This window comes from Helianthus annuus, chromosome 2 (assembly GCF_002127325.2).
Source record: "Helianthus annuus cultivar XRQ/B chromosome 2, HanXRQr2.0-SUNRISE, whole genome shotgun sequence".
Taxonomy (NCBI): domain Eukaryota; kingdom Viridiplantae; phylum Streptophyta; class Magnoliopsida; order Asterales; family Asteraceae; genus Helianthus; species Helianthus annuus.
The window spans coordinates 47504724-47576812 of record NC_035434.2 but is presented as its reverse complement, the minus strand read 5'-3'; the positions used below and the strand labels follow the sequence as shown (position 1 = coordinate 47576812).

The 72089-nt window shown below is 37.6% G+C and overlaps 1 protein-coding gene, 1 long non-coding RNA gene and 1 pseudogene across 2 annotated transcripts; all 3 read right to left on the bottom strand.

Annotated features, from left to right (window-relative positions):
• Positions 1 to 44888: 44888 nt before the first annotated feature.
• LOC110913783 (dehydration-responsive element-binding protein 1D) lies at positions 44889 to 45565 on the bottom strand. The gene has a single exon (XM_022158604.2). It carries the CDS (start codon positions 45509 to 45511, stop codon positions 44903 to 44905), a length of 609 nt encoding a protein of 202 aa, XP_022014296.1. The 5' UTR covers positions 45512 to 45565; the 3' UTR covers positions 44889 to 44902.
• A 1700-nt stretch (positions 45566 to 47265) lies between these two features.
• LOC110903140 lies at positions 47266 to 48287 on the bottom strand. Its single transcript, XR_002571694.2, has 3 exons — positions 48134 to 48287; positions 47890 to 47969; positions 47266 to 47656 (listed from the first exon to the last, which is right to left on the bottom strand). It is a non-coding gene; the product is annotated as an uncharacterized LOC110903140 (long non-coding RNA).
• Positions 48288 to 53949: 5662 nt separating this feature from the next.
• LOC110903147 lies at positions 53950 to 54740 on the bottom strand (annotated as a pseudogene).
• Positions 54741 to 72089: the final 17349 nt, after the last annotated feature.

Sequence of the window (72089 nt, the reverse complement as noted above, 5' to 3'; positions counted from 1 at the left end):
CCACCTAAAATCCTAACTTCTACGTCGATTTTAGATCTGAAAACTTCAAGGATTTATTAGTTCATGATTCCGAGTGCACTGTGTGATTTTGAGCTTGTTTTACCGTGAAAATTTTTGAAAAAGTGAAGAAAGTGTAGAAAATCAGAAGAAATGCAGCTAAAATGGCAAGAACTCCTCCTCCTCCTCCTGAGCTCTGATACTAATTGTTGGATCGTTCTCGGCCCTGTTTGAGTCGATCAGAGAAGTTTATATCCAAATCAAGAGGCGGAAACTAATGATTTGGTGCTATTCTAGCTATATTCACTTTAAACTTGCTGTATTATTGATATTGAATGCGATCACAAGGTTTGACAGCACTTCAGCAGCATGCCGGAACAAAATACACCGTAACTATGTGTTTGGTTCGCTCCACTATATATAGACAAGCCTGGTTCGCTTATACGTACACGTACGTATAAGCGGACCTACATCGTGACACATTAGCGGACCTAGCAGCATGACCCTATGAGCGAACCTTGATCTAGACTTACACAAAAGCGGACCTAGGAGTGTACATATAAGCGGACCTATTACAAATGTCTATTTCTAGGTTTCCGTGCCATGTCTGATCTCTTTATCTCTAAGACTCGATGTAAGACGTAGTCGACAGACGTAAGTGCACCAACAAAAGAGCACAGTTTTCACATTCAATCTCTATATCACCAAATTGACCCACTCTTGTGATCACGTAGGGCCCCCATCCATTTACTTTTCAATTTTCCGCAAAAAAACTTCAACCTTGAGTTGTACAACCACACTTTTTGACCCACTTCAAAAGTTCGTTTTCATAACTTTGCATCGTAAACCTTTTTATGTTTGTCTTTATATGCGGATGCACATTCATATGCCTCATCTCTAATCTCTTCAATCTCACTCAATTGAAGCTTCCGTATCGTCCTCGTTTCACTATAATCCCATTTACCATCTTAATCGCCCATAATGCTCAGTGAGCTAACTCCATCTGTAGGTGACACCCCTTCCCATATAGCAACCGATAAGGGGTTGTACAAATTGGAGTTTTATAGACCGTTCTGTATGCCCATACGGCGTCGTCCAACTTGCTCGACCAATCTTTTCGATCCACTCGCACCGTTTTCATCATAACCTCTATAATTTGTCGGTTGGACACTTCAACTTGTCCACTAGTTTGCGGGTGATATGGAGTAGCGATTTGGTGCTTCACATTGTAGCGTTTCAACAGCTTCCCAAAGTTAAAGTTTCTAAAATGTGAACCACTATCACTAATTATGACCCTCGGAATCCCTAAACGAGCAAAGATGTTTGAATGCACAAGCTTACATAGCACCGAATGATCATTAGTTCTTATAGCTATGGATTCAATCCACTTTGAGACATAATCCACTTCAACCAATATGTACAAAAACCCATTCGAGCTTGGAAAAGGACCCATAAAGTCTATGCCCCATACATCAAAAACCTCAACTTCCAAAATGGGTTGTAAGGGCATTTCATCTGTTTTTGAAATACTACCCACTTTTTGGCAATTTAGGCAATTTCGGGCATACTCACACGCATCTTTAAAAATTGTAGGCCAATAAAACTCACATGTAAGCACTCGATATCCCGTCTTGTGGCTACTAAAATGACCCCCACAAGCGGATGCGTGAGCATGAGTCAATATCTCCAACATTTCCATCTCAAGAATGCACCTCTGAATCACTTGATCTGGTCCAATCTTAAAAAGGTCCGGTTCATCCCATATGTATTGCTTTACTTGGACAATAAATTATTGCTTTCTCCTCTTGGTCCAATGACTCGGAATTGCATCCGTGGCTAAATAATTAACGTAGTGAGCATACCACGGTGCGGTCGACACGGCTAATAATTGTTCACCGGGAAAGCGTTCGTTGATCTCACTTGCATCATCAATGCCTTCCAATGGAATTCGGGATAAGTGATCCGCCACTACATTTTCACATCCCTTTTTGTCCTGAATTTCCAAATCAAATTCTTGCAACAATAGCACCCAACGAATCAAACGGGGCTTTGCATCCTACTTTTCCATCAAGTATCGAACCACACTATGGTCCGAATACACAATCACCTTGCTCCCCCAAATATAAGACCAGAACTTATCCAAGGCAAACACCACCACAAGGAATATTGTTGGTGCATATGTCTGTTGACTTCGTCTTGTATCGAGTCGTGTGCCTAGATAGGATAGATTGGAGCCCAGTAGCCTAGAAAATAGGTTTTTAGGGTTGTTGGACCAGTTCACACGAACTGGCAGATCCAGTTCATGTGAAGTGGCGAAATGCCAGTTCGTATGAAGTGGTAGTGTCTAGTTCATGTGAAGTAGCCACTTCACATGAAGTGGCAATGTCCAGTTCATATAGACTGGTCTGCCTATATATAGTGAGCTCATGTCTTTCATTTGTAACTTTGTGATTCCGGAGCTAAGGTGCTGCCGAAGTGTCGAGTGATCTGTAAAAGCTTTCAAATCAATATACAAGACAGTTAAAGTGATTTCTAGTGTGAATCAAGCTGAACAAAGATCAAATCTTTGTATTCCGCATCTGATTTGATCCGAGAACTCTTCTGATCGACTCTTTAGGTCGAATCTCAATCCTACAAGTGGTATCAGAGCTCAGGAGGGAGAGTTATTTCCATTTTGGCTTGTTTTCATCGGAAAATTCTGTTTTCTACTCATTCTTATACACGATTTTCAAAATTGAAAGAGATTTAATAGTTAAAATGTGTTGATTTTTACATATTATCTGCGTCATAGTGTTTTAATCAATCCTTGAGAAAATTAGATCTTAATTCAACCTAAAACGTGTTCAATTTGTCAAAAATCCAATCAGATCGTTCGACATGTCGCCACTCCACATGAACTGACCATTGTTCACTCCACACGAACTGAACATCGTTCACTCCACACGAACTAAACATCGTTCACTCCACATGAACTGATCATTGTTCACTCCACACGAACTGACCATCGTTCACTCCACATGAACTGATCATTGTTCACTTCACATGAACTGACCATTGTTCACTCCACATGAACTGACCATTGTTCACTTCACATGAACTGACCATTGTTCACTTCACATGAACTGGCTCTATGCCACTTCACACGTGTTGACCTTTCAGTTCGCATAAGACATCCAGTTCACACGAGAAGTTTCCAGTTCGCACGAGGTGGTTCATATCAGTTCGCATCAAGTCAGTTTGTTTGAGTTTGATTACTTCGCACGAAGTGACATTATTTCATCTGTTCACACGGTGTGGATTTAGACCCAGTTCGTTTGAATCTTGTGATTTTATGAACTTTCAACACTGAGACATGGAAGAAGAATTTTACAATGTGTTTGCTACTCCGGTTACTCCAGCTATAGTTGCTGAAACTGTTTATAGCGAGAATGAGATAGGAACTTATCAAAAACCGCCAAAGCTTATGTACATTGAAGATCTTAAAGGATGGCAAAATCGTTTTGAAAATTGGGTGCAAGCCTATAAGTTTGATGCATGGTGCTCATTAGATGTAGATTACGTTAAACCAAAAGATGAACGTGGGAATGAAAAAGCTTTTAGTGACTATACAAATGGTGAAAAGTTAAAATACACCAGTGAGAAAATGATGATTAGCATTCTTCAACAAGCGGTAAAAGAAGATATCTTTGTTTGGCTTCAACATGAAGACACTGCTAGATCAATTTGGTTGGCAATGATTCAAAAGTTTAAGGGAAGTGCTGATATGATAAAAAATAAACGTGCTTTACTAAAGAAATCATTTGATATGTTTGTAGCTTTTGAAGATGAGACGACTAAGAAGACTATCGATAGATATTGTCATCTTGTTCAGGAAATGAGAAGATTGGAGATCAAGAAAGAAGACGATGAATGGGTTGATAAACTAGCTTATGCGCTACCACAGAATAAATGGGGAACATACTTGTTGATCTTAAAACATAGGAGAAAATCTGAAAGTATGAATTTGGCTAAGTTCATTCAGAGGATTGAAGAACATGAATTGGATATTCAGAAAACTGCTGTCATGAATAATCCAAATGCTCAACAAGATGTTAGTCTATACTACAGAGGAAGCAAATTTGAGACTACTCTGAGTCCGAAGATTAAGACTGCTTTCAGTGCTGATGGTTCTTCTGGAACAAATGTTAGCACTACAACTCAGAGTGGTGGATATTCATCATCGTATTCGAGTTTTGATCCAAATTTCACAACATAAAGTCCTCAAAGACAGAATTCAACAAATTTGCAATGCAATGTTACATTGAATATTCAAAATGGTCAAAATCTCTCTCCAGAAATTGCAAAGCAACACATGGCATCACTTGTTACTATGCTAGAGTCTTATGAAAATTTAGTTGCTGGAAGAATCGGCAATCCGATGCTTACTAAAGAAGATTATGACCAGATTGATGCTGAAGAACTTGAGTTGATGGATATCAAGCGGTGTTTAGCCAGTGCTGTAAGAAGAGCAAAAAAAATTACACAAATCACCGGTAGAGATGATCTTCGTGATGTTGCTACATCTCCGTTAGAGTTTGATAAATCAAAGGTTACTTGTTTTCGTTGCCGAGAAAAGGGGCATTTTAAACGAGAGTGTAAAAACAAAGAAGCTACCGGAAGACAAGATCCATTTGGAAACAATGATTATCATCGAAAATCAATTTATCATCAGATTGCTCAACAACCTTCATCATCTCGTGCCATTGAAGATGGACAGAAGAAAGCTTGTTTGGTAGATCAAGATGATAAAAGTTTACCAGAGGGATTTAGCTGGGATAAATACATTCCAAATAAAGAGTACTTAAAGAATAAAGTCTTTGTTGCTCAAATCTTGGAAGAAGAAGTAGTCAAATCTAAACCAAAAAGAACGAAGATTTTCAGATCATCTGAAAGTGATGAAGACACTGATGATGAGGAAGAATACATTAATAATGCTAGAAAAAATTTAGACTTAGGCAGTTTTAATTTGTTTTTTGCAGATAAGATCGAGATGTTGAATGAGAAGAAGGTTGCTAGAATGAAGAAAGAGTTGGAAGCAAGAAGAATTGCTGCAGAAAAGGCAAAAATGGAAGATGAAAAAGCAAAAGTTGAAGAAAATTCGACAGAAAAGGTCGAAGATGAAGAGTGTGAGGTAAAAGTAGAATTTGATGAAGAACCAATGATTGGGAAGTTGGTGGAGAAAATTGTTGAAGTGGAGAAAATAGTTGAAAAAATTGTTGAAGTTGAAAAGATTGTCGAAGTTGAAAAGATTGTTGAGGTCACAAAACCTTGTCTGAAATGTTTGGAACCTTGCAAACAGTGTGAAGAAAAAGACAAGAAGAATAGTGAGCTAGAAGAGTTGAAAGAAAAATTGTTGTTTGATGTGAAGTATGTGAAAGAATCATATGATGTGTTGAACAGAACGGTTGACAATTTGAACAAGACAAATGTAGAAATGGGAGCTGCTCAAACAATGATGAGTTCAACATTAATGACTAAGCAGAGGGTCATCAATGAGTATATTGAAGACTGTGCAAAGCTGAAGCAGGATTTGGAACTCGAAAAGATTGAAACTGAAAGAATCAAACGATTGTTGTTGAGTTATACAACTTGTGATTATTTTACAGAGTTTATCCTACTATTGTAGGTCTTGAAGCTTTTCAAGATAAGAAGACGGAAGAAGATACTGTTAAGAAACAAAGTGTCAAGTATAACAAGTGTCCGCCTCCGATCTGGGAAAGTTATTCTCCCAGAAAACCAAATGAGGAATGATTAAAAAAGGCAGTCAACTTAAAGTTAAAGTCTGAAACCATTGATGAGTTACCAGACAACATTGATGTCACATTCACAGCGTTTGACACTAATCATGATTCTGAGTTATTAAAGAAAGTGGTCGATCAGGTGTTGGATATTGATGAAGAGTCAAAGTCGGAGTCTAAATCTGAAAGTTCGAATTCATCAGACAAGAGTCCGAGTTCTCCAGTCAAACGGGTTTGCAATAAAGAATTTCTTCTATCAAAAAATAATTCGAATGATGAAATGTTCAAAGTAGCATATACTTTGAATGATTACGACAAATTATTTTATGATGAGGAATTTCCAATAAGAGATGTTAAAACTGAAATGATTAACAAGGTTTTCAAACTAACAGAAATTAATATTTCTGAAATAAAAGGTGTAAATCTTGCTGAGAAACCTAAACCTTACACCTCAAGAGTTCAACAAAGGTTAAACAAGAAAAAGGGTTACAGTTCTAGTTTAGGTTATCAAAACAAACCAAACCATAACGGTAATTTCAAAAAGATGGGATTGGGTTTCATTTCCCCAGAAAATCATAAAAATGAGAAAACTTATAAACCAAAAACTAAATTTGTTTCAAGTACAAGTTCAGTAGAAGAAGAGAAGAAACCATTCTGGAGACAGACAAACAAAGAGTTTCTTGCTGAAAGAAAAAAGAACATGGTGAAGGAATCTGAGAAAAGAGTTGAACGAAGAACCTGTTTCAAATGCCAAAAAGTTGGACAAATTGCTTGGAATTGTTCGAAATCTACTTATACAAAATAGGGAGTTACTTCTAACTCAGATTTAAAAAAGAAATATGTTGATAAAACAAAACCACAAATTGAAAATTGTAAAGTGTTCAAAAATTCGACTTTCGAAGTTGGTGAAAGTTCGAAACGTTTTTACCAAAGAAGAGTCGATTTAAACAAACAAAAATGGGTTGTTAAATCTGAAACTAGTTCTGACAATGAATCTGACTCGTCAAAGTCAGGGGAGTCTTTTGTTGTGAAAAATGATGAGAATTCTGTTCCAGAAATGAACGATGAAAACTTTCCACCATTGTCAAAAGAAAACTTGAAGTTGAAAGTTGGAAAGATTGAGATCTCAGATCAATTCTTCCCTGGTAAAGAAGAATTTGATGCTGAAAAGGCTTTTAATGGAAATGTGAAATATATTTTTGGAAAGATGGTCGACGGAAAGGTAAAAGGAGCAAAAGAATTTTATGAATCAAATAGGTGGAGTTACCCACCGAGTGAAAAGAATTCAGAATCACCCAAGACTGGTCAGGCTTGGGTGACAGCACCACCGATCCAAAACCCCACTCACCGACGTATGCCAGCACCACCGATCCGCCACCGATCCACCACTGCCACCATTTTCTTTCTCTCTCTCACGTTCTCTCTCCCTTCATCTTCACCACAATCCCCACAAACCTAATCCAAAACCCCCCAAATCCCCAAACCAAACCCTAAGTCAAAACATGTTGCATCATCTCTGTCCCTAGCTGAAATAAAAAATGTGTTTGTAGGTTGTGGAGACAACCGACCGGAAAAGATTGTGGGTCCTCGGAGACAACCGACTGCATCTTCTGGACCCTCACACCAAGCATCTCGATGGAGCTTCAATACAAATCGTTTAAAGTATTGCATTTTATACAAACCTAATCCAGCCACCACCACCAAATCCGACCATCACCACCACTACTGTGATACCCACCCTAACCTCTAACATCCGACAACCACCATCTTTATACTTCGAGAACACACTCAACCCAAACAGAAATGTTGTAAGAAGCTTTGCGAAGAGATCCACAGATTGCAGCAATTTTGATGATTGGTTTAGTTTCCATGGTGGATTCGGTTAGTGCTGCAAGCTCGTTGGTGGTCTAGTGGCTTGGGATCTAGGATTTAACGGGTGGTGGCAGCTTGTAAACAGGTTAAGGTGATGATGCTGATGATGATTTATGGTGTGGATGGGTGATGTCGATGATGGATGTAGAAGATGGATAAAGAGATTGCACAGGAAAGAGAGTGAGTTCAGTGAGGAGTTCTAGAAGAGAGGGATGTAAAGAGAGGCAGGGTATACATGATAGAGGTAAACAGAGAGAATGTTTTTATGAATTTTTATATAAGTTTTTTTAATGATGAAATTCTTTTTGCTTTATTTATTAAATGACCGTTTTGCCCTCAGGTCAGTTGAAAATTTTAACTACGTTATGGCTAAAGGACGTAGGGCGTAATGAGTTTTTCAAATAAAGGATTGTGGCTGTAATTATTGAAGTTAAAGGCTATCAATTGCAATCCGGTAGAAACATAAAGGACGAAAAGTGTAATTTACCCTAAAAATCATATCACACTCTACGCTCACCAAGTTTTTGGCGTCGTTGCCGTGGACATAAGGATTTTAAGAAAGCTTAAAATCGACGACCTAATCTTTTTTTAAAACCTTTTAAAAACTATGCGCATATTTTTTTACTTTCTAGTAATTTTTAGTGTAATAGTAGTCTGAACACGCGGTCATGCTCACTGAACACGCCCCCATGCTGCACATAACCAGTAAACATTTTTCAAACGCCCAGATACAGGATCTGACCATGGGGCCATGGTGAGCCTCTATTTCAGTTTTTTATTTTTGTTTTCTGGTCCTGAGACTCTGTAATCTGCTGAGTGATTCTCATGGATCCATACTCAGGAGGTTACACTTACTACTATGAAGAGGATGATTACGAACAAGAATATTGTACCATTTGCGGTAATCCTCACTCGGTGCAATAGTCTGACCTTTTCAAACCATCCACCTCATACGCTTACTATGAGGAACCAAGGTATGAACCATCCACCTCATATGCATATTATGAGGCACCAAGGTTTGAACTTCCAAACTCAAGCTTTTGGGACACTTATCCCACTAACTTTCATGAACCACCAACTATCCTCCCCGAAACCGAGAGAAGTGTACAATGTCTCAAAGATCTTGAACACTTAATAAAAGAATATAATGAGTGGGAAGAGGCAATTTGTACTAAAGAAGCAATAATTGAAGAAATAAAAATGGAAGAACAACTAAGTGAAAAACCAACACATGTCCGAAAACGATAATTTTCAAAAAGAGTCAAGTTTTCAAGAAGTTAACATTTTACCACCTTCTTTCGAAATTCATTGTTTGGTACCTACTCATGCTAAGTTTTTAAAAGAGTTAAACACTAACACTAAAGTTGACGAAAAGGTTAGCATTAAATTGACAAACGATCAAACTACGCTAATAAAAGATGATCAGTTTGAAATTGACATTACACCGGTTCCATGTTTCTTTCAAAACACCTTTATTAGTAATATTACAATTGATAAAGATCTGTGTGTTAATATAATGCTAAACTATATTTTCGAAAAATCAGTATTAGTGATTTTTCTCTACTTCAAATCCCCATTTTTGTTTCTAATCGGAAGGTAATAAAGTCAACGGGAATAGTTGACGATGTGTTAGTGCAAACAAATCAAACGGTTGTCCTAACTGACTTCGTCATTCTTGATGATTCTCCATTTGTGTTGGGACAACCTTTTGTAAAAACCCATCAAGCATTGATCAATCGGAAGCAAAATAAAGTACCCATTCAATTAGGGGCCGACAAAAGGTACGTTGATCTTGACCAATCAATGAAATATCCAATCGGCAACGACGACCCCCTAATTTAAGATGAAGTTGAAGCACCCGATACGGAAGACGAAATCGACCAACTTGTCGAAGAAGAGGTCGCCATTGAACAAACCTTTTTGGTTCTCGACCAAAATAATGAGCAACAAATAAGGAGTCTTCTAAAGACCCACCACTTGAGCTCAAAGAACTCCTCAAAGGTTTGAAATATGCTTTTCTAGACAAGGATGGTAAGATACATGTAATTATATCTTCAAAATTAACTAGTTTAGAAAAAGAAAAATTAATCACGCTTTTGAAAAAACATAAAAACGCGATCACATGGAAGCTTGTAGATATAAAAGGAATAAATCTTTCCATGTGCATGCACAAAATATTAATGACCGATGACTATAAATCGGTAATACAACCACAATGTAGAGTAAATCCAAATGTTCAAGAAGTGGTTAAAAACGAAGTCATCAAACTACTTGACGCCGGACTCATCTGCCCAATTTCCAATAGCCCTTGGGTGAGTCTCGTTCAAGTAGTTCCTAAAAAAGGAGGTATGACGGTGGTCACTAATGAAAAAAATGAATTAATACCAACAAGAACCGTCACAGGATGGAGAGTTTGCATAGACTATCGTAGATTAAATGAGGCAACGAGCAAAGTCCACTTCCCCTTACCTTTTATTGATCAAATTTTAGAAAGATTATCCGGTCACAAATTTTATTGTCTTTTTTATGGTTTTTCAGGTTACTTTCAAGTACCGATAGCTCCCGAAAACCAAGAAAAAACAACCGTTATATGCCCCTACGGAACTTTTGCTTATCGACGCATGCCTTTTGGTCTATGTAATGCCCCCGCAACCTTCTAACATTGCATGGTGGCCATCTTCCATGATATGATAGAGAAAACCATGGAAGTTTTCATGGATGACTTTTCTATCTTTGGAAATTCATACGACCAATGCCTCGATAACCTTGATTGAATGTTATCCTGATGTGAGGAAACTAACCTCGCCCTTAATTGAGAAAAATGCCATTTCATGGTAACGGCAGGAATGGCACTCGGTCACAAAATCTCAAGCGAAGGAATGGAGGTTGATCGGGCTAAAATAGACACCATCTCCCAATTACCACCTCCATCCTCCGTTAGGGCCATTAGAAGTTTCCTAGGGCATGCCGGATTTTATAGACGATTTATCAAAGACATTTCGAATATTTCAAGACCTTTAACAAAATTACTTGAAAAAGATGCACCATTCATCTTTAACAAGGATTGCAACCAAGCATTTTTAACACTAAAAGAAATGCTAGTCAAAGCACCAATCATGATAGCGCCTGATTTGAAATTACCTTTCGAAATCATGTGCGATGCAAGCGACTTTGCGGTTGGAGCTGTCTTGGGACAACGAAAAGATAAGCATTTTCATCCAATATACTATGCTATAAAACACTCAATGATGCACAAGAAAATTACACAACAACTGAAAAAGAGTTACTAGTTGTAGTATTTGCTTTTGATAAATTTCGTTCTTATCTTGTTCTTTCTAAAACGATAGTTTATACAGACCATGCAGCCATTCGTTATCTCTTAAAAAACCAGGATGCCAAGCCACGTTTAATCAGGTGGATTCTACTCCGCCAAGAATTTGACATTGAAATAAAAGATAAAAGAGGAGCTGAAAACACCGCTGTCGATCATCTATCCCGCTTGGAAGATCCAGCTTTGGAGGCAACTAGGGACGAGCTCATCAATGAAAAATTCCCAACGGAATCCTTAGAAATGGTGGATTACCGGGAAGAACCATGGTACGCCGATATAAAGCATTATTTTTTGGAAGATCCTTATCTTTTCAAAACATATGTCGACCAACTTATCCGGTTATGCGTACATGGTAGCGAAGCAAGGAAGAATCTCCTCCATTGTCATGAAGGTCCGTACGGTGGACATCATGGAGCCACTAGTACGGCACGAAAGGTATTTGATTCAGGATTCTATTGGTCGACCATTTATAAAGACTCCCAAAGTCTTATCAAGACATGTGATGCATGCCAACGATCAGGTAATATTTCTTCCAAAAACGAAATGCCACAAAATGGCATTCTTGTTTGTGAAATTTTTGATGTATGGGGATTCGACTTTATGGGACCTTTCCCACCATCAAAAGGAAACAAATATATACTTGTGGCCGTGGATTATTGTCAAAACGGGCCGAAGCCGAAACTCTTCCAACAAATGATGGAAGAGTTGTGGTAAGATTCTTAAAACGACTTTTTTCTTGTTTCGGTACTCCAAAAGCATTAATAAGTGACAGAGCTACCCATTTTTGTAACAATCAACTTGAATAAATTTTGACAACATATGGGGTCTATCATCGGATCTCAACCGTATATCACCCTTAAACAAATGGACAAGCCAAAGTGACTAATCGAGGTTTAAAAAGAATACTTGAGAAAACCATAGGGTTAAATAAAAAAGAATAGGTCGATAAATTAGATGATTCTTTATGGGCTTTTCGAACTACATATAAAACAACAATAGGAACCACCCCATATAAGCTTGTCTAAAGAAAAAGTTGTCATTTGCCAGTAGAAATAGCGCATAGGGCTTACTGGGCAGTAAAAAACGTAAACTTAGACCATGAAACCACCGGAAAGAATCTATTTTATCAATTAAACAAACTAGATGAGTTAAGGAATCGAGCATACTCTAACTCCGAAATTTATAAGGAACGCATGTAAAACTTACATGACAAACATATTAAGCCTAATGAATTTCGAGAAGGAGATCAAGTGTTGTTGTTTAATTCACGACTTCGATTATTTCCCGGAAAATTAAAGTCTAGGTGGTCGGGACCTTTTTCCATCACCCACATCTTTCCACACGGTGCAATCGAGATTAAATCTAACAATGGTATTCCATTCAAAGTCAACGGGCAATGGCTTAAGCTCTACCAAGGATTCATTGAGGATGATGAGGAAGAGATCTCGCTACAAGCGGTCGAGGTATGATTAAGACGAAGGTTTGTGTATATATGTAACATCATGTCTTGTAGGTAATGGACTTCGGAAAACCTTCAAAAATCGGTAAGGTAACTAAACTAGTTTCGGGAAAACAGGTCATTCACACGTGCACTAAAAAAAATATAAAAAATAATATAGCCGCCCACGGGGCCTTGGCCACTGGCCACGGGGGCATGGTCGGCCTGCAGACGGGAATAAAACCCTTGTTTTCTTCATTTGTTCTCTTCACCACGACCCATTTCCCCGAAAACTCTCTGGTTCCTCCATGATTTTCTGCAATTTTCTACGTTTTCCTTCCGTTCAACATCAACAAGGTATGATTCTGACATCTTTTGTAGTTAGTTCAACGATTTGCATGTAGATTAACATAAAAAATTTGGGAAAAATCTAGGGTTCTTGAACTTGAACCAAACCAAACCCCAATTTTTTTGCTTAGATCTACTAGTAGTAGTAGTAGTAGTAGTTTAGATGCATGTTATAGGAAGTAAATCAACTGTTATTGTTCGTAGATTTACCCGATTTCAAGTATAAACCAAGAACCCTTGTTCTTGAACCGAAAAGTTAAAATTAATAGGGTAAACGGTTTGTTTTTGAAAAAATGGCACTTGGGGTTTCATTTTTGGGGAAAACAGCCCCTACTCAACCAAAAATTTTCAAGTTTTCAAAACCGGGTCAAAATATGAAAAGTTGTAGTAATAGATGCCTGACCACGGAGCGTGGTTAGCGAGCATGGGGGCGTGGCTAGTGATATATGCTGAACACGGTGCGTGGCCAATGGCCACGGGGCCGTGTCCAGCTCCCTGTTTTCAGTTTTTCTGAAATTTTATCATAACACGCTTATTGTTTTGTGGTTCTCTTTTGTAGAAATGGCCAGCAAGTTTCTCAAGTTCAAACAATTAGAAGGGGAGTACCAAGCTCGGTATGATATACTCCAAACTAGGCCAGAAGAAGAACCGAAACAAGCATGTTATGAGACTCTGGAAGCTGTGGGGCAACAAGACTGATACGAGACGCTAGTCACGGGACCACTCCGGGTGGGTCTTGGCACAAAGCTCCATTTAGTTTATGAATATAACACGGAGTTTTACAGCACTTTAAAGTTCAAAGCCAAGGCATAACTGCTTGACGAAGTAGGGGTTCAATTCAGATGCACTGGGGGGGGGGGGTATTTTCAATCTCCATAGCCCAGTTTGGGGTGAATGTGGGTTTATTCACCGAAGACGAGTCTGTTGAAGAGGAGTTCACGGGTGGTCTCCGTGAAATCCCAAACAACATGCACCAAACGATATGGGCCCAAATTGGAGAAGGGTCGTATGATCCGAGCATCAAAAAGAGCTCTCAGTTGCGGGACCCCCTCTACCGCTACATCCACCAGGTCCTTAGCAACTCCCTATGTCAACGGCGTGATAGTTCAGGTGTGGTAAACCTCCGTGATCATACTGTCCTTTATTGAATCCATAACCGCGTGCCTCTCGATGTCACCCACCTAGTCCTCCGGAACATGCACCTAAACTAGTTGGCCTCCTCACAGACACCTATCTTTTTTGGGGGATGGATCTACCGCCTCTTCAAGACCTATGTCCAGCGCATGCCAAAGTCATTCCATAGGGGTCCAAGGTCCGGGAAGCTAGATCTAGCCCAATGCCGCTCAATGGGAATCATCCAAGACATAGGTAATGGGACGGTCTGCTTCCAAAACGCACGAGGACACGTTTGGCCCGGAAGAAGCCCTAGTTCTACATGCCGACCCAGACCCAAACGGTCCACCTCCTCAACAACAAAGCTACCATACGGGTTACTCCTCTCAAGGAGGTGCGTTTCCTAATTTTCAAAGTTTGACTGATCTTTTGCAGGAAAACCTACTATGCACCAGGAACACATACAACATGGCTAGCAACGCCTATACCCGGATCGGATCAGTGGAGCGTACCGTCTCCACTATGCAGGATGACATCACTTACAACCGGGATCATATGGCGTACCGTGATGAGGAGGGCGATGGAGTAGGTGTGGTGTGATGACGGATACGGTTTTTTAGGTTAACCCTTTCTACTCTACGAACAATTTCTGGCCTGCGTGCCATGGTTAAACAATTTACTTTCCTAGACAATTTTTACTTTCTACATTTTCTTTTTATGTTTGTGGTGATGGATGTTAAACATTGGTAAACTAGAATGTTGATATTATGTTATGTTTGGAATGGTGTTTAGCGAAATAGGCACACAAGAGGCTTTAATGCACTAAGCATTAGTGCTACATAAGCCCGGAAACCAGAACCAAAAAGCCAAAAACTTGGAAATCATCAATTGCAGACTGCCGCCATGGGGCCGTGTTCACTGACCACGCCCCCATGTCCACCCCCAGACCTGCTGTGCTTTCTGAAACCAACCCAACACGGGTCGTAGCCACCAGGCACGCCCTGTGGCCAGCTTTCTATAAGTTCTGTTACTGGCACTCTGACCACGGGGCCGTGCCCAGCCAACGCGGGCCCCTGGCCAAGTGCCCAGTATCACAAAACCTTGTTTTTAAACATCTTTTACACATTCGAATCAACCTAAAAACTTATTTTTGGGACACCTTGAGGACAATGTGTAATTTAAGTGTGGGGAGGATGCTAAAACCTTGAATCTTGCAAGTCCTAATAACAAGTCTTACATAAAACTCTATTGGAACAGCTAATCACCCAAAATTTTTTCAAAAATTTTTCATTTTTTTAATTATCTTGGTTTAATTTGGGAATAACAAGTTCTTGAAAATGTTATGTTTTTACAAATTTACAACCGATAGCGACGTGATAAAAAGAACCAAATAAGCAAATTATGAAAAGGCATGACAAATCTATTTAAAATTTGATTATATATACTTGATCACATTATAAACCCATTCCCACAATAAGTGAGTTTTGAGCCTTTATTGAGCATACATGCAAACATCTTTATACTAAATGCTCATTTTTCGTTTCTCGTGTGAATAGCCGCTTGGTTCTTACGACTATAGAACTTGCCAAGACGATACATTCCCGGTCCTTACCAACTTGAACCCAAGTAAATAAATGATGGAGGCATTAGGACTAATCCATTTTCCTTTCAAAACCATTATTTTTCCTCTTTTTACACCACTACCCAAAATCTCCCTAGTTAACCCCTTTGATCCTTAACCTTTTCGTTTCAAAACCCGTAAAACAAACACCCATTACCCGCCCAAACCTTTTTCTTTTCAAACCAATTTGTTTTAGTAAAAAGCTCGGTTATCTTGTGACACAAAAAAAAGTGTCTAGAAATAACCCAACAAGTTCCTCAATGAAATCTTGTTTGAATATGCTAAGTTTGAATAAATGTCACAAAAACAAAAAGTTTTACGACAACCGACGCTTTTTATGCTTTTCGCCATTTTACTAACCACTAACCAAAAACCACCTACCCTTAGCCCAAGCCTAACCCTTTCCCAAGTCCTCTTGATATTTACAAAGCTTTATAGTTAAAAAGGAGGAGGTTTGATCGCTTGGCAAGCATATGGTAGAAGTAAGTTCCATGCTGGTATCAAGTGTTTCACAAAAATACACAAATCGGCCGAGTGTTAAGTGATCTCCTGTGAGGTATGTGAACTTGTATATGAATAGAATTTTAAAGAGGCATGTTATGCCCTAATAAATAATTTTTCTTAACAAGTTTTTTAAATAAATCATGACGAATAGGATTGTAAATAAAATAAAAATAAAACTTAATAAAGATCCTGGATTCCCGACACTCAAGATAGTCCACAAAACATCTTCGCTACCTCCTCCACTTGGGTGTGTAAGCCACATGTTAAAGAGTTTTGCTTGAGGACAAGCAAAGATTCAAGTGTGGGGGTATTTGATGTGTGCAAAAAGAAACATATAAATTATATAAAATGAGGCATAAAACTAACCCTTTTTAGTACTGATGTTGGAAAAGCACGTTTCTTTCTTCCTATTGAATTTACAGGACTGAACGATCTTAAAAGAACAAAAGGAACAAATAAGCAGCCAAACCCAACATAAATACAAGAAGAAGGAATAAAGTGACATGCACGACCCCTCAGCAGCACATCCTAAAGCAAAAACAAGAAACAGACTCTGACCATGGGGTCGTGCCCACCTGAGTATGGGGCGTGTGGCTTCTACGCCCACCACGGGGCCGTCCCCAGCTCTACACGGGGCATGGTCAACTCTAGAATTCGCAGAATCTTGATAGTACAGTAAAGAGTTGACCACGGGGCTGTGCCCAGAAGATACGTGTGGGGCCCTTTGCTGACAATTGCAATTAATGAAGGAAGAGAAGGTGATGGCTACGGGCCGTGTTAGCTGGCCACGGGGCCAGAGCTCTGTTCTGGCTATAAATAGTGGTGCTTGGTTCACTTCAAAGGCATCCCTTGGCAAACCACTTCTCTCCCACTTTGCCACCACTCCACCACCACTACAACACCAACACCCACTACCATCATCCATCAACCATCTTTAGAGTGTGTAGTAGTCTCGGGATCCAAGATTGATAGTAAGAGTTTTTGTCAATCAAAGGCCATGTTTGGCCAATCTCTTACATCACTTGGTGAAGACAAGTCTTTGATGTATTACTTTTGATTTTTAATCTTTCGGCACTTTTTAATTAGGTTTGTATTAATGACTTTAATAACTATTTTCTTATGTTAAAGGTGAATTTTCTTTACCATTTCTTCATGATGTCATTGATTTGCTCATTCGTGTCTTTACGGTCTATATAAAGCGCGTTAACTACCTGGAAGGGGGTTAGGAGGGTGGTTTGGTAAAGTTCTTGTCTCGTTCAGTATATAGATCCTACGAGGACCTGGTTCAAGCTTACTAGGACCTCCTTCAATACCCAACGGTATTAGATGGCGGGGGTGTGAATAGCTTCAATCCCTCATATGTAAACTACTATTAATACTTTAATCCGGCTTCTTGGGATTGTATCCTTGCTAACTCAAACCACTTAGCCGAGGGTAACATCACTTTCAACAGAGGGGCCTACCATTTTTCCCATTAATAACTAACTTAATTGTCTTTTAATATTCCGACCCTTTGGGATTGTATCCCTGCTGACCCAAACCACTGGGTTAAGGGTAATATCACCTTCAAAAGAGGGGCCTACTACTATAACCAAGAAAATCCTTTGTCCGAAAGTGCGATCATCAAAGGATACATTAAAGACGAGTTGGATCCAAGTGATTCTATCTTGTCTGTTTGTTTTTCGTTTTATTTGTTTTTGCATTTTTAGTTTTATATTTCAAAACTTTACTCAAAAAATTTAGATCGATCAGGCGTTGAGGATAAACCGGTATTAAAAGCTCTTATGTCCTTGGACGACCTCGGTATCTTACCAACACTATACTACACTCGCGATGGGTGCACTTGCCCAAGTATGTGTTAGTGTTAGTACAATATCGTGTTTTATAAATTTAAAACTTGACTAATGCGTAAAATGGGCTCAAAATATTAATAAAAATCATATCACACTCTACGCACACCACTAGAGTTTTTAGCTGATAGTTCTCTGGTTCTTCAACTTCTTCTCTGTGAAATTGGTTACTTCCCTGGCGAGGGTAGATGTTCCACATCAGATTTCAGGAGCCTTAGTTGAAGAAACCTCAAGCAGTTCCACTGATTCGACCAAATTAGTTGTCTCCTGAACCATTGAAAAACTCCACAATACAAACAACTTGTTAAAAACACACAAAGAACCATTTCAAAAACCAATTTGATATGAATTTAGTGACTATTTATATGAACATCAATCATAAATGAAGTTATTACAACAAAAAAACAAATAAAATAAATAACAACCAAATAGTTTTAGATTGTGATAGATTAATTAAAACCCTAAATGCCAGGAACGTACCAGTTTTAAGAAAAGATACCAATTAGTGTTGAAAATCTCAAAAGAAATCTCAAAAGTCAAATCAGATCTCATATTATAACAACAAAAACGTGATCAAATCATCCACAAACTAATATCTGTCAGTTAAAAAAAGCAATAAATAATCACCAACACTTCACCAGCATGCATTTGACTACTAAACAAGCAATTTCAGAATGTAAAAAAAATAAAAATAAAAACTTAATAGCAAATACCTAACAACTAATTACAAGGAAATGATCTAATTACACATCAGAAAACAGTTTAGCTTTCAGCAGATAGTTCTTTGTTGTTTAGTTTATGTTGACCGCAAAACCCTAACGCCACTGTACCACACTGGAAGGATACCACATCCACATACGAACTTCAACATACCAAAAATAGCCATTCATTAAAAACAAAAAATGGTGGCTGGATCCAAACAGACGAAAGCTAAATTAGACAAACAAAAATCAAAATGGAAAATTAAGCAAATCAAACCATTAATGGAACCGATGATTAGGACATTGTAAGAAGGAGCCATCGGCTGAGATTTCCCTAACGAACCATAGTACACTAGAGGTTTTAATGTATAGAGTTTCCGGTGAACTGAAGTTGAAAAATGCTTAATTTTCCGACTAGGGAATAGTTGGGACGGTGATGTGGAATCTCACCCGACGATCAATGAAGGGTGAGGCGGAATGACATTAGGGTTTCTGATGATTTCAATTTGAGAGAGAGAAAAGAGAAGATAAAAAGTAGGTTTTGAATTTTGAAATGGGATGAGCGGCAACTCAAAAGTTAAATTTTAGAATAGGCCGCCCAAATGTGATTTCACAAGCTTATAGTTTTGTGTGCTTTAGATGGTTGTACATGTGACACCCCGTTAAAACACGCTAGCTTGGCAGTAGCTGCTTCAACTTTCGGGACGAAAGTTCTTAAAACTTGGGGATAATGTGACACTCGAGGTTTTTCCAAACGAACACCTTGTAATATTTTGTGTATATAAATATTATTAAATGAAAACGTGATTTTTGCATGATATGTGTGATATGTATGTATTATGTATATATATTTATATGAGAGCCGAAACCACGACCCGAGACCATGACTCGCAACCGGGCGGTTGCGAGTGGGCCTCTTGGTTTCGAGTGGCCCTTGGGCCGTAACCGGTTTGGGCCGAAACCCCAAGCCCAACCCGAAAACACCCCTTGTATATATAATCCCCACCATCTCCTCATTTCCCTCATTTGCTACTAAAACATACACACACACTCCTTACTTTCTCTCAACTAAGAAAACCCTCAAACAACAAACCATCCTCTCCTTCTCTTCTCGGTTCAAGCTTGGATCCCGGACAAGAAACTCGGACAAGTTCATCATCACTCATTCGGACACTTCATCTCCTCGGCTTCTTCCTTTATTTCGGCTCATTCTTCTCCTTCTCAACCGGTTAGTCATCATTATGTGCATAGGACTTATGTTGTGTATATGAAGTAGAAAATGCTTGGTTAGAAACATTATGCATGATTCTAGGGTGATTTGTGAAGTAAACTATATGTGAAAACCATTTATGTGTGAATACTTGTGACATGTTTAAAATGACTAGAAAATGGTAGTCTAAGAATGGGTATGGCTAACCAAACTATGCTTCTTTGTTTCTTGCAAGAATGATGATGTTTAACATAAGATTTTCGGCTATATAATGTATGTTTTCTTGATTAGCATCATGATCTTGTCAAAATAGGTGATTTTCGGTTCATAAATATGTGTTTATGTTGGCATGAAAACCCTAGAAAACTATGAACATAGGAAGAACTTGTTTGAATATGGTTTGAAGATGCAAAAATGGCAAAGTTTGATCTATCTTTATTAATATTCAGATTAGGCAATGTGTTAGTGAAATATTATTGGTTGTTTCCTATTATGGGCCTGAATTCTTGGTACAATTTGGACTGTCATATCTGCATCATCACGTGTACATGAAAGTGACAGATTACGACTCGCAACGACGGCATTACGACTCGCAACCACAGCATTCCGACTCGAAACCACACCGTTGCGACTCGCAACCAAAGCATGACAAGTCGAAACCACGTGATTGCGACTCGAGACTACGTCGGTTGCGACTCGCAACCACAGCATGATGACTCGAGACCACGGTTACGACTCGCAACCACAGCGTGACAAGCCGAAACCACCTGGTTGCGACTCGAGACCAGCTGGTTGCGAGTGGGCTGTTCATTTTGGTTACTGGGCCCATATGTGTTTAACTTGGACTATCTGTTGACTGGATTATGTGTTGCTGTTGACTGCTTAATTACTTAGGCCGGCCCAGTAACCCACTGTTTACTTAGATGCTTGATACGTGTTAGTTACGTGCCTATATGTGTTTTACGTGAATGCTTGTACACCGAACCTGACCTATACCGGTAACCATGTTAGGACGTGGTGACCAACGTGATTGACAAGTAACCTAAACCTACCGAGCAACCCAAGGTGAGTTCACAACTTAAAAGCATGCGTCCCGGTGGTTTGGGACACGAGACTAACAACCCTATCCCCTGGTAAAAGGGGATACCATTTACATACCTTCCCTAGTTATTGGGAACAAAACTTCCTTTCCTTCCCGGGTATTGGGAAACCTTTTGGTTAATTACTGTTTATACGGATTGCAACTAACGGCACTAAACGAAACTCTATCACTCAAGTCCCTACTACAAATACCGATTAGTCGCCGGGTCAGGCGAGCGGGTTATTAGTTGATAGCGCTATTTAGGTGTTTACCAGCCTCACACCCTGCCCTGGTTTGGGGCGGTCGTGAACTAATGTACTCAGAAATCCGTCAATGATGATAGAACATTGACATCGGGGCATCCTGCGGATACGCAACGGTTACCTAGTGTTCGGTATTGGAAAAACAGTTTAGTCGCTAACTTTCGGGGTAGCTCCCCAGGGCATGTATAAACGGATAAATTAACCGGTGAAACAAAGTTTTTGGTAATTAAAACTGGACAACTAGTGGACTCACTCAGCATTATTGTTGACCCCTTACTGCATGCTTTGCAGGTAACCAGTGACGAAGGAGCTTGCAGCTTGGGAACGTGTACTGTCTGTTCACCCTTGTGTTGGGTGTTACCTCATTTTGAATCATGAACTTTGTTTTAAACTACCGTACTTATGCTTCCGCTACTTGTTACTATTTTGAACTTATAACTTTAAACTCTGAACTTAATATTTGCTAAGCTTATGAATAGTAAGTATTACTTTTGTTATCAACTCAAGTATTCGGTATAATTGGTGGCTGGATCCTGGTCAGTCACGCCCCCGAAGCGGGTGTTATCCGCAGGTGGATTTTGGGGGTGTGACAGATTGGTATCAGAGCCATTGGTTATAGTGAACTTGGTTTTAAAAAGGGGAAAATCTTTTTGGAGAAAACCAGACTATAACCCGTGACTCGTGACGACACTACACTCCAAGTGCAAGGCTCAACACTTTTGACCTCATAGCTCGGACCAGTGTTTACTTGTTTGCTTACTTTATGTTCCTGTTATGCTATACGTACTAGTGTGCCTAAAACTAGATAGATACACCTCTCTCTTCTATCTTATTCTCGCTACATTACGGCATCACACTCATACTGTGTTTTCTGGTCATGAAGACAATGAGTGGACGCGGACGAGGAAACATTAACATGACACAGGCTCAGTTCACTAACCTGCTCAACACCGTGGCTGCAGCTTTCGCAGCTCACCCTATAGGTAAGCTCGTTGTTTTAGGATGTATAGACCCTACCGCCACATCGACTTTTCGCCTCTAAACCTATACGCTTCGCTTCTCACGAACAGGTCAGCATGCACCTGCGCAACCACCAGTGTGTACTTTCAAAACTTTCATGGATTGCAAGCCTCTCCCTTTCAACGGCACTGAGGGTGCCATAGGTCTTCTGCATTGGATTGAGAAAATTGAAGCTGTTTTTGCTGTTTGCGAGTGTCCCCCTGCGAACTGGGTGAAGTTTGCTACTGCTACGCTTGAAGGGAGCGCGCTTTCTTGGTGGAAGGCGCAGATTCAGATGTTTGGATTGGAAACTGCAAATGCTACTGCGTGGGAGGATTTCAAGGATATGATTAAGGATGAATACTGTCACCGGGATGACATCCACAAGCTTGAGAATGAGTACTATGAGCTCAAGATGGTTGGGTCGGAGATTGAGACCTACACCAAGTTGTCCAATGATTATGCTGCTCTTTGCCCAAACATGTCTCGACCAATGTACCGAAGGATTGAACTGTACATCAAGGGTTTGGCTCCAGAAATTCGAAGCCATGTCACTTCAGCCAACCACACTACCATTCAGCCGATCGTTCGACTTGCTCACAAACTTACTGATCAGGCTGTGGAGGAGGGCAGGTTGCCCAAAAGGATCAGTGCTACTGTCGGAACTTCTGGTGACAGCAAGCGTAAGTGGGAAGGAAGTCAAAGCAAGGATGCTAACCCCACTCAGGCCCCAGCGCAGCAAAGGAAAACTGAAAGCAACAAAGGCACCCAGCAACAGGGTGGCTACCGGGGAAGCTACCCAAAGTGCAACAAGTGTAACAGACACCACCATGGGGCGTGTAACAAGGGCCAGTGTCAGCGATGCCACAAGATGGGGCACGAAGCCAAGGATTGTAGAAGTCAGTTCCCAGCTAGACAGAATCAGCAACAACCCCAACAGCAACAGCAGCAGGGAAACGACCGAGCATGTTTTAAATGTGGGGCAACAGGGCACTTTAAGAAGGATTGCCCTGAACTGAATCAGAACCGCAACAATAATCAGGGAGCTGGGAACAACAATCAGAACAACAATGCTGGGAATGGTGCTAAAGGAAGAGCTTTCGTGATTGGAGCTGGTGAAGCAAGGAATGACCCCAATGTCGTGGCGGGTAAGTTCCTACTCGATGATCGTTATGTTTCTGTGTTATTTGATTCCGGTGCCGATGCTAGTTATGTATCCCTACGTATTAGTAAGAAGCTTAAGCATCCGCTTTCGTTACTAAGTTCTCCTCATATCGTTGAGTTAGCTAATGGTAGAAACATCGAGGCCTCACACGTTGTCAAAGGCTGCAAACTAGAGTTGTCTGGTCAGACATTTAGTATCGATCTTTTCCCTGTTACTCTTGGAAGCTTCGACGTCGTTATTGGTATGGATTGGTTATCCAAGCATCGCGCTGAGATCCTCTGTCAAGAGAAAGCAGTTCGTATTCCTCGCCGTTCTAGCAAACCTCTCATTGTACAAGGTGGCAAAAGTGGAGAAGTCTCCGGCATTATCTCGTTCTTGAAGGCCCAGAAGTGTTTACGAAAAGGGCACACCGCTATCTTAGCACTTGTTACCAACACGCAGGAAAAGGAAAAGAGGATTGAAGACTTTCCAGTAGTGCGTGACTACCCCGAGGTATTTCCTGAGGAACTACCTGGACTCCCTCCACATCGTCAGGTCGAATTCCAAATCGAGCTAGCTCCCGGAGCAGCGCCTATAGCTCGTGCGCCTTATCGACTAGCCCCCGCAGAATTGAAGGAACTCTCGACTCAACTACAGGAACTATTGGATAAAGGGTTTATCCGTCCTAGCTCATCACCCTGGGGAGCACCGGTACTCTTTGTTAAGAAGAAGGATGGCACGTTCCGAATGTGCATTGACTATCGTGAGTTGAACAAGGTTACCATCAAAAATCGCTACCCTCTCCCTCGAATCGACGACCTATTCGATCAATTGCAAGGATCAAGCTACTACTCTAAGATTGATCTGCGATCAGGCTATCATCAGTTAAGGGTCCGTAATGAAGACATCTCCAAAACCGCATTCAGAACTCGTTATGGTCATTATGAATTCCTCGTTATGCCCTTTGGAATGACCAACGCCCCTGCAGTGTTCATGGACCTCATGAACCGGGTATGCAAACCCTACCTCGACAAATTTGTGATCGTGTTTATAGACGACATTCTGATCTACTCGAAAAGTCAGGAAGAGCATGAACAGCACCTACGACTTATCCTCGAACTCCTTCGCAACGAGCAACTGTATGCCAAGTTCTCGAAATGCGACTTCTGGCTTCGAGAAGTCCATTTCCTTGGGCATGTGGTTAACAAGGATGGAATCCACGTCGACCCAGCTAAGATCGACTCTATAAAGAATTGGCCTACCCCTAAGACTCCGACTGAAGTTCGCCAATTCTTGGGATTGGCAGGTTACTACCGCAGATTCATTCAAGGATTCTCAAAGATTGCTCAACCCCTCACTACACTCACTCAGAAAGGCGTCACCTACAAGTGGAATGAAGCACAGGAATCTGCTTTTCAGAGGCTTAAGGATAACCTCTGCAGTGCTCCTATTCTCTCGTTACCTGAAGGAACGGACGACTTTGTGGTTTACTGCGATGCGTCTATTCATGGGCTCGGTTGCGTGTTGATGCAACGCGAGAAAGTTATTGCTTACGCCTCTCGACAACTTAAGACACACGAAAGGAACTACACAACACACGACTTGGAACTGGGAGCAGTGATATTTGCGCTTAAGATATGGAGACACTACCTGTACGGTACCAAGTGCACCATTTACACCGATCACAGGAGTCTCGAGCATATTTTCAAGCAGAAGGAATTAAACATGCGCCAACGCCGATGGGTTGAACTTCTGAATGATTATGAATGCGCCATCAAGTATCATCCGGGCAAGGCCAATGTTGTGGCAGACGCCCTCAGCCGGAAAGACACTGTACCAAAGCGCGTGCGAGCATTACAACTTACCATCCAGTCTAGTCTTCCTACCCAGATCCGAAATGCTCAAATTGAAGCTCTGAAACCGGAAAACATCAGGGCTGAGTCCCTGCGAGGATCGAGACAACAGTTAGAACAGAAAGAAGACGGCGCCTACTATGCGGCAGGGCGCATTTGGGTCCCACTTTACGGAGATTTACGAGAGCTTGTAATGGACGAAGCCCATAAGTCCCGTTATTCAGTACATCCTGGTGCAGATAAGATGTACCACGACTTAAGGACCACTTATTGGTGGCCTGGCATGAAAGCCCACATAGCAGCCTATGTTGGCAAATGTTTGACCTGCGCAAGAGTCAAGATCGAGTATCAGAAACCAGCAGGCCTACTCCAGCAGCCGGAAATCCCGAAATGGAAATGGGAACAGATTTCCATGGATTTTGTTACAGGGCTACCTAGATCTCAACGCGGGAACGATACTATTTGGGTGATAGTAGATCGATTGACTAAGTCTGCACACTTTTTGGCCATTAAGGAAACAGACAAGTTTTCTACCTTAGCAGAAATCTATTTAAAGGAAGTAGTCTCCAGGCACGGGGTGCCAACTTCTATTATTTCCGACCGAGACGCTCGTTTTACTTCCGAGTTGTGGCAAGCTATGCACAAATCCTTTGGCTCACGTTTGGACATGAGCACCGCTTATCACCCGCAGACGGATGGGCAGTCTGAACGCACCATCCAAACCCTGGAAGACATGCTTAGAGCATGTGTGATCGATTTTGGCAAGAACTGGGAGAAGCATCTACCGTTGGTGGAATTCTCCTACAACAACAGCTACCACACTAGCATTCAGGCGGCACCTTTTGAGGCATTGTACGGTCGTAAATGCCGATCACCTCTTTGCTGGGCGGAAATAGGTGACAGTCAGCTCACAGGCCTAGAACTAGTGGTAGACACAACAGAAAAGATTTCCCAGATCAGGCAACGCATGGCGGCAGCTCGTGACCGTCAGAAAAGCTACGCTGACAAGCGTAGGAAACCGTTAGAATTCCAGGTCGGGGACCGGGTTCTACTTAAAGTCTCACCCTGGAAGGGTGTGGTCCGTTTCGGTAAACGGGGCAAGCTGAATCCACGGTATGTTGGACCATTCGAAATTACCGAGAAAATCGGTAAGGTTGCTTATAGATTAAACCTGCCTGCAGAGCTGAGTGCAGTGCACAACGTTTTTCACGTATCTAACCTGAAGAAGTGTTTGTCGGATGAAACACTTGTAATTCCTTTTAAGGAACTGACTATTGATGAACAACTACACTTTACTGAGGAACCGATTGAGATCACGGATCGAGAAATCAAAACCCTCAAACGTAGCCAGATACCCCTTGTGCGAGTTCGTTGGAACTCACGACGCGGCCCAGAGTTCACCTGGGAGCGGGAGGACCAGATGAAGTCCAAGTATCCCCAGTTATTCCCAAACGAAAACCCCAGCACTGAAGCTACAACCGAATTTCGGGACGAAATTCCAAACTAACGGGGGGATGATGTGACACCCCGTTAAAACACGCTAGCTTGGCAGTAGCTGCTTCAACTTTCGGGACGAAAGTTCTTAAAACTTGGGGATAATGTGACACTCGAGGTTTTTCCAAACGAACACCTTGTAATATTTTGTGTATATAAATATTATTAAATGAAAACGTGATTTTTGCATGATATGTGTGATATGTATGTATTATGTATATATATTTATATGAGAGCCGAAACCACGACCCGAGACCATGACTCGCAACCGGGCGGTTGCGAGTGGGCCTCTTGGTTTCGAGTGGCCCTTGGGCCGTAACCGGTTTGGGCCGAAACCCCAAGCCCAACCCGAAAACACCCCTTGTATATATAATCCCCACCATCTCCTCATTTCCCTCATTTGCTACTAAAACATACACACACACTCCTTACTTTCTCTCAACTAAGAAAACCCTCAAACAACAAACCATCCTCTCCTTCTCTTCTCGGTTCAAGCTTGGATCCCGGACAAGAAACTCGGACAAGTTCATCATCACTCATTCGGACACTTCATCTCCTCGGCTTCTTCCTTTATTTCGGCTCATTCTTCTCCTTCTCAACCGGTTAGTCATCATTATGTGCATAGGACTTATGTTGTGTATATGAAGTAGAAAATGCTTGGTTAGAAACATTATGCATGATTCTAGGGTGATTTGTGAAGTAAACTATATGTGAAAACCATTTATGTGTGAATACTTGTGACATGTTTAAAATGACTAGAAAATGGTAGTCTAAGAATGGGTATGGCTAACCAAACTATGCTTCTTTGTTTCTTGCAAGAATGATGATGTTTAACATAAGATTTTCGGCTATATAATGTATGTTTTCTTGATTAGCATCATGATCTTGTCAAAATAGGTGATTTTCGGTTCATAAATATGTGTTTATGTTGGCATGAAAACCCTAGAAAACTATGAACATAGGAAGAACTTGTTTGAATATGGTTTGAAGATGCAAAAATGGCAAAGTTTGATCTATCTTTATTAATATTCAGATTAGGCAAAGTGTTAGTGAAATATTATTGGTTGTTTCCTATTATGGGCCTGAATTCTTGGTACAATTTGGACTGTCATATCTGCATCATCACGTGTACATGAAAGTGACAGATTACGACTCGCAACGACGGCATTACGACTCGCAACCACAGCATTCCGACTCGAAACCACACCGTTGCGACTCGCAACCAAAGCATGACAAGTCGAAACCACGTGATTGCGACTCGAGACTACGTCGGTTGCGACTCGCAACCACAGCATGATGACTCGAGACCACGGTTACGACTCGCAACCACAGCGTGACAAGCCGAAACCACCTGGTTGCGACTCGAGACCAGCTGGTTGCGAGTGGGCTGTTCATTTTGGTTACTGGGCCCATATGTGTTTAACTTGGACTATCTGTTGACTGGATTATGTGTTGCTGTTGACTGCTTAATTACTTAGGCCGGCCCAGTAACCCACTGTTTACTTAGATGCTTGATACGTGTTAGTTACGTGCCTATATGTGTTTTACGTGAATGCTTGTACACCGAACCTGACCTATACCGGTAACCATGTTAGGACGTGGTGACCAACGTGATTGACAAGTAACCTAAACCTACCGAGCAACCCAAGGTGAGTTCACAACTTAAAAGCATGCGTCCCGGTGGTTTGGGACACGAGACTAACAACCCTATCCCCTGGTAAAAGGGGATACCATTTACATACCTTCCCTAGTTATTGGGAACAAAACTTCCTTTCCTTCCCGGGTATTGGGAAACCTTTTGGTTAATTACTGTTTATACGGATTGCAACTAACGGCACTAAACGAAACTCTATCACTCAAGTCCCTACTACAAATACCGATTAGTCGCCGGGTCAGGCGAGCGGGTTATTAGTTGATAGCGCTATTTAGGTGTTTACCAGCCTCACACCCTGCCCTGGTTTGGGGCGGTCGTGAACTAATGTACTCAGAAATCCGTCAATGATGATAGAACATTGACATCGGGGCATCCTGCGGATACGCAACGGTTACCTAGTGTTCGGTATTGGAAAAACAGTTTAGTCGCTAACTTTCGGGGTAGCTCCCCAGGGCATGTATAAACGGATAAATTAACCGGTGAAACAAAGTTTTTGGTAATTAAAACTGGACAACTAGTGGACTCACTCAGTATTATTGTTGACCCCTTACTGCATGCTTTGCAGGTAACCAGTGACGAAGGAGCTTGCAGCTTGGGAACGTGTAGTGTCTGTTCACCCTTGTGTTGGGTGTTACCTCATTTTGAATCATGAACTTTGTTTTAAACTACCGTACTTATGCTTCCGCTACTTGTTACTATTTTGAACTTATAACTTTAAACTCTGAACTTAATATTTGCTAAGCTTATGAATAGTAAGTATTACTTTTGTTATCAACTCAAGTATTCGGTATAATTGGTGGCTGGATCCTGGTCAGTCACGCCCCCGAAGCGGGTGTTATCCGCAGGTGGATTTTGGGGGTGTGACAGTACAGTATGCTTAAAAAACTTGTACTTTTTAACTAAGTGGCAAATAACCTAAGTTGCCCCTCGAATATGCATATTATATATAGTATAGATATATGTATAAGATAAAATAAGAATCCGTTAGGAACCACCCTTTATTGCGAGAACTTAAAAAATTAAAAACAAACAAAAATAATTTAGTTTTATAAAAAAAACGTTATATTTCATCACTAATAAGAAAAACAGTACCAATGTTCATGTACAACGGTACTGTTGTTCTTTTTTTTAGTGATGAAATTTAGCGTTTTTATAAAAAAATTGAACAAAAGTACTATTGCGCATGCATATGCATATTTTTTAGTGACGAAAATTAGCGATTTTTAATAAAAAGCTAAAAAAAACTTTTTTAGCATTTTGTTGTAGGGTTTAGCTTTATGATTTAGTTTTAGCATTTAGGTTGGTTGGGTGGGGGGTTTAGGATTGGGGGGGGGGTAAGGAGTTCGGTTTTTTTTTAGGTTTTTGCTGGGTAGTAGGAGGGGGGGTTAGGTTTTTAGTAAATGAAAATATGCTATAACATATATGTAATCTTCAAGATATAGTTTTACGTATATAATAATTGAATATGTTTTGTTTATTATAAATCCATTCAATAACAATATGCAACTATTTTATTAAATAAAAAAATATAAATAAAATACTGATTTGTTTATTTTTGTAAATCCTAACTTAAAGTTAAAATGAGTTTTTTGAATATTTAAATTATTTATAAACTAAAGAGTTATATATAATAAACTTTATAGTGTTTTATTCTCCTTTTATATAAATAGAAACAGAAAACACTAATCTAACTATATAAAAGTTATTTCTATAAAGTTCTACTTAGATTTTTATAAATCTATACTTATTCTATAAATGTTATTTTAAACTTTTATAAATTATGCCACTAAATAGTTATTCTAGTTTAATCCATTAAATTTATTTGATTAATTAAAATTAGGTGAATTAATAGTGTTGGTGCACTACATCTGTTGATTCCGTCTGGGTGTCTAGGATCAGGTCTTACATTGTATTGTATAGCATAGGGCACGTTTTACGAGAAAACAGGAGTCTGTATAGGTGTTAGGAGCTAGGATCGCTCATAGGGTCATTAGATATGTGGGTCGCTTATTTGGCACTTGTGGATCGCTTATGTGAACTAGCCTGGATCGCTCATGTGTCACATGTCCACATGAGCGGACCCAAAACACTATATATAGGTGTGATTAGAGCGATCCTAAGTAGTGAAGTCTTTGTATTCCACGCCGAAGCTCTGCCGGTGTGACGTTTGAGCTGTAAAACGTTTCTAATCAATACAACAAACAATTAGGAGGAAGAACAAGCTATATCTACTTGCATTTCTTATTATTCCGCATCTGAATTGCAAGAGACAACCTCTGAACGACTCGTTCGGGTCAGCATTCGATCCTACAAGTGGTATCAGAGCTTGGGAGGAGGTTTTCTACAGATTATAGCCGGATTTCACTGTTTCTTCTCATTTCTACACCTTTTTTTTTTCTGATTCGGGGAGATTTCACGGTTGAAATTCATTCAAAATCTCACAGTTTGTTCATTATCATATCTAGACAAACCCTGGAAAGTTTGAAGTCAAAATTCAAAGTTTTTATGGACCAAATCATGTTCGGAATGTGGATCGCTCAAATGACGTCATCATGAACTGCTCGTAATTCACTGTTTTGGACCGCTCATTCGTACAGTTTTGAGTCTGGTTCGCTCCAAATTAGTGTCTGGACCGCTCGTGTGCATATTTCTGGATCGCTCATTTGTTCCTTTCTAGACCGCCTTTAGAACATCCTTGGACCGCTTGAAAGACAGATTTTCTGGATCGCTCAAGTGATTACTTCTGGATCGCTTTTAGTTTAATCTTGGATCGCTCGAAAATTAGTCACCTGGACCGCTCGAGTGTAGTTTTTTTGATCTACTTTAAAGACATTGTACTGGACCGCTCCTAAGAATTTCTCTGGATCGCTTTTCTGTCAGTTGCCTTGAAAATCATGTTAAGTCATCATGAATTCTGAGTTTTACAACGCCTTTGCTACATCAACTACTCCAGCCGCAATTGCTCAAGCAATAAACTTAGAAAATGAGACGGGAACAACTCAAAAGCCCCCGAAATTGATGAGCATTGAGGAGTATTATGGGTGGAAGGATCGGTTTGAAAACTGGGTTCAGGCAAATCATCTCAGATCGTGGGAATGCATATTGGAAAAGTACACATTGCCTCGAACAGAGTTGCAAGTCATTAAACAGATATCTGAATTCTCAGAACAAGAACGTGCAATGTATAGAGCAGAGAAAATGATGATCAGTTTGTTACAGCAGGCGATTAAAGAAGATATATTCATTTTGCTACAGCATGATAAAACTGCTAAATCAATTTGGGATGCTCTTAAAGTAAAATTCGAGGGTAGTGAAAGTATGCTCAAAAGCAAGAAGGCATTGCTTAAAAAGGAATTTGATTTGTTTAGCAGTTTGCCGGGAGAGGATACTAAAAAGCTAATCGAAAGATACTGCCACTTAGTGCGATCGTTATCGATGTTAGGAGTTGAAAAAGGTCGTGAGGAATGGGTTGATAAGTTGGCTGATGCGTTACCTCAGAAAGAGTGGGGGACGTATTTGATGATATTGAAAAACACGGGTGTTTATGACAAACTAACAATTGGTCAGTTTATTGAGAAAATAGAGGGACAGGATCTGGAACAACAGAAGATAGCCAGGATGAATAACCCGAGTGGTCAACAGGATGTTAAAATGTACTATAAAGGTAGTATTCCAGTTTCTGAAGCTGAAAGAAGCCCAAAGATTCAAACTGCTTTCAGTGCTGGAGATTCATCAGACAAAGTTGATCAGGGTTCAAACAAGAGCAGCAGCGGGTTTTCATCGTTTCCAAGTATAAATCCAAAAGAGACTAACACAAGCTTTCAGTCTCAGAGTACAAAAACCGGAAATGGATACATAATTCAGTGCAACATAGCTCTCAATCTTCTAGAAGGTCAAAGCTTCTCTGAAGACACTGCAAAAGACCATATGGCACTTCTGGGTTCTGTTCTGTTATCTTATGAAGGTCTTGTTGCTGGTCGGATCGGAAATCCTATGCTCACCAAAGAGGATTACGATCAAATAGACGCTGAAGAAATGGAACTTATGGATATCAAATGGTGTCTTGCAAGGGTTCTTCGACGAGCTGAGAAATTCAAAACCATTACCGGGAGAAATGACTTTCTTGATGCACATGTTTCTACTTTAGGTTTTGATAAATCTAAAGTTACTTGTTTTCGATGCAGGGAGAAAGGCCATTTCAAGCGGGAGTGCAAAGGAAGAGAAGCTAGCGGAGCACAGAATCCATTCGGGAAAGATGATTACTACCGCAAAGCTATCTATCAACAAGTTGGTCAATCCCAAGAACCGCAGACAGCTCATGGGAGAAAGATTGAAGACTCCAAAAGAGCATGTGTTGTAGATTTCAGCTGGAGTGATTACATATCATCTGAAGCCACAGCAGAACGTGTTATCGATCAAGATGATGAGAAACTACCAGAAGGTTTCAGTTGGGATATGTTCGTGGATGAAAAGGGAGGTTTTAAAACTTTCATTGCCAAGATCGTCCGAGAGCCAAATTTGTTTGCTACTTGGATGAGATCTATTGGAGAGAATGTGTCAAGTGGAGATGAAAAGTCTGTGTCATCTGATGAAAGTTCAGATAGTACTGATAGACTTTCAGAACACTCTGGGGATGTTTCAGATAGTTCAGATGAAATTGTACAAGATGAAACTGTTCAAGAACAGGATGTTGTATTTGACAAAACACCATCTGATTCTAGTGTATCTGATGCTGATTCTGAAAAATCAGTTCAGTTTGATCAATCACCAGATCATAGTAGCAGTGATGATGAGGAAGAGAAACATATAAATATTGCAAAATCTCATCTGTCTCCTGAAAGTTTTCATTTTTATTTTGCAGAAAAAATGGAGAAACTGAAAGAGAAAAGAGCTGCTAGAGAACAACAATCTGAATCTGAAGGTGATGTTCAGAATGTTGAAAGTGTTGATGAGAAGGTTATCAAGGTAGAGAAAGAAGTAGAGAGAGTGATTGAAGTTGTAAAAACAGTCGAAGTTGAAAAAATTGTTGAAGTCGTCAAGCCATGTGAGAAGTGTTTGGAAGCCTGCAAAGAATGTGCAGCAAAAGATGACATCATAGCTGAGTACGAGAAAAAGAAAGAGCAGTTATTGTTCAATCTCAATTATGTGAAGGAATCGTACGATGTGTTGAACAAAACAGTAACTGGTCTCCAAACAACAAACTCAGAAAGAGAACAGGCGCTGACAATGATGAATGCAACTTTAATGTCGAAACAAAAAGCTATAAATTTTTACATTGAAGAGAGTGCCAAATGGAAGCAATAGTTGGAAACTGAAAAGATTGAAAATGAGAGAATTAGGAGGTTATTGTTGAGTTATTCTACCTCTGATTATCTCATTGATCGTGTTTATCCGACTGTTGCAGGTATGGAAGCTTTTCAAGATGAGAAGCCGAAAGAAAAGAAAGATTATGGTAAGAAACCGACTGTTAGCTATAACAAGTGTCCACCTCCAATTTGGGATGGGTATTCACCTAGGAAACCAAATGAGGAGCAACTTGCAAAAGCAGTCAATATAAAGCTTAAAACCGACACAACTGACGTCTTACCAGAAAACATTGATGTGACGTTTACCTCATCCGATACTGATCATGAGTCTGAATTAGTCAAAAAGGTGGTCGATCAGGTGTTGGATACTGATGAGGAGACAGAGTCGAAATCTGAGTCTGAAAAGCCAAAGTCGTCAGTCAACAGTCAAAATTCGTCGACGAAACGGTTTTATAGTAAAGAATTTTTGTTATCAAAGGCAGATTTGAATGATGAAACATTCGAAGTTGTATATACTTTGAATGGTTCTGACAAATTATATTACAACAAAGATTTTCCGATAATGAGTATTAAAACAGAATTAATCAACAAAACTTTCAAATTAGTAGAGGTAAATATTCCTGAATTAAAGGTTTTGAAAAGTTTTGATAAACCTAAAAAATATACTTCTAGAGTTCAACATCTAAACAAGAAAAAAGGTTACAATTTTGGTCCTGGTTTTCAAAAGAAACCTAACCAAAATCGTAGCTATAAAAAGAAAGGTCTTGGTTATATTCCACCAGAAAATGATAAAAATATGAAAAATTCTAAAACAAAATCTGAATTTGTGTCAGGTGGAAGCTCTGAAGATGAACAGCAGAAACCATTTTGGAGACAGTCTAACAAAGAGTTTCTTGCTGAGAGGAGAAAGAATGGAACTGGAGTATTTCATCCGAGAAATACTCAAACCTGTTTGAAATGCAATGAAGCTGGTCACATTGCATCGAATTGTCCGAAAGGTATCAAAACAAAACAGGGAGTTTCTCAGAAGATGAAAGAAAAAGTTGTTGAAAAATCTAAAATTTTTGAAAATTCGAAACATGAGGTTGGGGAATGTTCGAAGACAAAATTTTACAAAAGAAAAGGAAATGACAACCAAGTGTGGGTTGCAAAAAAGGTAGTAGAAAATGTCGGCAATGAATCTGGTTCCACAAAGCCAGAAGAGCCACAAGTTGTGGAGAAAATTTCAGTGAATGATGATGTTTTTCCATCACAGAAATTTGAAGAAGTTAAAAAGAAAATTGGTAAAATTGAAATTTCAAATCAATTTTATAATGAAGAAAAAGAATGGGAAAATGTTGAGTGGGAGAGCTAAAGGGGTAAAACATTTTTACGCAACTAAAAAGGCGACATACAACCCTACGGCTCAAGAGCTGAAAGCCCTCAAGTCTGAGAAGACTTGGAGGGAAGTTTGTTTCCCAGAATAGTCAAAGGACTATGCCGGAGATCCCAAGTTTATATCGTGGATCAGGAATCGGCATCTTTTTAGTATTTAAGAAGTTTGAATGTTTGTGATTAATTTTTGAATGTTTTGCAGGTGAAAGGACTACGCCGGAGCTTCCAGGTGGTTAATTGCGAAGCAGGAATCGGCATTTTTTATTGGTAAAATGGTGATGTAGACGTAACATTCCTACAATTGATAGTTTTTGGGTATCTACAAGTGGTAATCTTGATCCCACAAGTGGTATTTGTGGTTAAATTTTGAGATGTTTGGATACTTTGAAGTAATTACATTTACAAGTGGTACAGAAGGTTATTAAATGCAAATGGTAAATCAGGGACATTAAATTGTGCTTGATTTACTATATTTGGCAAAAGATAGACAAGATGATGAACCACATCCCCATTTTTAATAGATAGACCTACAAGTGGTTGTTATCAACACAAATTCATTTTCCGGAAAAATCATTTTGATTAAAACAAACTTAAGTGTTTTGAAATCTAAATGAGAAAATGGTTTGTGATAGGGGGAGTTCAGATTGTTTATGCCTAGTGAATGGCGATTTGATGTGATTCAGTGTCAGTTGTCAAATTTTTGTACAGTTTGTTTTGCATTTTATGTTTCTAATGGGTCAGAGTCTAGAAATTTTCAAATTTTCTTTAAAATGTGTTTGCATTTTAGGGGGAGTAGGGAAATTTCAGAAAATTCAAAAACATTTGAAAATTTGAAAAAGCCAAAAACATGATAAAATTCGAAAATGAGTTTTGTTGCGAAAAAGAGGAAATGATAGTACATCAGTGGACTATCATTGCACGCTAAAGAAATGTAAAGTCTAAAAAGTGTTAAACAATCTTACTGCGGATGTGTCAGTAGATTTTCACACATTTAGTAAATTGAAATCGAGATATAAACCTAATTCAAACTTGCTTAATTCGTGGGTAACTATTCTTGAATATATGGGTAACCCCCGAAATCTTGTTTGAAAGGTCCCATATTCTGAGATACTAGGTCTTTATACTCAGTGATATCTGGGGTATTATCCCGGGACTTCTGCTATATGGAAGTACTGACCTAGTCCCCGGATAATACTTTTTGCTAAAGCTTTGAAACATAAGCTTCGCCCTCAGCATGCTGATGAAACAATAAAATTGATAGTCACTGCTGTTGAAATGCAAAAAGATCCTCTAAAGGGGACCCACCAAAAGTCGAGCCGTCATCTCTCTGCTGAACGGAAGTTCTGACCTGAGCTCTCACGGTTTCGCATTTAACCCCTTTACAGATATCAGCTGTGGTATACTCACCTGTAAGACTGAATATTTGGGATCTGGATACGGGAGTATATTCAAATAGAGTGATACACAATTAAGTTTAAGTCTCTAAAACATTAATATCGTATCTCGAATCGATTGAAAATTGTGTTGAAAATTTAAGAGGACAAACATACTGACAATCTAGGTAAATTGTTTAAAGCTTAAAATGAAATCAAGCTTAACGGTGTTGGTGATTTGTCTCATAAACTGATATGATCCTCTTGCATGAACTCACAATAAATATTGATTGTAAATATTACATTTCTATATGTTTGTTTTTTCTAGTGATGTCAGATAATTTCTCTCAAAAATCCAAAAAGATTTTAGTGTGTGTTTTAGCATATTTTTTTGAAAAAGTCAAAAAGATTTTCGACAACTTACGTTGGAAAACTGATTTTCAAAATTCCGAGTGCTAAACATAATGAGCAGAATTTGAGGGGGGGTGTTTGTGAAAATCTAAAATGTTTGTATTAATCTAACCTTCTTCAAGTGGTTCATCATAGAGTGTTTTGAGGGGAGTCATATGTTGGTGCATAGGTATTTGATATGTGATAAAATTAGAAAATTTATTTCTGGGTTAAGATTGTGAAGGTAATCAGGTTTTGGTTTCTAAAGATTAGAGGAGAGCCAGGTTGATCGATTCTGATTCTGAAGATCTTGGTTATCAATTGATGCTGATGAACTTAAGAAATCAAGAGATCTGATCAAGAGAATTAGAGTGTTTGAAAGCCAGACAAAGATCCTGAAGATGTTACTGAAGAACAACAGAATGCCAGTAAATCGAGAGGGGGAGTCTGTAGATTGAAAGAAGAGAAAGCCCAGAGACTGATCCAGCTTGAAGATGTGAAGACACAGCATTGAAGTCAAGGTGTGTTGACGACTCCATCAACATCTGAGGGGGAGTCTGTTGGTGTACTACATCTGTTGATTCCGTCTAGGTGTCTAGGATCAGGTCTTACATTGTATTGTATAGCATAGGGCACGTTTTACGAGAAAACAGGAGTCTGTATAGGTGTTAGGAGCTAGGATCGCTCATAGGGTCATTATATATGTGGGTCGCTTATTTGGCACTTGTGGATCGCTTATGTGAACTAGCCTGGATCGCTCATGTGTCACATGTCCACATGAGCGAACCCAAAACAATATATATAGGTATGATTAGAGCGATCCTAAGTAGTGAAGTCTTTGTATTCCACGCCGAAGCTCTGCCGGTGTGACGTTTGAGCTGTAAAACGTTTCTAATCAATACAACAAACAGTTAGGAGGAAGAACAAGCTATATCTACTTGCATTTCTTATTATTCCGCATCTGAATTGCAAGAGACAACCTCTGAATGACTCGTTCGGGTCAGCATTCGATCCTACAAATAGTCTTATTTATCTTCTTAAATTCATAATACAATTAGGGGCTGTTTGGTAGCCTCTGAATGGTCATTAAGATGCTACCTCTTAATGGAACCATTTAGAATTTTACCAATGAGAAGGTAGAAGAATGTGAGATGTGATGATTTACCATTCAGAGGTTACCTCTTAACCATTCAGACTTGAGGTTACCTCTTATTCATTCAGAGGTTTTGAACCATTAAGAGGTAGCATCTAAATGGTCATTAAGAAGCTACCAAACAGTCCCTTAATCAGTTAATGAATTAATTAAACTTCTATAAATATACAAATATTTTCCAAATTTCTTAATATTTCCTCTTAGTCCTAAAATCTTTTCACGCAATCAAGTCCATCTATTAAATTATATCTGATAATTCATAATTTGATTATCATGATATCTTGGATTTTCCAACTGTCTGCATCAACGTATAAGTGTTTCTGTTTTCTAAGCTTTATACAGGTGAGTCCATATGTAACACTTCGGATATTCATGGGGAATAATATGGCAACATAGGTCTAATCAAGTCTCAAATATTCCCGGTAAGTTAGATGAGAGGAACTAATTTTACAAAAATGTGAAAGTTTGGATGTGGAGGGGTCAAATATGACTAAATGCCAAATTTTTGGTTCTGAAGGTCTAATGCGGGCCGCAAGGCATATGCCTTACGGTCCGTAAGGCATTCATTTTTTTGTTGGCTTCTGGACACCCCTTACGGACAAGAAGACTCACCCCATACGGTCCACAAGAGGGTTGTAAACTGTGGGCGCCAGAAGCTCATGCGAACCGCGAGGCTCACCCTTTACGGTCCGCATGTGGCTCGCCGGCAGCCTAAATGCATCTGGAAACTACAGCTGGTCTTCCTGCCAAATATATCACAAATTTTGCCACTTAGCTCCTGCTTTGGACATGTGTAATGACCCTAATCCTTCCCTAAACACCTCTGATCACACATAGCATCATTTGGGAGCTCCAAAGTTGCTATAAATAGGTGATCCAAGTGCATTTTCAAGACTTGCACCTATCTTTCTTTCTTTCTCTCATCTTTGGAGATTGCTTCTACTTGCAGAGGCCTCCGACTTAAAGCTTAGTCTTCCTTGAACACTTGTAAGTGTTCTTACTCAGTCTTGTTTCATTTATTAGGCTAGTTAATAGCCGAAAGTCAAGCAAATTGACTTTTGCTTTGACTTTCGGTAATGACCATTTCGGTCAAGCCAATGTTCGAATTGAACATGGCTACATGATCGTAATAATGTAAGTGTTAATCCTCTATGAGGGAACCTTTTGAAGATCACGTTAAGTTGGTCAAATGACGGGTCAAAATTTATTTACTAAAAGTCAAAAACGCAGATTTTCGTAATTAACGTTAAATGTACTTCTAAGTATCAAAACCTAAATTTTGACACTATATCAGTTTATATAACATATTAGGACATGTTAGATCATGTCCAACCCAGTATTTCCTGCTTAGAGCTCGGTTCTTAACTGAAAGTCAAACAGTTTGACTTCTTCTTTGACTTTCGATTCAGACTCGTTTAGGGTAGTTTAGATACTGATTTGAAGTTGTAATATGATCGTATTATTGTAGGGAATAACCCCTAAGGGTTATACCTTCTGATCATATCATTTGTCAGGTTTTTATGCAAATTCCTTATATTATGCCTAAATAATGCCTAAAATGCCCTTTTGCGCATATTTGATTTTGAAACATGATGAACATATTATATGAGTTATAAACTGATGTAGCAACATAATAAACATGTTTTGGCATATTGGACTTACCATAGACCCATCAGATCACCCGATACCGCCTATGCGCGTATGGTTGACTTATATAACATAGTTTATATAAGTTAGTCGAATCGGGTCAAAACCTTTCCAAATCAGTTCTAATCAAAATGTATGGTTGTTTGACCCATATTATACAAGTCATAATACTCATGAGGTGCAAACCACATTCCATCCGGTCTCTGCTAAATCTAGCGAACCTTGCGAATTTATTATAAGTTAACCGGTCCAAGTCATATGACTTAAATAAGACCCATTAACATTCTAACGGATCATAGTTCCGTCCATTCTAGGCTGGGAGCCTCTAGTAAATTGCGCATGTATTAGTTGTTTCGATTAACAGTTGTGCATAACATATTTTTGATTGGTAATGATAAGCTCATGTAAATACTCTTAGCCTATTTTCCCTATACGGGCTTGGGATACGACATTAGCCGCTTGGTCGGGTATGAGATCAATGACGAATGATGTCCAAAATCCAAATAACTTGTTTTAATCTGTTATGCTCGAATACTCATACATTGAGGGTTAATGCGACCGTATCCTCGATATCCATGGCTCACTTAATTGCAAGTGGCAACAACCTAAGCTCGGGGCGTAGGCATACACCTAACAGATGCTAATGCTATTATTTTTTTATTGAAAAGTGATGTGTCGGTTAATCATGTATCGGAGATTAGTTCGAGGCCCCATATGTATTGACGAGCACGTAATACTGGTAACAAGAGATATCACTTTGTCCTAAGTTATTTATGAAAATGATATACCTTATGGTAAAAAATGATTTTGAAAAGATATTCAAAACGTGTCGGTTAATTGTATTTACCAGCGAAAGCTGACATATTTTCAAAAGACTAAGCACAGGTTAACAAATACGGAATAGGCTGGAGCTGCTCGGTATATGCATATTGGAATTTTCGACTCCATGCAAGGCCTAGTAGTCTTAATATTCATTTTTTTTATTTTCAATTCTCCTGTGGATCTTTCGTACACTTTCCGTCTGTATATATTTATTTTGAACATTTTGGACATTTGTACTCTATAATATTATTTTATAATCCCACAACTTCCGTTGTGCTACATGTGAATATCTGTATCAATCATCATGCATAAACCCCAAGTTCGGGCCCACCTGGATATCAGGGTGTGGCACCACAGTTCTCAGATTACTATATTTTACACACTTTTGGGATGATACATGTGATTATACCAAAACACAGACACTACTACTTTTCGTACCTACTTGCACAATTCAACTTTATGATTGTTTGTTATCTTATGTGCTATTGTGTGCTTACTTGCTAAACACCTATATACCAACGTACATTCATTAACTCTATAGAAGCCGAAAGGGAGCATATGATAGGTCTATTAGTCTGACATCCCATTACTAATCATTGGCCATTTTAGGGGGACTTCCTTTGGGAATGATAGAAACTGATTTTAATACAAGTCAACAAAGGTTTCAGTGTAGAACTTATTTGCTTGTTTGAGTTGTACAATTGCTTTACGATACTTACTATACCATGAATTGTGATTTTACCCTATTTACTCACCAGGTCATCGTAGTTAGACATTTATTTTGCCCTATATGATTTTACCCTATGTATAACTTAATGTTAAAAAAGTTATAAAACATTACCATACTAAAAATTTATAACATGTTGGTACTTTAGTAAGTTGTACTCTAAGGTTAGGGAGTTTTTCAAAAAAAAAAAATTACTATACTTTTCACTTTTAATCCAAATGTTTTCATTTTTTACATTTTAACATCGTTGGTTTTATTTTTTTTTTTACTTTTAACACAAATTTTTCTATCTTTTGCAATTTAACCCAACATATTTTATTTTCAACTTTGATCCCCGTATTTTTCACCTTTTGCAAATTGTTCGTTTTACGTTTCGTTCTAATTTTGCGAGTGAACACGCCGCAACATGCGTGTGGGATTCAACATTTTTTCGTTTATTTTTCCCGTTTGACAGGACTGTTACAACGCGTCTATTTTTTCCTATTTGACAGGTTCGTCGCAATGCGCGTGCTGTTAGATCGACTTAGTTATTTTTTTCTATTTTTACATTTCAGTCTAATTTCTTCGCATCATCATGCCACAATGGGCATGTGTGATTCAACGATTTTACATATGCTTTTCGTTCAGTGTTGTTATTTTTTCCTTTTTGTTTATTTTGTTTTTATGAGCTTTTTTGTGTTGTTGGTCGCTGATAGTTGTGTAGCATTAGTATTACTTGGAACGGTTTATGCCCCCGCCGCAACGCGGGGGCACTTAATACTAGTTTATATTATTTATAAACTAAAGAGTTATATGTAATAAACTTTAAAGTGTTTTATTTTTTCTTTTAAATTAATATAAACAGAAAACACTAATTTAACTGTTTAAAAGTAATTTCGATAAAATTATACTTTGATTTTTATAAATCTATACTTATTTAATAAAAGTTATTTTAAACTTTTATATATTATGCCACTAAATAGTTATTCTAGCTTAATCCATTAAATTTATTTGATTAGTTAAAATTAGGTGAATTTTTAGTCTTATTTCTCTTCTTAAATTCTTAATACAATTAATCAATCAATTAATTAAACCTCTATAAATTCACAAACATATAAATCTAATTGACTAAAAAAATATTACCATTAATCGGGTCATTGGGCCATACCCGTGACAAAGGTAGCTCTCGACAGCTGTCACTTCTCGACCGTCTACGATGCCTACGAGTCTTGGATGGAGTCGCTTGGGTTTTGGTTATGTGTTGGATTACGGGAACACTTTGGTTTTGGGTTTGAACTGTGAAAATTGTGGCGGAAACGGGGATCATGGAGAATTTTGAGCCGAATTTGACATTTGCGAGTAAAACATGAAACCGGGTATCGATATTTGTGCGGAAAGTGAAGAAGTTATGATCGGATGGTACTCTACTTCACCCGTTTGTGGGTTCCTTTAGTACGGGTTCTTGGTGTCCGCTCGGCTTAGGTATTTAACCAGCCTCCCACTAACCACTGGACCATATGCCTTAATGTGTTAGTATTAGATACCTAATTCCCTAAATTAACAAACAGAAACCACACAGCTCCTTCATCTTTGCTTAAACACCTTGGCGCTCAAGTTGCTTTCAAAACACCCAACCGAGTTGGTGGATTCGTTCCGATCTTGCACGAATATTATGATTAGTTCAAGGGGCAATTATGATTTCCATTTAGCTACCATTAATAGAGAATACATAGAGTTTTTATAATGGATCACTATTCATGACCTTTATTCATTAATCTTTATACATTGATGATAAGTGATCAAAAAATGACGAAGAACACCAATACTAAAAATTCTATCTAGTGTGATCCATCAACACAAGGTACCGTAGCGGGAATCATGACTTCATCTCTATCCTCAAAAATAATCATCCCTACAAGTAAGTATCTCTAACTTGGTATCTATATTTATATTATGATTGAATAAACATGATTAAGTTAGACAATTTTAAACCATGTTTATAGATTTTAGGGTGAGAATCAAATAGGAAGTTTATTTTGGCTAGGAAGGATAGAAAGCAATAGGATTAGGACATGTGGCAAAATTTAAAATAAAGAGAATGGGTATTTTAGTCAATCTTATCCTTTTCTTCTTCCTTCTTCTTCCTAGTAACATCAAAACCCACCATTTTCAAAACCCACCATCTTCAACCATTTCTTCACTTTCTATCTCAATAATCACTACATTATAATGCGATTTTCGTCACCAATCAATGATTAAAACACCCGATCAACGTGTTCTTCAGCTTTTTTTTTTTTTTTTTTTTTTGAAGAAAACACAGTTTAATTTCATAGAAAATCTCGTTTTTTCCGATGATTTTGAAGATAATCACTTGAACCGTTTGATTCGATCGCTCATAAGTGTTTCAATGATTCAAATTTCGTCAATCGTTGAAGAAATCAGCTTCGATCTATGTAAGAAATTCTTTAATTTCATTTTTACGATTTGGGTTTTTGATTTAGTCATTGCGTTTTACAATCTTGGCAGGGGTCCGGGGGCAGCGCCCCTGGCAGGGTCCCAGGGGCGGCAGCCCCTGGCTGGGGTTGAGCTTGGCATTTTTTTTTTCGATTAAATCGCTTTAATAAAAATGCATCAGAAAATTTAATTTTTCAGAAATTGGCTCATTTCGAAGACAGTAATTCGTAGACAATTCAGACAATTCAGATAATTTTCCATAAATTGGTCAATTGTGTTTTAGAAATAAGAGAGTTTTATGTGTTTTCTGGCCATTGCGTTTTAGAAAAAACACATTTTTAACTGTTTTTAGTCATTGCGTTTTAGGTAAAACACATTTTTAAAGTGTTTTTAGTCATTCCGTTTTAGGTAAAACACAATTTTAGGTGTTTTCAGTCCATTGCGTTTTAGAGAGAACACTTTCTTTTGTTTTTTTAGGCCATTGCGTTTTAGAAATAAGACATTTTTAAGTGTTTTCTGGTCTTTGTGTTTTATAAATAAGACATTTCTTTGTGTTTTTGGTGCATTATGTTTTAGGTAAAACACATTTTTATGTGTTTTCAGTTCATTGCGTTTTAGAAAACAAATATTTTAAGTGTTTTCTGGCAATTGTGTTTTAGAAATAAGACATTTCTTTGTGTTTTTGGTGCTTTGTGTTTTAGGTAAAATACATTTTTATATATTTTCAGTCCATTGCGTTTTAGAAAGTACACTTTCTTTTGTGTTTTTAGGATATTGCGTTTTAGAAATAAGACATTTCTTTGTGTTTTCTGGCCATTGCGTTTTACAAATAAGACATTTCTTTGTGTTTTTGGTGCATTGCGTTTTAGAAAAATGTCATTTTTTAGGTTTCTTTTCATTGCGTTTTACGCAACTGGGTTTTTTTGATTGCGTTTTATGCAACTGAGTTTTAGAAAAAAAATTTCGAAAATATAGCAATAGTATAGTTGTTTTAAAGATAAAAAAAACGTTCGGTTTTTTGGTGCAATTTTTATAGAAAAATAATGTCATATGAAAGAGTTATTAACGTTTAAAAAATGAGAGGTAATTGGAGGAGAGAGAAACTATTGACTTGTATTGACTAGAATGCCCTAAACAAACTCACAGGCTTCTTTTCTTCCCTTCAATTTCACTGATTTAATCTTAGCCCTTGATTAACTAAATGGATGATTAAGATTACTTCCTAGCCTTCTTAGCCAAATAAACTTTCTATTATATCCTAACCCTATAGATATAATCAACATTGATCACCAATGGTTAAAAATTTTGATGTTAAATAGAATATATTGTTTATATTTGAATTGACTTTAATACATCATATACATAGGCTTGTATACAAAAAGTTTTAAGCCAGCCATCCCCATAAAAATCTATCTTACTAATAGAAACTACATAAAACTCCATAAAGACATGTCAACATAAAAATCTTCATCATTTCGAAAGTTAGCATACCCCACCATCTGAGGTGGCGGTACCATGAGTCCCTCAGCCATGCTAGCAATATATCCAGGCATTCCAAACATCTCCTCCTCATCTGTGTAGACCACTACTTCCGGCAATTCATTCGTTCCCACCACCGCATCCTCCGTATGTCTAAACAACTCCATCGCGTCTTCCGTCTGCCTAAACGCCTCTGCAGCGTCAGCCGCTGCCTTTTGTATATCCTTCACATTGTTAGACTCCGGTACAGGCAGCCGCCAAACTGAGTCAGCAAAATTTAAACAAGCCGACTGCCCCCTCATGGCCAAAACCGCCACATCGTGTGCCCGGGCTGCCATTTCTGCGGTCGGATATGTCCCCAGCCACACTCTTGATTGATTATTTGGTTCTCTCACTTCACACACCCACTTGCCGGAATTTCTTCTCCTCACTCCTCGGTAAACCGGGTGTCGAGTCTCCTTGAATTTCTTCCTTCCGGCTCTCTTCTTCGGGGTTCGCGAAGCCAGTATTAGTTCTCCGGTGCTGCTGCTACATTCAGAAGCTGAAGAGATGTCCATAATCTGATTACTTTGTTTTCAGTTGGTAGTTACAGTTTGCTAGTTGTGAGTGAATTGTTTTGGTTTAGTTTTAAGTGTGAAATATCTAAACGATGAAGTATATATAGGTTTTTGTATGCGTGTGTAAGAGTGTGTGTGGTGGGGTTGTCGGATACAGCCTGGGGGAGTGTGGATTATTGGATTAAGTTACTAAGGTTGGTAAGTAGAAGGAGAGAATGACAAAGTGGATAACCAAGTGGTTGCTGTTTGGCTTTATGTGTTTTAACTCTTTCTCAACACTATCGTTTTTAACTAGTGCTGATGCATCAAGCATCATCATCAAAACTCAAAAGTACAGCTTCCTAGCCCATTTTTTTCTTTTCTATTATGATAAGTTTTTTTTTTTCATTAACGAATTCTCGGTTATGACTTTATGACTTGGTGACTTTTTAAACAGTACGAGCTGCAAGTTATACTAGTCAAGGTTTCATGATTACATTATCATTTGTGAATCGTTTACCTGTAAGTGTTCAATACCCTTACGAAAAAATTGATCACATTCGAGCGTTTCCGCGGTCGAATCCCCTTTGAATTTGACAAATGCATTGCTTGTGAAGTATGTGTTCGTGTATGTCCTATAGATCTACCCGTTGTTGATTGGAAATTGGAAACTAATATTAGAAAGAAACGATTGCTTAGTTACACTATTGATTTCTGAACATATATATTTTGTTGTAATTTAGTTGAGATTATTTATCAATGACCGAAGAATATGAACTTTCTACTTATTATCGTCACGAATTGAATTATAATCAAATTGCTTTAGGTTGGTTACCAATGTCAATCATTGAAGATTACACAATTGGAACACTTTTAAATTTGCCTTAAATAAAAACTTAAGAATTCATTTTGATCTATAAGAATGAAGGTTTTTGTTTGATGAATAACTACAATTATATTCACTAGTGGGAAAGCTCGTGCGTTGCGGCGGGTATTCCGACTGATATCAGATTCATTTATAATATGTATTATAAATGTTGACTTTTGAGTATGTAGTTTGTTAGTTACAAAACCCAACATGTCGCTCTTATCATACAAAACAAAACATGTGAGTTATTATAAATTAACTTGAAATGCATAACAATGGTTGGATGAAAGAACAAATATAACATATCACCTAGGACAGAATAAAATTAACTAGAAATCAGTATCATAAACGAAACCTAAAGTTAAGGTGTAACCATCATTGGCCTGTAGTTTGCATGGTTTGTTTCACCTGGTTTATCTTTTAAAGTTTTCAACTCCACGAGGAGTTTGGTTTGGATCACGTGTTATATAAATAAATGTTTGAAATATTATTAATTTTATACATTTATCTGATAATCATAAAATATTGATGAGTAGTACTTATGAAAAATTTTGTACATTTATCTTAATTATAGGTTACAACGATGCCTAAGTCACTAAAATGCCCCTAAAGTGTCTTAAATTTTTGGGAAATGCGCAAGTTTACCCCCTCTAAAATAGTTTGGCTCTCTTGTACATGTTGCTTCAAAATGTGTACACAACGTAAAACTAATAAAAGGGTAAAAATCCTAATTCTCTTAATAAGGTAGTATAGATTATTTATATTTATACATACTATTAAATATTGAAAATCCCAAAGGTTGCATGTCTAACCTTTAATTTAATCAATTAATGCCTTTAATTATTATAAAATTTTTATTTAATTCCTTAATTTAATTCAATTAATGGAAGACATAAGTGGACATGAATTCTATGGATGAAATGTCTAGATTGCCCTCAAAGTGTCTTAAAACTTTGGACAATGTCCAAGTTTCCCCCCTCTAAAATGGCTTGCTTCATTTGTACATGATTCTTCAAGATTTGTATCACGTCCACATAACTTGGTCAAAACTTGTTGCAAAAGGCTTCAACAATCTCACGAAGTCACATCCATTTACATGGTCAAAAGACCCATTTACCCCTGGATAATTTAGCTACTTGACCCGTGATCGACTGACCCATACCCGTGAACTATAAACGAATAACCATTTGAACCATGACCCGATAACGTGCCGACCCGTGACCTGCAAACAAAACCCGATTAACCCAACAGCCTGAGCATCATTATATATCTCCAATATAGTCTTGCATTTGTACAAACTGTAACAACATAAACAAATAATATTAGACCATCTAGTTTAGAGAGGAACATATATAATTGTAACCCTACTTACCAATAGGAATGACTTCACATAGAATGTAAATTGTACCCTTACTAAACAAAACATAAACTTGTAGAATTAACGTATAAGCACTTAAGCAATTGATATAACAAAACAATGCCAAATAATAAATAGTCAAGACATGCTAAATCGATCTTGGTAAAGACCTACCTTATGTTTTACGGGCATTAGCTTGGCTTCAATTGGTGATTGGTGGTCTTTGACGTCTTCATAATCTTCTGGTCTTCGTTCTACTTGAATAACAAAACTTCATAGATAAGTAGATGGTGAAACAAATATTTTTCCATAAATCAAACATTCAAACAAATGCAACTGATGGGTTTACACAAAAATGTAATAAGAAAATTAAAATTAAAAGACTTTTGAAGTAAAACTAAACAAAAGAGAAATGCACTTGGTGAATGAGTTGAAGGTTTAAGCATTCCATCAAGCACTTGGTATGCATTTTACACCCACATCTAAATCAATAGTGAGTAGAAAAGAAAAACAAGGACAATTAACATCAACACACATCATTGAACAACAAACAAAATGAAAACCAAATTACAGGGGGAACAAAAAGAGAACCTGATATGTGGACCGATTTATGGGTGTTTGATTTCCATTGTGCAGATGTTAAAAGGGGTGAGTGGAAACTGAGGGGAAACTTAAAAGACAAAGTAAAAGAATGAAAGAATTGAATTGAATCGTAATGAATTGATTAATTTGTAACTGGTAATTGCTTCAAGATTTCTATTGAGGGGTTGTGTACGATGACATAAAATTTTTAATTGATGAAGGATTACAATGATGCCATTCCATTTTTAATTGATGAAGAGTTATAAAGGTGCCGGAATCCCTAAAAGGCCCTAAAGTGTCTTAAATTTTTGGACAATGCGCAAGTTTACCCCCTCTAAAATAGCTTGGCTCTTTTGTACATGTTGCTTCAAAATGTGTAAAAATCCCAAAGGTTGCATGTCTAACCTTTAATTTAATCAATTAATTCCTTTAATTATTATAAAACTTTTATTTAATTCCTTAATTTAGTTTCTTAATTTAATTCAATTAATGGAAGACATAAGTGGGCATGAATTCCATGGATGAAATGTGTAGATTGCCCTCAAAGTGTCTTAAAACTTTGGACAATGTCCAAGTTTCCCCCCTCTAAGATGGCTTGCTTAATTTGTACACGGTGCTTCAAAATTTGTACCTATGGCAAAATTACAAAAATGGTAGAAAACTCAGTTCTCTTAATATAGTATTATAGATAAGTATATTGATTAGGAGCGAGAATTTTATTTGAATTTACATTTATATTTATATTTATATTTATATTTATATATATATTTATATTTATATTTATATTTATATTTATATTTATATTTATATTTATATTTATATTTATATTTATATTTATATTTATATTTATATTTATATTTATATTTATATTTATATTTATATTTATATTTATATTTATATTTATATTTATATTTATATTTATATTTATATTTATATTTATATTTATATTTATATTTATATTTATATTTATATTTATATTTATATTTATATTTATATTTATATTTATATTCATATTAATATTCATATTCATATTCATATGAAATAGATTTATTTTCTATAGTCCATATTCTTCATGATTTGAAAATATATAGACTTAAATTACACTTTCGAGAGATTAGGCTAATAATTCAATCCATATCCATGAAAATGGAATTTTTCAAATTGAATAATCAAGAACTATTATAAAAAGGTACAGTTACTTCTTTTTTCCTGACCGGGTCAATAACGTTATGCAAGATATTGATTTATTTACCTCTTATTTTATATATAATGGAATTACCTCGACTAATACATAATATTCTTTTAGTCCTTTTATTTTGCCTTCTCATCGGGATTAGTTTTTGTTTGTATATGGTTATTCTATATTATTGAACTCCCATTTTGTTGCTGCCGCGCAGCTCCTTATTTACGTAAGAGTCATAAATATTTTAATTATTTTTGTTGTGATGTCACAAGTGGTTTAGAAAATTCCAATGATTTCTATCTTTGGACCATGGGAGATGGTGAGTTCCGTGGTTTATATAAAGTTTCAAACAATATCAAAGTTCAGGTTGCATTAATTTGGTTTATGGGGCGTATAATGTATGAATTTTGAGTGTTTTGACGACGGTTTTAAGTTTTAGGATAGTGTTTTCCGAAAACAAGTTAATTTTTTAAAAGAAAAATATATAAAAGAAGGTATGTTTAGTTAAGGAAGCCTATTAGTCAAACACAATAATTCATATCATTAACCCTAATGCTTCTGTTTTAGGTGAGTGAAGTTGAACCTTATTATGTGTGTGTGTGTGTGTATATATATATATATACACACACACTACCATTTGTTGAGAGATGCTAATATAGCTATTCATTGAAGATGTAGGATCGGATTGTGACCCAACCGAGTCGTTCAGAAGAGATTTTGTCAGTTTCAGATGCGGAAAATAAGATACTGACGATGAAATAGCTTGTTTATCACTTTAAACCTCTTGTGTATTGATTTAACAATGTATACAAGCACAAGGAATACTGGCAGCACCTCGGTATCACTCTGAAAATTCTGTTACAAATGAAATGCATGAACCACCTATATATACTAACCTAGTTTCGCTTGAATACCCATATGACAATATCAAGCGAAACCTACAAATTCTTTTTCAAGCGAAACCTTCATGCATAGTTTCAAGCGAAACCTCCATACAAATCAATGTTACTTTGTCTTCATGTGTGATGATGTCATTGGTGATGTCATCAATATGATGTCATCATCATATTTGATGACATCATGTTTGATCGATTCGGTAACGAACCCGAGACTCGACATAAGACGAAGACGACAGATGAATGCACTAACAGAAGAAATTGTGCATATTATACAATTAGCTAGTTGATACAATAATATCTATATTTATATGATTAAAACAAAAGTAGGAAAATATGAGCCCTTATTTACTTTTTGGTTTCATATTCCTATGTTATATTATCCCATTAGAACCCATGTTAAGTTTACCAAGAGTATACATTTGTCTATCCTATTTTTTTGTTACCCTTTGTAGTATCATTCAATAAATATGAAAAGAAGTGACTGTAAGAAGAAAAAAAATATGATATAAAAGAAAAAAAAAGTTGAAAAAAGGTTGTGAAAAGAAAAAAAAACGAGGGTATAAAATGAATAAGTGTGGGGGATCAAAGATCCCCATGCAATGAAATGATCAAAAAAAAAGTTGAAGTATTTACCAAAGTTAAAGAGCAGTGAATGTAGAAAGTTGAATTGTAGTATTACTTAACCCTTTGTTACCCAATATCGTTTGTTCATTTATTACCTTTTAACCTTTAAGACAAAAACTCATACAAAGTACTTATGGTTTGTGACTTGATGCGAGCGTGCGTATGATTTTTGTTATATATTTAAGTACTTTTTACTCTTTTATCAAGTTTTAAATTTATAAAACACGATATAGCACTATCACTCTATACAACACGCTAGGGCAAGTGCACCCATCGTTGACGTAGTATAGTGATGGTAAGATACCGAGATCGTCCAAGGACACAAAAGCTTTTAATAACGATTTATCATCAACGTCTAATCGGCCCAAATTTTCAGAAAAGGTTTTTAAACAAGTTAAAATAAAGAAAGAAACTAAAGTAATAAAAGAAACAAACAAATAAGAAATGAATCACTTAGTTCTGATTCATCTTTTATGTATCCTTTGATGATTTCCGCACTTTGGGTTTTTTAAGAGATTATCGTAGTTAATTATTGTGACATGTCCCTGTTCTGGAGGCGACGCTACCCTCAGCCATATTGGTCTGAGTCAGCAAAGATACAGTCCCGTAAGGCCGGCGTCACACCTAACCGATAACGGAAACATCAGAGTGAGACGAAGATAGATTGCTCATTGCATACAACACTAAAAGTGACAATAGAATTAACATAACCTATTTTCATTTCATTAATTCAAAAAATCGGGTTACAATACATGCATTTCAAATACAACAAGTTTCAAATATAGCAAAACAAAGTACAATAAAGCATATTACAAAATTGATGCAACAAGTTTAAATCTACGATTTCTAAATGTGTATCTAAGGCCTCGTCACTATGCCCAGTTAATCATCAGCATCATCTTGCAACATGTTATAAAGTATAGATCAACACATAAGGCATTGGCGTGCATACAAGTTTTCAGTACATAACATAGTTAAGTAAGTTTAAATGAATCCTCATGGCAAGCTAGTTAACAAGATAAACAATAAACTCGCATGTGAACAAACTAGTCAACCCAAAGTTTAACGCAAAGAGACTTAACATGACCCAACGTTCATAGGCGGTGTGTTACTCCTATAGCGCTATATATGTCAAGGGTAGGCTCGTACGAAGTTAATGACAAGTTCAACACAAAACGTACAAACCCAGATTAAAGCATCAAGCATAACGTACGCGTGCATGTATTAGGATTGTTTTTGCAATATGAATAAATGTTTAACTGTAAGTTGATAGGATAATATATTGCACCCTCCCGAGCACGTTTTACGAGACTAAAACCTATAAAAACAAAAATAAATAATATCTAGCAACTATTTACAAAAATAAAAATAGGAAGTATAGCTATTGCTCAGGGATCAAATCACGGTGTTTCGGGCTAGATTTCACTTATCAACACTGATCTACTATCGAGTGATCCGAATTTTGTCACCTAAACTCATCTCCCTAGACCTTTTTCATGTGACTGTCTACAACTAATTTTATCATATTTTGATATTTTAAAATGAACACCCAAACAAATACTAATCAAATCCTGGAATTATAATTAGCACACTCTATCATGAAGTGAGACTAGTGTTGTCGTCCCCAACCAGCTCCTCCTGCTGCAAGGAACAATGAAAGAACCATTACTACAACTAACACCACAACTACTGCCTCGAGTGGAAGTGCTCTCAACTCAGCTATGGTGGTGCAACCGGATGATTCTTTTGACTGGAGCACGAAGATTCAACAGCTTAATCTTCCGGCTCCTGTGAATAATACCTTCAATTCAGACACCTCTCGACAACATAGAATTCATGACTCAGGTTCTTTCAGCTGTTGTTCATGGACTCACTACAGAAGAGGTAAATTCTTATTTATGTACTCCGGAATGTAGAGGTAGGGTAGCAGCCTATCATTTACACAACTCAGAATTGACCTCAGATCATCAAGACATAAAAAGGCATAACTCCTATCTAACCAAAAATGAAAGATTATACAAAGAAAAGATTGAGGCTCAACGTAAAGATATTTCTAAGCTTAAAGAAGATCCAAGTATCAAAAATTGACACCATAGGGATACCAAAGAAACTATAGTTGCTTTGACCAAGGAACTAGAAGAAATCAAACAAAAATATCAAATTAATGAAGTGGATATTAAGAAATACGAAACTTTCAGCAAATTGGTCAATGATTTATGTGACATCCAATTAGAGTACAAAGAAAAGAAAGGGTGTGGTTTAGGTTACAATAAAGTGCCTCCTCCATTCAATCACAACTACACCTATTTGCATTTCACTGTGAAGGAATTTGTAAACGTTAATACTATGACTTACGATCCAAAAACTGATAAGTCATCGATCAACAGTAAACCTGTTGAAAGACTAACAAATCAGCCAATCACGTTTGTTTCTCAATGTGTGAATGATACTAATGCTTGGTCTTCCCTTGCGGATGAAGTAACTGGTGAAGATGTAATTAGGGATGAACAAGCATCAAAATCTGATTCTTCTAATAATTTAATAAATGAACTTAATCCAGACTATAGTTTGATGCATGACATTTTTAGTTCGTTTTTTGGTTCTGTGTCGTCTTTTGGGCCTGGTGTTTTGGGCAAAACAGTTAATGCTTGTGATGATCATTTAGATACTATGCATGATCATCTTTTGAGCCTGGTGTTTTGGCCTCCTCTATTGCAACTACATACATCGTGATACATACATAAGTGGATCCCAACCCATATTCATGGTGAATATGAAATAATAACTCTGATTTAACATAATCCATTAAAGGCATTAAAGGAATTGATCACCAATCGTTCACAATTCAAATATTAAATAGAATATATTGTTTGTATTTGAATTTACTTTAATACATGATATACATACTTTATTGGCTTGTATACAAAAAGGTCCAAGCCAGCCATCATCTATCTTACTAAAAGAAACTACATAAAACTCCATAAATACATGTCAACACAAAAATCTTCATAATCCACAAAGTCTGCATACCCCACCATCTGAGGTGGCGGTACCATTAGTCCCTCAGCCAGGCATTCCAAACATCTCCTCCTCATCGACGTAGACCACTACTTCCGGCAATTCATTTGTTCCCACCACCGCATCCTCTGTCTGTCTAAACAACTCCATGGCGTCTTCCGTCTGCCTAAACGCCTCTGCAGCCTCAGCCGCTACCTTTTGTATATCCTTTACATTGTTAGACTCCGGTACAGGCAGCCGCCAAACTGAGTCAGCAAAATTTAAACAAGCCGACCGCCCCCTCATGGCCAAAACCGCTACATCATGTGCTCGGGCTGCCATTTCTGCTTTCGTATATGTCCCCAGCCACACTCTTGATTGATTATTTGGTTCTCTCACTTCACACACCCACTGGCCGGGATTTCTTCTCCTCACTCCTCGGTAAACCGGGTGTCGAGTCTCCTTGAACTTCTTCCTTCCGGCTCTCTTCTTCGGGATTTGCGAAGCGAGCATTAGTTCTCCGGTGCTGCTGCTACATTCGAAAGCTGAAGAGGTGTCCATAATCTGATTACTAATTTGTTTTCAGTTGGTAGTTACAGTTTGCTAGTTGTGAGTGAATTGTTTTGGTTTAGTTTTAAGTGTGAAATATCTAAATGATGAAGTATATATAGTTTTTTGTATGCATGTGCGGACAGAAGTAAGATTGTTTGTGGTGGGGTTGTCTGATACAGCCTGGGGGACTGTGGATTATTGGATTAAGTTAATAAGGATGGTAAGTAGAAGGAGAGAATAAGTGGATAACCAAGTGGTTGCTGTTTGGCTTTATGTGTTAAAAAAAGATAGATAAATAAATAATAAGGATGGTAAGTAGAAAGAGATAAAGATAAGTGGTTCACGTGTAGCACCCGTTGTGCATGAATGCATGGTATTTATTAGGGGGCGGGGTGTCTCGTGATAGCCCATCCATCATGTGTGGAAGAGAAGGGAACACCGCCGTCACCCATATGTTTGACGTGTGAACTTTAAAACCCATGAAGTTTTTAACGCGTTTTACTCGTTTATGTGGTGAGTTGTTTTTAATGATAGATGTTTGTGTGGTGAGTGATGGACATTTCCACTAAAATCCATCCATCACTAGTGATGGAATAATGCTCGATGACATGACGGAAATCGATTGATGTTGTGACTGATGATTGAGTGATGAGTGATGTGCGCCCCTACCCCTTAATTTTTAAACTTTTTCTCCAGGAAACACTATGGTTTTTAACAAGTACTGATGCAATTACAAGCCAGTTAAACTTTATAGTTAATCTTATCTGTTATATGTTTTTTTCACCTCAATTTTTTCCAACCAACTGTAACATAGCATGTTTCACACTCACAACACTTTTTATATAACTTTTAAAATACGTTTTTTTATAAACTTCTTCGAACATATCGTAACGATGTGGTCATTTTTATTTATGTTTTAATATAAGTTTTATTTAAAACTAAGTGTCGTGATAACGTACAAATAATCGAAACTCAAAAGTACATCTTCCTAGCCCTACGAGAATTCTCCGTTATGACTTGGTGACTTTTAAAATGGTACGAGCTGCAAGGTATATTGGTCAAGGTTTCATAATTACCTTATCATACGAGAATCGTTTACTTGTAACTATTCAATACCCCTACGAAATTTGATCACATCCGAGCGTTTCCGTGGTCGAATCCACTTTCAATTTGACAAATGCATTTTTTTGTGAAGTATGTGTTCGTGTATGTCCTATAGATCAACCCGTCGTTGTTTGTAAATTGGAAACTAATATTAGAAAGAAACGATTGCTTAATTACAGTATTGATTTCGAAATATGTATATCTTGTGGTAATTGCGTTGAGATTGTTTATCAATGACCGAAGAATGTGAAGCTTCTAGTTATGATTGTCAGAAACTGAATTGTAATAAAATTGCTTGGGGTCGGTTATCAATGTCAATAATTTACTGATTACACAATTGGAACAATTTTAAATTTGTCTGAAATAAAAACTTAAGAACATTTTGATCTAAAAGAATTTATGTTTTTGTTTGGTGAATAACTACAATTATATTCATAATTATATTAATTAGGAAGCGAGTATTTTGTTTGAATTTATATTCATATGAAAAATAGATTTATTTTCTATAGCCCATATTGAGGATTTGAAAATATATAGACTCAAATTACGCTTTCGAGAGATTAGACCAATAATTCAATCCATATCTATCAAAATGGAATTTTTCAAATTGAGCAATTAGAAACTATTACAAAAAAAGGTAGAGTTACTTCTTTTTTCGTCACCGAGTCAATAAAGTTATGTAAGATTTTTTAGTCCTTCTTGGATTGAGTCTTATATTAAGGGGTCTAGGAGTAGTATTACTTGCCAGTCCTATTTATTCTGCCTTTTCATTGGGATTGGTTTTTGTTTGTATATCGTTATTCGATATTCTATCGAACTCCCATTTTGTAGCTGCCGCGCAGCTCCTTATTTACGTAGGAGTCATAAATGTTTTAATCATTTTTGTTGTGATATTCATAAATGGTTGAGAATATTCCAAAGATTTCCATCTTTGGACCATGGGAAATGGAGTAACTTCAGGGGTTTATGTAAAGTTTCAAACAATATCAAAGTTCATGTCGCATCAATTTGGTTTATGGGGCGTATAATATATGCATCTTGACTGTTTTAACGAGGGTTGTAGGATTTAGGATAGAGTTTTCTGAAAACAAGTCAATTTAAAATATATATATATATATATATATATATATATAGAAGAATGCATGTTTAGTTAAGGAAGCCTATTAGTCAAACACATTAGTTTATATAGTTAAACCTAATTATTTCGTTTTAGGTGAGTGAATTTGAGTCTTATTATATATATACTATATATAATATTATATTGCCAGGGTAACTTAGGTCATTTTACACATTTTAAACATTACAAGTCTCTACAGCTTTTTGTACAAACATCAAATGCACAAAACAAAGAAACAAAGAAATAAAAAACACGGATACAGATTAGGGTTTTAAATATCTACCTTCGTTTCTCTCTCTCTTTCTCTCTCTTGCATCGATACAAAAACATGAAGTTATCTTCACCAAATCTGGTTGAGATTTTGCTATCTTCGGCTGCAATTGATGGTGGTTGTCTGGTTAAGTTGGCATTCCGACCACTGACAACCCTAAGGTAAGATTTGTTTTTTATTGTGGTTATTTCCGTTGAAGTTTTGATTCTGGTTATTTCCTTTGAAGATACGCAACTGAGACTTTTAGATCTGTGGCCCCCAAACCCTAATACAGTTAAGGTAAGATTTGTTGCTCATTGTGGTTATTTCCATTGAAAATTTGATTGTGGTTATTTCCTTTGAGCACATGTTCACCACAGACCGACGGAGAGTACAACGAAGAAGGGGTGCAACCGAGACTTTTAGATCTGTCGCCCCCAAACCCTAATACGGTCAAAATTTTAGATCTGGTATAAGGTAAGGTTTGTTGTTGATTGTAGTTATTTCCCTTTAAAATTTGATGATTTAACATGTGTTCACCACAGATCGACGGAGATGAGGTGTAAGGGAGAAGGGGTGCAACTGAGACTTTTAGGTCTGTGCACCCAAACCTTAATACCGTAAAACTTTTAGATCTGGTATAAGGCAAGATTTGTTGTTGATTGTGGTTACTTACTTTCAAAAATTGAAAATTTGTTGATCCGGTACAATTAATTAACCAGTTACTTTGTGTCACAGCCCCCGACCCGTACCATGAGGCAGAAAACAGTCGTACCAGTGTTTATTAATTTCGCTACGAAAAATCATAAGGACCGGGTGTCCTCCTACTTCGTCTTGCTGACTTGGCACTGCCTCCCCTCGCTTTGATGCGGATCCACCCACATGGAATGGTGTAATCGTGGGGTGGGATAAGACACACTATCGTCATATGGCGGTAGCGTTGAATAATCCATAATCGGGGGATCTGCTACAACTGGTCGGCCCGCATGCCAATCATCATGCATACGCCAGTTTCGTTCATTGATATACCGATTGTTCATATTATGTTCAAAGGCATAAGAATGGGTTCTGTTCCATTGTTCTTAGCGGTCATAGTTCTGTTTCATCAACTGTAGGATGAAAATATGTTTGACTTTCCCGTTGAAAGCCTTCTCAACATCAAATTCTCCTTTACCAGTGAAAAATTGATTTGAGATCTCAACTTTCCCAACTTTTGAATTCAGATTTTCCTTTGATAACGGAGGAAAATTTTCATCGTTCATCGCAGGAATGGAATCCACCATCTTTTTCTCAACCAAAGACTCCTCTGATTTTATGGAATCAGATTCATTGTCAGAATTACTCTCAGATTTAACCACCCATTTATGCTTCTTCAAATCACCTTTTCTTTTATAAAATTGTTTTGAACTTTCACCTTTTCCAGAACTTGAATTTTCAAACATTTTATCATTTTTCAAAGATAGTTCTGTTTTATCAACAAATTTTCTTCTTGAATCAAAGTTAGAAGAAACTCCTTGTTTTTTGTAGTTGGACTTGGGACAATTCCAAGCTATATGTCCAACTTGTTGGCATTTGAAACATGTTCTTCTATCAACTCTTTGAGCAAACTTTCTCACATTCTTCTTCACTTCAGCAAGAAACTCTTGATTTGACTGCTTCTAGAACGGCTTCTTCTGTTCATCCTCCGAACTTCCACCTGCAACAAATTTTGTTTTTGGTTTATAATTTTTCTCATTTTTATCATTTTCTGAAGTACTAAAACCAAGACCTTTCTTTTTGAAATTACTGTTATGATTCGATTTCTTTTGAAAACCATAACCACAACCGTAACCCATTTTCCTGTTATCTCTTTGTTGAGTTCTTGAAGAAGTGTATTTGTTAGGTTTTCCATCAAAATTTAAATCCTTTATTTCAGAAATATTAATTTCTATTAATTTGAAAACCTGTTTGATCTTTTTAGTTTTAACACTTCTTATTGGAAATTCCTCATCAGAATATAATTTGTCTGAATCATTCAATGTATAAGCTACATTGATTGATTCGTCATTCAAATTAGATTTTCATAACAAGAATTCTTTATTGTAAACCCTTTTAACCGGTGAACTCGGACTCTTCTCAGACGAACTAGAACTATCTGACTTAGACTCCGACTTTGACCCTCCAGACCTACAACAGTAGGATAAACTCTATCAATCAAATAATCACAAGTTGTATAACTCAACAACAAGCGTTTGATTCTTTCACTCTCAATCTTCTCAAGTTCTAAATCCTCCTTCAGCTTAGCACAATCTTCAATATACTCATTAATGACACTCTGCTTTGTCATTAATGTTGCGCTCATCTTTTCCATTGCTTTTTCAATTTCTGAATTCGTCTTTTTCAGACTATCAACTGTCCTGTTCAGCACATCGTACGATTCCTTCACACACTTCACATCAGACAATAAATCTTCTTTAATCTTCTCTAAGTCAGCAATTTTCTTGTCTTTCTCCTCACAAGCTTTACAAGATTCTGAACATTTAAAACATGGTTTTTCAACTTCAATCACTTTCTCGACTTCAACAATTTTTTCTATTTCGACAATCTTCTCTACTTCGACAACTTTTTCAATTTCAACTATTTTCTCTACCACTTTTTCCACTTCAACAATTTTTTCTATTGAATTTTCAGTCACTGCTTCAACTTTTGTTTCTTCAGCTTCTGTCTTTGCCTTTTCATCAGCGAGTAACTTTGCTGCTTCAAGCTCTCTCGTCAATCTATCAATCTTCTTTTGATTCAGCATCTCAACTTTATCTGCATAGAAAAAATTAAAACTATCAGGATCAATGCTTTTTCTACATTTGTTAAGATATTCTTCCTGATCATCAGTATCAACATCACTTCCTAGATCTGGAAAAATCGGGATTCTTTTCTGACTAGCTTCATCTTCCAAAACTCGGGCAACTAGAGCTGAACCAGGTATGTATTTGTCCCAACTAAAACCCTCTGCAACCTTTTCATCATCTTGATGAATGATTAAAGATTTCTTCTTTCCATTGTCAATGGCACTAGACGATGACGGTTGTTGCTCAATCTGATGAAAAATTGATTTCTGATAATAATTGTTCTTTTCTTGATTCCCGGCTGCTTCTTGATTTTTACACTCTCGTTTAAAATGACCTTTTCCTTTACATCAAAAACAAGTAACTTTTGATTTGTCAAAGCCTAAAGCCGAATTTGCCAGATCACGAAAACCATCTCTGCCAGTAATTTGTTGAAATTTTTCAGCTCTCCTACACGCACTAGCTAAAAACCACTTCACATCCATCAATTCAAGATTCTCAGCATCAATCTGGTCATAATCTTCTTTCGTAAGCATCGGATTACCAATTCTTCCTGCAACTAAACTTTCATACGACTCTAACATAGCGACAAGAGATGCCATGTGTTGCTTAGCCAATTCAGGAGACAGATTTTGACCATTTTCAATGTGCAAAGCCACATTGCATTGAAGATTTGTAGAATTTTGCTGTTGAGGACTTGATGTTGTACTATTTGGATCAAAACTTGAAAATGATGAAGAATATCCACCACTATGAGTTGTAGTGCTACTATTTGGACTAGACGAACCTTCAGCACTAAAAGCAGTACTAATCTTTGGACTCTGGCTAGGGGTATCCTCAAACTTGTTCCCTCGGTAGTACAAACTGACATCCTGTTTGGCGTTTGGATTTGTCATGATAGCAGTTTTCTGAATATCCAATTCCTGCTCTTCAATTTTCTGAATGAACTGTGCCAAATTCATACTTTCGGATTTCCTCATGAGTTTCACAATCATCAAATAAGTTCCCCATTTATTCTGAGGTAAAGCCTCAGCTAGTTTATCGACCCACTCATCATCCCCTTTCTTAATGTCCAATCTTCCCATTTCCAATGCCAGATGACAATATCTATCAATGGTCTGCTTTGTTGTTTCATGATCAAAAGCTGTAAACATATCAAACGATTTCTTCAATAATGCCTTCTTGTTTTTGATCATATCAGCACTTCCTCTGAATTTCTGAATCAATGCCTCCTAAATTGATCTAGCTGTACCATTATGTTGAAGCAAGATAAAGATATCTTCTTTTATCGCTTGCTGAAGAATACTAATCATTATTTTCTCACTAGTAAATTTTAACTTGTCACTCTCTGAATAGTTAACAATAGCTTTTTCAATCCCACGTTCATTCTTTGGTCTCTCGTAATCTTTCAACAAAGAACACCATGCATTAAATTTGTAAGCTTGCACCCAATTCTCGAATCGATTTTTCCAGCCTTGAAAATCTTCAATATACATGAGTTTTGGCGGTTTCTGATAAGTTCCTGTCTCATTCTCATTGTACACAGTTTCAGCAGCAGTAACTGGAGCAACTGGTGTCGCGAATGCATTGTAAAATTCTTTAGCCATGATTCGTAATAATTTTTTCACAAATATATCAAGTTTCAAGCGGAATACTAGTTTGCAGTTCCAAGCGAAATACCAATACAAGCGAAATCACCAACTTCAACTTCAAGCGGAATCTCCAAAATGTCTTCAAGCGAAATTACCACAATTCAGTTTCAAGTGGAATACGGTTTGGAGCCCAAACTTGTTGTCAAGCGGAATAACTAGCAACCCTTTTTGAAGCAGAATCACAAGCAACCTTCAAGCGGAAACACTAGTTTGAGCGAAATCACTGATTTCGCTTGGAAATCTCAAGCGAAATAACACTCTCGAGCGGAATCAATAACAATGTTCGTTCAAGCGGAATCACTTCTAGAGTCTATTTCTGCCATTTTTAAGCCGTATTTTAAGCTGAAACTTTCAAGGGTTTGTTAAAATGTAATTTCGCACAAGTTGTGAAAAATTCAGTTCATTCTGACCGTTAAAACTTGTTCAATTGAAGAAAGAAGGTGTAGAAGTAAGAGATATGGCTGTTTTTGGCAAGAACTCCTCCTCCTGAGCTCTGATACCACTTGTAGGATCGTGTCGTGACCCGAACGAGTCAATCAGAAGAGCTCTTATCCATTTCAGAGGCGGAAACTAAGAAACGGACTAGAAAAACAGCTTGTTTCACTTAATATTTCCTTGTATATTGATGAATAACAGTTTACAGTCAAACGACACATCGGCAGCACTTCGGTACCAGAAAATCAGAACGATACAAATGATTTCGCTTGGGGAGTTATTTATAGCCTCATGATTTCGCTTGAAAGTGATAGAGTCCATTTCAAGCGAAATCACTATGTTGTGATTTCGCTTGAAAGTGCACTAATCTCTTTCAAGCGGAATCAGCCCACTAAAACCCTAAAACTTCCTATTTTCTCGTACAACGCACCCTGATCTAACAATTCTAATACTAGACTCGATACAAGACGAAATCGACAGACGTATGCACCAACATCAACCCTTCCATGCTTGCACCCATGAATGTTTGATGATTGAAAATGATTTGGGTTGACTCTTCCCAATCCGTATACGTCGAAGGTCGTGCATTTCCTATCACTTCTTGCATTGTACCATAGTGAGCCTAGTTCGGATCCATTTGTCTTTGAGTATAATCGAACACACTAGGCCCACCACGTCTCCTTCCGCCTCTGCTTGAACCCCCTTATTCCCACTCCATTGCCTCAGCATCCGGTTCATCGGCGTAGTCGTCATCCTCAATTTGGGGATCAACGACACTCTCGGGACCATCTGCGTCACCCGGATTTAATTCCCGTGCATCCACTTTCAACATTCTCCATCGTTGACTTTTGCTTTTCAACTTGTGGTACCGCTCTGATTCCTGATATTTCCACCCTGTACCCAACTTTTTCAGATCAAAAGGCTTTTAGCTTTTCAATACACCCTCATCATCTGACCCACTAGCTCCATACATCATTAACAATGCCGTGATTCATCTACATTGGGGAATGATTCTCCGTCCCACTTTGTTTCGGCATATCCAAACGTTATTGAGTACCAAGAAACGGAGTAGAAATAGGGGTGCCCCGTGAAGTATGTGTAAAGAATGGGCACCTTGGGATATCAGAATTCCACCTTGTCACCTTTTCGTGGAATGACCTTGCACACACATATCATCAACAGCAGTTTCGCTTCAATTATTAAATTCCTCCTATAGATGGTGCCACTCCATGTACCAGGTAAAAATAAAGCCTCCAACATACAATTCCAATAGGGGTGGGCTTCAGGCTTATGTTACAAATCGTCAAGACTTGCGAACATGTACTCTCTTGCCGGATTGCTATCAAACTTCGCCAACCTCCTCAAATTCTCAAAACACATCTCAACATCAACATTGTTCATAGTCCTAATTAACTTCATCTGTTCCGGCTTATAATACTTGGGAGATCTAAGAGTGGTCATCCACTCTTGTATTTCCCCTTTGAACAAATTTTTGTTATCACGGTCGTAACAATTCAATGCAACCTCCCAACCCAAAGTTTTGAACCGATCAATGACATTATATGGCCCAACGTCAACTTCTCTAACCTCCTTCTTGCAGATGAACGTCGCAGCCCTATCCTTTAACTTGTTCATTTGCTCGTGGAATAGAATCGGCTGCCAATACTCCGGCTGGTCATCTAATGGACCAGAATCCCATCTTGGTTTGGGACTAATATCCACTTGTTGTTGTTGTTGTTCTTCTTCTTCTTCTTCTTCATCCACATCAGCTTGTAGGACTAATCTACTTTTTCGTGGCGAGTTCTCAGGTTGACTTGAAGACCCCACCAGTTCTTTTCCCTTTCTACCCATATCCTGAAAAGAACACATGAACAAACATCAAACAACCACTATCAGTTTTCTCATCCCCTAACAATATCCCCACACTTTCTTGTTACTACAGTTGTAGATGTAAATCAACACAAAATTCATCTTTTCAAAACAATTTGGGCATGATGTCTCCTACCTTGGTAAGATTTTCCCAAAAAAGATCAGATTTTTAACAAGTTATCTAACATCTAACAACCATAGTTCCTTGTAAATTAACAAGTTCATATCATCAAACTCATAAAAGCAAGTGTGTGTAAGAACATATATCAACAACTTACAATTCCATAATGCACCAAGAAAAAGGGTGAGAAATTTGCATACCTTAAGTTTGTTGAAGGTGAGAATACAAAGAACTCCTAAGAAAACCAAGAATCCCACAAAAACCCCAAAATTTTCGGACCAAAGAACTCAAAATTGACTGCTAATACGTGGTTTTCTTCCAATTCCAAGCCCAAAATCAGAATGCTTGCGAAATTTTAATCAAAAGGGACCCAAGAATCACAAGTTTTAATTAAATATTGAAGGATTAATGGAGGTTGGAAGTTAGGAGCTTTATGGTTCTTATGACAGTGAAAGAAAGAGAAAGGAGATGAGAATATGTGGATGGGGACTTGCAAAAATCCGTGTGGCTACGGTGTTGTTACGTTATTATATTACAAAACTTGCCGACAGCGACCCTTCAGGTAGCAAGCGGCTACTGTAAGCTACGCTGGGCAGCGTAAGCTACAGTAGCTTCTAGATCAAAATTCACACCGTAAGGCAGTAGGTTTTGAGCATAATGGTTTTATTTGCCCCACGCCCACCGTAAATTACGGTATCACCATAAGGTACGGTGGCTTCTGGGCAAAAATGCTTGATCATTTTTTTCAAGTTTTGATGTTTTTTTAGATTTTGTAATTTTTACGGTTTTTATATTTTATCAAAAACAGGAAAATTACCCTACCCCCATGAAAAAAACTCGTGTTGTCCTCAACAACGTGTTAAAGTAAATTCGCAAGAATTTCCCCACACTAGTTTCAAACACATTTCAAGACGAGTACGACAATTGCTTAAAAACAATGAAACTACACTACACTAAACTAGGTATTTACACTACCAAACCTAGGCCTCTCAAATTTCTTCTTCATCCAACGGGTGTAGAATGTACCCCACTTTGTCAAGCTCGAGATTGTTGATGTCGTTTCCCTCTAAGTACGGTTTGAGCTGGTGCCCGTTCACCACTTGCTTCGTTTGAGGGTGAACATCTTCAATCTCTATATCACCAAATTGACCCACTCTTGTGATCACGTAGGCCCCCCATCCATTTACTTTTCAATTTGCCGCAAAAAAACTTCAACCTTGAGTTGTACAACCACACTTTTTGACCCACTTCAAAAGTTCGTTTTCGTAACTTTGCATCGTAAACCTTTTTATGTTTGTCTTTATATGCGGATGCACATTCATATGCCTCATCTCTAATCTCTTCAATCTCACTCAATTGAAGCTTCCGTATCTTCCCCGTTTCATTATAATCCCATTTACCATCTTAATCGCCCATAATGCTCAGTGAGCTAACTCCATCTGTAGGTGACACCCCTTCCCATATACCAACCGATAAGGGGTTCTACAAATTGGAGTTTTATAGACCGTTCTGTATGCCCATACGGCGTCGTCCAACTTGCTCGACCAATCTTTTCGATCCACTCGCACTGTTTTCATCAAAATCTCTTTAATTTGTCGGTTGGACACTTCAACTTGTCCACTAGTTTGCGGGTGATATGGAGTAGCGATTTGGTGGTTCACATTAGCGTTTCAACAACTTCCCAAAGTTAAAGTTTTTAAAATGTGAACCACTATCACTAATTATGACCCTCGGAATCCCTAAACGAGCAAAGATGTTTGAATGCACAAGCTTTCATAGCACCGAATGATCATTAGTTCTTATAGCTATGGATTCAATCCACTTTGAGACATAATCCACTGCAACCAATATGTACAAAAACCCATTCGAGCTTGGAAAAGGACCCATAAAGTCTATGCCCCATACATCAAAAACCTCAACTTCCAAAATGGGTTGTAAGGGCATTTCATCTGTTTTTGAAATACTACCCACTTTTTGGCAATTTAGGCAATTTCGGGCATACTCACACACATCTTTAAAAATTGTAGGCCAATAAAACTCACATGTAAGCACTCGATATCCCGTCTTGTGGCCACTAAAATGACCCCCACAAGCGGATGCGTGAGCATGAGTCAATATCTCCAACATTTCCATCTCAAGAATGCACCTCCGAATCACTTGATCTGGTCCAATCTTAAAAAGGTCCGGTTCATCCCATATGTATTGCTTTACTTGGACAATAAATTATTGCTTTCTCCTCTTGGTCCAATGACTCGGAATTGCACCCGTGGCCAAATAATTAACGTAGTGAGCATACCACGGTGCGGTCGACATGGCTAATAGTTGTTCACCGGGAAACCGTTCGTTGATCTCACTTGCTTCAATGCCTTCCAATGGAATTCGGGATAAGTGATCCGCCACTACATTTTCACATCCCTTTTTGTCCCGAATTTCCAAATCAAATTCTTGCAACAATAGCACCCAACGAATCAAACGGGGCTTTGCATCCTACTTTTCCATCAAGTATCGAACCACACTATGGTCCGAATACACAATCACCTTGCTCCCCCAAATATAAGACCAGAACTTATCCAAGGCAAACACCACCACAAGGAATATGGTTGGTGCATATGTCTGTTGACTTCGTCTTGTATCGAGTCGTGTGCCTAGATAGGATAGATTGGAGCTCAGTAGCCTAGAAAATAGGTTTTTAGGGTTGTTGGACCAGTTCACACGAACTGGCAGATCCAGTTCATGTGAAGTGGCGAAATGCCAGTTCGTATGAAGTGGTAGTGTCCAGTTCATGTGAAGTAGCCACTTCACATGAAGTGGCAATGTCCAGTTCATATGGACTGGTCTGCCTATATATAGTGAGCTCATGTCTTTCATTTGTAACTTTGTGATTCCGGAGCTAAGGTGCTGCCGAAGTGTCGAGTGATCTGTAAAAACTTTCAAATCAATATACAAGAGAGTTAAAGTGATTTCTAGTGTGAATCAAGCTGAACAAAGATCAAATCTCTGTATTCCGCATCTGATTTGATCCGAGAAGTCTTCTGATCGACTCTTTAGGTCGAATCTCGATCCTACAAGTGGTATCAGAGCTCAGGAGGGAGAGTTCTTTCCATTTTGGCTTGTTTTCACCGGAAAATTCTGTTTTCTACTCATTCTTATACACGATTTTCAAAATTGAAAGAGATTTAATAGTTAAAATGTGATGATTTTTACATATTATCTGCGTAATAGTGTTTTAATCAATCCTTGAGAAAATTAGATCTTAATTCAACCTAAAACGTGTTCAATTTGTCAAAAATCCAATCAGATCGTTCGATATGTCGCCACTCCACATGAACTGACCATTGTTCACTCCACACGAACTGACCATCGTTCACTCCACATAAACTGATCATTGTTCACTGCACATGAACTGACCATTGTTCACTCCACACGAACTGACCATCGTTCACTCCACATGAACTGATCATTGTTCACTTCACATGAACTGACCATTGTTCACTCCACATGAACTGACCATTGTTCACTTCACATGAACTGACCATTATTCACTTCACATGAACTGGCTCTATGCCACTTCACACGTGTTGACCTTTCAGTTCGCATAAGACATCCAGTTCGCACGCGAAGCTTCCAGTTCGCACGAGGTGGTTCATATCAGTTCGCATCAACTCAGTTTGTTTGAGTTTGATTACTTCGCACGAAGTGACATTATTTCATCTATTCACACGGTGTGGATTTAGACCCAGTTCGTTTGAATCTTGTGATTTCATGAACTTTCAACACTGAGACATGGAAGAAGAATTTTACAATGCGTTTGCTACTCCGGTCACTCCAGCTATAGTTGCTGAAACTGTTTATAGCGAGAATGAGATAGGAACTTATCAAAAACCGCCAAAGCTTATGTACATTGAAGATCTTAAAGGATGGCAAAATCGTTTTGAAAATTGGGTGCAAGCCTATAAGTTTGATGCATGGTGCTCATTAGATATAGATTACGTTAAACCAAAAGATGAATGTGGGAATGAAAAAGCTTTTAGTGACTATTCAAACGGTGAAAAGTTAAAATACACCAGTGAGAAAATGATGATTAGCATTCTTCAACAAGCGGTAAAAGAAGATATCTTTGTTTTGCTTCAACATGAAGACACTGCTAGATCAATTTGGTTGGCATTGATTCAAAAGTTTAAGGGAAGTGCTGATATGATAAAAAATAAACGTGCTTTACTAAAGAAATCATTTGATATGTTTGTTGCTTTTGAAGATGAGACGACTAAGAAGACTATCGATAGATATTGTCATCTTGTTCAGGAAATGAGAAGATTGGAGATCAAGAAAGAAGACGATGACTGGGTTGATAAACTAGCTTATGCGCTACCACAGAATAAATGGGGAACATACTTGTTGATCTTAAAACATAGGAGAAAATCTGAAAGTATGAATTTGGCTAAGTTCATTCAGAGGATTGAAGAACATGAATTGGATATTCAGAAAACTGCTGTCATGAATAATCCAAATGCTCAACAAGATGTTAGTCTATACTACAGAGGAAGCAAATTTGAGACTACTCCGATTCCGAAGATTAAGACTGCTTTCAGTGCTGATGGTTCTTCTGGAACAAATGTTAGCACTACAACTCAGAGTGGTGGATATTCATCATCGTATTCAAGTTTTGATCCAAATTTCACAACACCAAGTCCTCAAAGACAGAATTCAACAAATCTGCAATGCAATGTTACATTGAATATTCAAAATGGTCAAAATCTCTCTCCAGAAATGGCAAAGCAACACATGGCATCACTTGTTACTATGCTAGAGTCTTGTGAAAGTTTAGTTGCTGGAAGAATCGGCAATCCGATGCTTACTAAAGAAGATTATGACCAGATTGATGCTGAAGAACTTGAGTTGATGGATATCAAGTGGTGTTTAGCCAGTGCTGTAAGAAGAGCAGAAAAATTTACACAAATCACCGGTAGAGATGATCTTCGTGATGTTGCTACATCTCCGTTAGAGTTTAGAGTTTGATAAATCAAAAGTTACTTGTTTTCGTTGCCGAGAAAATGGGCAATTTAAACGAGAGTGTAAAAACAAAGAAGCTATCGGAAGACAAGATCCATTTGGAAACAACGATTATCATCGAAAATCAATTTATCATCAGATTGCTTCACAACCTTCATCATCTCGTGCCATTGAAGATGGACAGAAGAAAGCTTGTTTGGTAGATCAAGATGATGAAAGTTTACCAGAGGGATTTAGCTGGGATAAATACATTCCAAATATAGAGTACTTAAAGAATAAAGTCTTTGTTGCTCAAATCTTGGAAGAAGAAGTAGTCAAATCTAAACCAAAAAGAACGAAGATTTTCAGATCATCTGAAAGTGATGAAGACACTGATGATGAGGAAGAATACATTAATAATGCTAGAAAAAATTTAGACTCATTCAGTTTTAATTTGTTTTTTGCATATAAGATCGAGATGTTCAATAAGAAGAAGGTTGCTAGAATGAAGAAATAGTTGGAAGCAAGAAGAATTGCTGAAGAAAAGGCAAAAATGGAAGATGAAAAAGCAAAAGTTGAAGAAAATTCGACAGAAAAGGTCGAAGATGAAGAGTGTGAGGTAAAAGTAGAATTTGATGAAGAACCAATGATTGGGAAGGTGGTGGAGAAAATTGTTGAAGTGGAGAAAATAGTTGAAAAAATTGTTGAAGTTGAAAAGATTGTCGAAGTTGAAAAGATTGTTGAGGTCACAAAACCTTGTTTGAAATGTTTGGAACCTTGCAAACAGTGTGAAGAAAAAGACAAGAAGAATAGTGAGCTAGAAGAGTTGAAAGAAAAATTGTTGTTTGATGTGAAGTATGTGAAAGAATCATATGATGTGTTGAACAGAACGGTTGACAATTTGAACAAGACAAACCTAGAAATGGGAGCTGCTCAAACAATGATGAGTTCAACATTAATGACTAAGCAGAGGGTCATCAATGAGTATATTGAAGACTGTGCAAAGCTGAAGCAGGATTTGGAACTCGAAAAGATTGAAACTGAAAGAATCAAACGATTGCTGTTGAGTTATACAACTTGTGATTATTTGATTGACAGAGTTTATCCTACTATTGCAGGTCTTGAAGCTTTTCAAGATAAGAAGACGGAAGAGGATACTGGTAAGAAACAAAGTGTCAAGTATAACAAGTGTCCACCTCCGATCTGGGAAAGTTGTTCTCCCATAAAACCAAATGAGGAATGATTAAAAAAGGCAGTCAACATAAAGTTAAAGTCTGAAACCATTGATGAATTACCAGACAACATTGATGTCACATTCACAGCGTTTGACACTAATCGTGATTCTGAGTTATTAAAGAAAGTGGTCGATCAGGTGTTGGATATTGATGAAGAGTCAAAGTCGGAGTCTAAATCTGAAAGTTCGAATTCATCAGACAAGAGTCCGAGTTCACCAGTCAAACGGGTTTACAATAAAGAATTTCTTCTATCAAAAAATAATTCGAATGATGAAATGTTCAAAGTAGCATATACTTTGAATGATTCCGACAAATTATTTTCTGATGAGGAATTTCCAATAAGAGGTGTTAAAACTGAAATGATTAACAAGGTTTTCCAACTAACAGAAATTAATATTTCTGAAATAAAAGGTGTAAATCTTGCTGAGAAACCTAAACCTTACACCTCAAGAGTTCAACAAAGGTTAAACAAGAAAAAGGGTTACAGTTCTAGTTTAGGTTATCAAAACAAACCAAACCATAACGGTAATTTCAAAAAGATGGGATTGGGTTTCATTTCCCCAGAAAATCATAAAAATGAGAAAACTTATAAACCAAAAACTAAATTTGTTTCAGGTACAAGTTCAGTAGAAGAAGAGAAGAAACCATTCTGGAGACAGACAAACAAAGAGTTTCTTGCTGAAAGAAAAAAGAACATGGTGAAGGAATCTGAGAAGAGAGTTGAACGAAGAACCTGTTTCAAATGCCAAAAAATTGGACACATTGCTTGGAATTGTTCGAAATCTACTTATACAAAACAGGGAGTTACTTCTAATTCAGATTTAAAAAAGAAATATGTTGATAAAACAAAACCACAAATTGAAAATTGTAAAGTGTTCAAAAATTCGACTTTCGAAGTTGGTGAAAGTTCGAAACGTTTTTACCAAAGAAGAGTCGATTTGAACAAACAAAAATGGGTTGTTAAATCTGAAACTAGTTCTGACAATGAATCTGACTCGTCAAAGTCAAGGGAGTCTTTTGTTGTGAAAAATGATGAGAATTCTGTTCCAGAAATGAACGATGAAAACTTTCCACCATTGTCAAAAGAAAACTTGAAGTTGAAAGTTGGAAAGATTGAGATCTCAGATCAATTCTTCCCTGGTAAAAAAGAATTTGATGCTGAAAAGGCTTTTAATGGAAATGTGAAATATATTTTTGGAAAGATGGTCGACGGAAAGGTAAAAGGAGCAAAAGAATTTTATGAATCAAAGAGGTGGAGTTACCCACCGAGTGAAAAGAATTCGGAATCACCCAAGACTGGTCAGACTTGGGTGACAGCATTCTCTACTTAAAATTCTGACTTACCGGAGCTCCCAAGTAGGTAATCGTGGAGCATGAATCGACATCTTTCTTACAAGTGGAAAATGTTTTTGTGAAAAACCTTCAAGTGTTAAAATTTTACAAGTGGTTGAAAGAACAATGTGATGAAACCCCAACAAAACAAATTTCTTGAAAAACCATTTTGATTAAAACAAACTTAAGTGTTTTGAAATCTTTGTGGGAAAATAGTTTGTTGTCAGGGGGAGTTCTGACTGTTTATGCTAAGAGGATGGCGATTTGAAGCAATTCACATCAGTTTGTCAGTTTACTTTGTACAGTTTACTGATGTTTCTTTCAAATTTTTCCGTAAAATCGAAAATTGAAACATATTTTTGGTTTTAGGGTGAGTAGAAAAATTTAGAAATTTTGAAAATTTGAAAAATACAAAAACATGATAAAATCTAAAAGGCCAAAAACATCGAAAAATCAAAAATGAGTTTTGTTGTGAAAAAGAGGAAATGATAGTACATCAGTAGACAATCACAGTACTTTAAAGAATTGGAAAGTTAAAATGTGATAAACGGTCTCACTGATGATATGCCAGTAGGTTTTCGCACGCTTAGTAGATTGTTTTCGAGATATAA

Coding starts and splice junctions, on each gene's coding strand:
- LOC110913783 (XM_022158604.2), bottom strand. CDS start 45,511: ATGGACATCTCTTCAGCTTCTGAATGTAGCAGCAGCACCGGAGAACTA.